At 37.0% G+C, this 72,089-nt stretch overlaps 1 protein-coding gene across 4 annotated transcripts; it reads right to left on the minus strand.

Moving 5' to 3' along the window:
• Positions 1-2,027: 2,027 nt before the first annotated feature.
• On the minus strand, positions 2,028-53,327 carry guf1 (GTP binding elongation factor GUF1). 4 transcript variants are annotated; one of them, XM_015345301.2, is made up of 17 exons: positions 52,970-53,327; positions 52,640-52,751; positions 51,675-51,823; positions 50,191-50,271; positions 49,101-49,178; positions 48,521-48,604; positions 47,974-48,038; positions 46,331-46,534; positions 45,507-45,646; positions 44,233-44,356; positions 31,218-31,350; positions 29,916-30,059; positions 29,513-29,646; positions 16,572-16,673; positions 14,777-14,896; positions 2,992-3,028; positions 2,033-2,895 (listed from the first exon to the last, which is right to left on the minus strand). In XM_015345301.2, exons 1-17 carry the CDS (start codon positions 53,162-53,164, stop codon positions 2,761-2,763), a joined length of 2,037 nt encoding a protein of 678 aa, XP_015200787.1. In that variant the 5' UTR covers positions 53,165-53,327; the 3' UTR covers positions 2,033-2,760. The 4 variants fall into 4 exon arrangements, with proteins under 4 accessions (XP_015200789.1, XP_015200787.1, XP_015200790.1 ...); XM_015345303.2 differs by lacking the exon at positions 14,777-14,896 and having other exon boundaries at positions 2,028-2,895; XM_015345304.2 differs by lacking the exons at positions 2,033-2,895; positions 2,992-3,028; positions 14,777-14,896 and adding an exon at positions 14,914-15,433.
• Between the last annotated feature and the right edge of the window lie 18,762 nt (positions 53,328-72,089).

The following is a 72,089-nucleotide window of genomic DNA, read 5'->3' on the forward strand; positions in this document are numbered from 1 at the left end:
GACCATTAATATTTAGAGCGTATATTTCTGAATATTGTTGAGCTTACCACATAAGGTTTTATACTGTATCAGTATTTACTTTAATAATAGTAGAAAATAATAATTGTTGCCGTTATATAATTATTATAATCATTATATTTATACAGTATGTAATATATAATTATTACATTATATAATTATGTATTATTACAAGTGAACATAGTAGACTACCAGCACCCCCCCATCCAGCCAAGGGCAGATTACCCCATCAATTCAGATTCTCCACCAACCCCTGGAGGGGGGCACCACCCAGGAACTGCTGCAACTAAAACCACTAGATCTCATCCTTTACTCACCTCCAGAGGGTATTGTATTGCCATTTCCCACGTGGGGCTACCCATGGAAGCTCACCAACCATCCACCAAGTTAAGGGGGTTCCCATTCTTAGTGGAGGACTAGACCATCATCTTCATGTGGAGGACTGGATTAAAGATATACAGCACCTATTAGAGACTTCCAGCACTCCAGTACGCCTGCGGTTCTTTACCATAGTTTGTCACCTGGGGGTAGGGCACGAAGACATGTTCTCAACCTACCACTGGTGGAACAACGTGTGGGCAGGGCATGTCATGATTGGAATTTCAATCCCAGAACAGGAAGTGGAGGTGGAAGTCCCCAAGCCAGATCCTATAAATTGCTGTTAACACTGAAAAGGGAAGGTGCAGACCATTCCCTGCCAGATGTGGATCTGACTGAAATAGCAATGCAAGATGAGTAGCAGAGAAGAGAGTTGGAAGAGCTCCTTCGTCCTCACGCAGATGTGTTCTGTAGAAATGACCTGGATCGTGAGTACACTTCTACTATTTAACACAAAAACCCACTTATTAATACTAAGCCACTGGATCCCCCCTGCCCAGTAGCAAGAGATCCACAAGCATCTTCAGGACATAGAAGCAACTAGAGCCATACGACCAAGCAAAAGTCCATATGCCTCCCCAGTGGTTGTGGCACAGAAAGAGGGGTTTATGTTCTCTGTTGATGCATCAACTACTAGCAGTTGAACTCAAACACCATTGGGGATGGCTTTCCAATGCCATGTGTTGAGAAGGCTTTGAAAGCTTTACGCTGGGCAAAATTTGTAGTTCTAAGCCAATGTTATGTATGTGTACAATTATAGTCAGTTTTTATATCCTGCTCCCCTTAGGACACTGTTACGTGGTAATTCTTACTAGATCTCAGGGCCTACGTCTTACCTCAGTCTTTATGTTCCAGTTGGTTTTAACTTCTACATCGAACTTGTGTTTTAATGCAACATGGTCTAATGTTACAGTTCTGTTCTCATTAATATAAACATGATTGACTGTAAGTTTAAACCACCCATCCTAAAACAAGTCAGGTTCAGAGTCAGTTATTGATGTATTTTTTGATCATTCACATTTCTGATGCTGCTAAATAAATACTAGTTCTTTAGTGATTAGTCAAGAAGTTTTGAATTTCCAAATTCCAAGTCTTTCTACAGACTGTTCATGCTTCATTTACTTGTATATAATCTTTATGGATTTTTAAAAAATAACAAGCAAATTGAACACCTTTGTTTAACCACAGCCCGGATTGTACAATTTTCTAGCCTTATAATTTTATTATTCTTTAATTTCATACACTGTAAGGATATTTTTAAAATGCATTTATAAATCAGTCCACAGAAATAGCATTCATTCCAGGGTAATGGGCTAAACTTTGATAAAATAGTTCCAAAGGCAATATTCTATAAAAGGAGTGAAGGTACAACAGTATTCATAGCTGCAACTATTAATTTATGATTATTAATTATTTAATGATTATTAAATAATCCTGATTTAATTTATGATTAACAAGTACTATTTTGTAGTTATACTTGCTCTATTATAAAATATATAAATTGTTTATGTATATCATTTTATAATACAGTGTGAAACAGAATTATTTGTATTGTTGCATATTTTATACATGCTTATATAACTGTATTTGTATTTTAATGTAAAAGATGACTTTTTATGTTTCACCAACACATTCCCCATACAAGATGGATGTCGAAATACTTCATGTTACCTATTCATCAAGACACAACACATGTAATTAATATGAAATGTCAGCAGATTTGTGTTCATTTTCATATAAGAGATGCACAGGATAAAACATTCCTGTAATTTCATGACCTAGCTTTAGATAGTTGGATCTGGTTTTGTAGAAATATATAATAAAGTTTTTACAGAAAAAAAAACTAAGTTATTTTTAAATTTTAGAGAAGCAGCATGTTGATGGATGTTTCATAAAGCAAAAGAATATTGGGAAAGGGTATCTGGACTGCAGGGAAATATCTGGACTACAGGGAAATCAGAGACAACAGCTTCCTAAATGCGCTCAGCCGAGATTGCACAGCAACCAAAAATTATATTTGAAGATCAAAAACAGAAATCAGAATGACCAATCAAAAGTTTTTTGTGAATAAATGTGATGTTTTTCATAGTCATAGACAAGGAGGCATAATTTTTGTCTCGATAGTTTGTCTGCAATATATATTGAAGAAACAGGATTTACAGTCTGTCACATGTACTGTAAGTGTAAAATATGAAACTTAAATATTATAAAATTAACTGTTATTGAGATTGTTCTTGTTCTTAAAAACACTTCAATTGTACATACAGTATAATTTGACACAAATTTGCATTTAATGTACATTTTCTATATTTCTCATTGATACAATTAATTTTTTCCTAGGAAATTAAACAATATCCAGTATATTTATTTGTCATTTCTCTTCAAAACATTAATGAATGCATCCTTTGGAACTTCCACATTACCAATTTTTCTCATCTTCTTTTTGCCTTCTGCTTGCTTTTTCAGCAGTTTCATTTTGCGTGTTATATCACCTCCATACTAAAAGAACAGAAAGGTTTTAAAAGGCAAAATTAGACCAATGTTACACATTACCAGTATTTACATTTCAAACAACAAACGTTATTTCATACTTACACATTTTGCAAGCACATTCTTCCTATAAGCTTTAATCCTAAAAAAAGAAAAAGGAGGTAATAATTTATTATAAAAATGGATGATCTTAGTGATTAATTTGTCATGCCAAAGACCTAAAATAAAATGTATGTTAAATATGCGCCCAACACATACAGATCCAGCCATTCAGAATGTGCGAGGGATGCTGCAGTAGTTCGAAGTCTTAGTGGCTGCACGAGACCGTAGCATATTAGTAATTTTCAGTAGTGAGTGCGCTACTTTGTAAAACCACCAGGTGGAGCTGTAAAAGCTGATCGTGGCATGTGGAGCAATTGGGCTGTCACCAGAAAACACCCGGTTTCGAATCCCGGTCAATGCTGAGGAACAATCTTTTTTCAATTATGGAACTTAAATTGTACACTGTTTAGACCTTTATTAATTTTATACTGAAACTTGTGAATGTGATGTGCCTCTTTCACATTTACATCCACATAGAGAAAATACAAAGGTAAATAACAGTAATGTAATGTAATACATACCTAATGTACACACTGTAGATGGTAGTGATAGCTAAATACGAGAATGTACTCAACAGTATTCCACCTTCTTCATAAATATTTTATCCATCATGGTGACTTACGGTGCATTATGGTTTTAAAAAATACCACTAGCAAAATAATAGTATCCGGAATTTCCGCAAGGTGGAGCTAATAAAGCTCAACCTCTCATGTTTGAGCTGTCGCCATCAAAGTCTTTAACGAAGATATTACTAATAGTATTAATAATGAATGACCTTGGACAAGCTGTAAGTGTAAACTCAAAGTATTGCCCTGGTCCACATTCCTTTTTTCATTGACCGTCTTTGTAAAAGTAACACTACAGCATTTCGCAATCACGCATTTTTTTCCAATCATGCAAAGCACAGTAATTTTTGAGAATTGATTCACCATGCCTTTCACATGCTCATAAAAGAGATTGATTTAGGAACATAAACATATTACCGTATGCAAACTGTACTGTATATAGTATGTATATGTATATTTAATGTCTTAACTGTGCCCGTTTAAGTATTGAATATTCATATGGAATTTTACCACTGAAGGGAAATCTTAGTAGCTGAGCATAAAAAGAATAGGAGCATACTGCAACGCGTGTGAAGGCCATAAACGATATTAATTTTGGAACATAAACATACAGTATATGGCTGGTCTCGGTACTTTAAAGAAAACATACACGAAACATGGTTTCATTATGACCAGAATCGGTCTTGAGATATTTTTTACTTGATTTACAGTATTTGAGAGGTATGTCTTAACACCAATACTACGTAAATACTGCTCACGTATATGTTTCTAGGTTTATATTATGCATTTCATACGGTCAAATTACTTTTGAGCAACTAATAAGAAGCGCGAAACGGTATGCCCAGGGCGTTTTAGTTTCATTTTGTGCTGGGACTCTTCTTTAACAATGTAGCCGTGGATTGATTAAAGATGTCAAGTACATACAAGTCATTTTTTAAATGTTGTAGTTCGTCTTGTAAAAATGTTACGAGTACATCATCTATCAACAATTACACAGGTTCTGTTTCCATACTGCGGATTTTGGTTACGTAATATTATTTTCTAATTTCACGTTGTGAATATATGATTTGGGCAAACAGAGCCGCAAAGAAGTACATTATGGGTTGTTGTTTTTTTTTTTGCAGTTTTATCTAGAACAAGCGATGCTTAAACCTTTGTCTGATTCTTGTGAAATTATCCACACGACAGTTACAGTACCTAAGAGTTGACTTCAGTGATGTCACTGATGGGATGTTTCTAAAAATCCATCCTCTGTAAAACGTCTTCTCTAGTTGTCCTGCATATGTATTCGCTAATGAAGCTGTGTGTTCTGAGCCTGGATCTCTACATTTCTGTATGATCCAGATTAGAGGGCTAAAGACAGCTTGTGTTTAAATTGAGTGTAAGGTAATTTATGCTTCTAAAGTCATGGTCAGCATTTATTATTGTACTGTGCTGTAAACTTGTTCTGTGCCTAGTCACATTATTTTATAGCGTTTTTATAGCGTTATCAAATCTGGTGGCGCTGTGTGTTAGTTTCCTGACTCCCATGTCACATGGTCTGTGATTGAATCCCATGGAACTATGACTTTATTTTTTAACAAACATTTCTTTGAAAAAATGAAACGTTTCCCTTGGTCAGAGATTAAATAAAACTAGGTAATAGGTAATTAGATTGCTCATAAACCTAATTGCTTTTTCTACATAAACACAGCGTGATTGCTCTCTGAAAATGCTTTTCCTTTATATTTAGGCTCAGATTTCACCTATAGATCGTATTATTATAAACTTTCTTGGAAAAATGTATTTTATGTAAACCATGTTTGCTATTAATTCATTTAGGGCTAAAATACGTTCATTGTCTTCCAATCAAGTCGAGTTGACATTGGAAGCTTGCCACTCCCGGACTGTTACACCAACGCATTAGCATGTTAAAGCGATTTCATTGAGGAGCCTAGCTACCAGTTAACACTGTACTTCCTACTTTGAAAATACCTGTGAAACCGGTTTAATTCGTCACAGCCAGCACTCCGGCAGAGAGGGGGTTGTACTCGTAAAGTAGAAGCAGGCGAGATTTGCAGCGAAAGACACCCCCCCCTCAAAAACCTAGTAAGTACAGTACTAGTTAAGAAAGGCGAGGCTTCTCAATGAAATCGCTTTAACATGCTAATACGTTGGTGTAACTGTCCCGGCGTGGCAAGCTTCTAATTTCAACCCGACCACGGCGAAAGGAACCCTTCTTTCATTTGAAGACAATGAACATACTTTAGCCCTGAATGAATAAATAGCAAACATGGTTTACATAAAAGCCCTTTTAGCCTTTGTCACTAATGAAACCACTAAATAAAGACATAAATATTAAAATCTTAAGATTTTTAAAATACATGACTTTGCTAAAATTTATTTGAAAATAAAAACGATTACAAACGCCAGGGGAGAGAGAGAACAGGGGAGGGATGTTGGTTTTGCATAAGGGGCGGGACTATGGAAATGAGGTCTGTTTGGGAATGTGGAGTTACATGTTCTGGCTGTTTGTGAATTATCGTTGTTGAGTATGGAATGTCAAGGTATTGATTTTGTGTTGTGTTGCGGTACATGAATATAATTATATCGTTATTAATTTCGTTAGATATGGGATTCCATATTATATTCCCTTTTAATCAAATTCTAAAAGTATGCTTGTTGACTACGGTATCTCTTTAGTTAAAGACTTTGATGCTTAAAATGTTTAGGGAGAAATGGAATACTGGTGTGTATTTTTTACACTATTTTTTTACCGATACATACTCTTAGAGTTTGATTAAAAGGGAATATAATACAAAAATATAGTACTAAAAAAGGTACTACCACTTTTAAAGGTGATATGTAAAATAAAGTTTTTTATTATTGTTATAGAGAAACATGATCAGATTTTCCCTGGTTCAGAAAAAAAGATCTAAAGTGCTACACATAACTTTCTTAAGTCGATGTATTTAAATGTATTTAATGTATTTAACATAACATTCAGAAATACAATCGAGAATAGTTTTGTGGTGTTTGTTTAGATGAAATGTTCCTAAAACGCATAACGTAACAAAATTAAAGACGATTAAAATCTGTAATCTTTCCACTTGTACTGTATGTCATCGGAAAGTTTCTGCTTTGTGTAAGGATGGTATCAAAAAGCAATCTTAAGTGGTGAGAAAGCTGTGCTCAATGTATTTAAGGGACTTAAAAGTAAAAGGAGATGCTTCATATTGCTTGACTAATTTTAAAAACTAAGTTATAAATGCAGGCGCACCCTCAGTGCCGCGCCGGGTGTAAATATCAAAATATACATTCGTCCCAGGCAGAGGCCGAAGAGCGCCTGGCTGGGGTGCGCGGGGAAGAGCAGGACAGGAATGTAAGGCAGGGTATAGGAAGGCGTACAGTCTGGGCAGGTATAGATTACATTTTTCTAAAACGTATTTGAAAAATAAAAACGATTACAATCTAATCCTTCCACGTTTGATCCCAAAATCCCAAGAAATATAAATCTAAACGGGTAGAAAGCTATGCTGAAAGTTTATTAAGATACTTAGAAGACAAAGATACTGTATCAATTTATGTTGCATTAGCCTGATTATGATTAAAAAACACATATAATTAAACACGCATTTGCGATTTAAATCAAAACACGATTTAAATCAATATAAGTGTTTATATTGTAACGCATACTGTCCAGCCTCCATTTCTCTATAAAAATTTACTCTATTACACACACACACACAATAGAAGCAGGAAGCAGAAGCAGGGACTGTTGTCAGAAGGGAAGAAGGTGACTATTCATTGTTATCAAAAATGACTTAGAATCGATCATGTTGTGATATTTTGAAATATTAAAGTCAATTGATAGTCCATAATATCGCTATTCTATTTTTTCGAAGAAATGTTTGTTAAAAGAAAAGCCCAGCACCAGCTGGATTTGAACACACAACCCGTGAGTTGTTAGTCGGGCACGTAGACCAGTAGGCTACAAGGGAAGTCGCATGAAGAGGGAGGCGAAACAGCCCTGTCGCAGTACACGAATATAATCATATCGTTATTAAATTCTTTAGATACGCGATTCCATGTTATATTCCCTATTAATCAAATTCTAAAAGTATGCTTGTTGACTCCGGTATCTCTTTAGTTAAAGACTTCGATGTTTAAAATGTTTAGGGAGAAATGGAATACTGGTGTGTATTTTTTACTTTAAAGTACCAAGACCAGCCATATACTGTATGTTTATGTTCCAAAATTAATATCGTTTATGGCCTTCACAAGCGTTACAGTATGCTCCTATTCTTTTTATGCTCAGCTACTAAGATTTCCCTTCAGTGGTAAAATTCAAAATCTACAATGGGCAGAGTAAAGACGTTTACTGTACTGTAAGTCTTTCTACGTCAGACCAACGGACCACGAGTGCCCCTGTTGGTCAACCAATCACGTACCGCGGTACCCCGCGTCATCTTGCGTCATGATGCGCGACGCCGTAGCCAATTACCTCCGGTACGTGTCTGTACCGCTCACTTTGAATGGCTGCATTTGTAGTAAGAACACCACTTGCTGTTATTGTAACAAAAAGTTCTACCGATTTAATACCACTTGATAGTAAAATTAGTATGGAATCTAAACAGCTAAAATATCACAAGTGGTTGTTTTGGAAACATTTTGACATTTGTTTTTTTTTCCAAAAACTTTTATTGTCCTTATAGTGGCTATGGACAATGGAACACTCATGGACTGTAAAGTAGCACGCTGTATCCAGGCGGTTCAAAGCGCATTACTTTCGGTTTGTTTCTTATGTAGCCGAATATTTTAAAAGAGCCCATTATTATAGCTTGTTGTTAACGTGATGTGCCTCTTTCACTGGTTTACATCCGCATTAAGAACATCTATATTTTGTCTTCATATAAATTTCAGCAATTAGTAATTTAACTTAAAATTTGGATTAAGAAAAATAATGCACACATACTGTATTGCTGTAGTGGCTTTGAAACCATACGGTCTCACTGTATATACGGTATATTTATACATCACACTGCTGTTCATAGCTGTGTGCGCTACTGTTTCAGTTATCTGTGTATCTGACTTCCTTAGATTGGCGTGTACGGAACAGTGGGAGGTGAGACCTGTGGCGGGGGGGGGGTTGAGTTTGCATGAGAGACAAAAAGGTACCAAATGATAAGTTGTGTACTGTTTGCAAAGTAGGTGATTTTGACAAACAGCTAATTTTGTTTGAAGAATTAAACAAGTCTGTTCTGTAGTTTTATTTTTTAATTGAGCAGAAAGTCACCTTGCTCTTGTTTTATATTATAATGGGACTGTGAACATTTGAGTGAGCACCCGGGGTGCACGGTGAGATTACCGAGAAGGATAATTTTAGTAAATATAAGATAAGATCACTTTATTAGCCATATACAATTTCTTGCATTAGGAATTTGTCTTTTCACATATCCCAGCTTGCTCTCCATGAGACACTGTAGCAGCAAGGCTTATTAAAGGACAGGAATTAAGTTTGCTGCTCCCTGGTAGTCCCTCTCTCCTTCATCTCAGTGGTGTTTGATACATTCCATTTGGTTCACAATTAAGGTGTTTTTCTAGCTGATAGAGTGTCCTGATAAGGAACAACTCCCAGTGCTGAGATTCTCCAGCAATCCTAATAAATGGTCATCTCTGGCACCTTCAAGTCTGGGAAATTCCAAGGGAGTCTCAACCCAAGTTGTTTACAACTCTAAGGTCAGAGTGCATTGTTACTCATCATTAGCCAATCAGGAACTGGTAGGGCAGGTTAACCCCACGTGGGTCTCTGATGCCCATGAAACTTTCAAACAATGAACGACCGTGGTTCCTCCAGGTAAAACAGGCAGCACAGCGCCCCTCCGATGCGCCTCCTGGAATCTTAGACCCAGAGTCCTCCTGAACATCCTCCGACTCAGCCCGGACAACCACGTAACGGCCAGTGTCCGAGTGCAGGACTTGCCTTTGTTCTAAGAGTCGAGAACAGAGGTTGCCAGCGCGCAACCAAAGGATCCATCCGAGGTTAGCATCGCAGCAGGAATCTCTCCCACCACGTCGCAAGCCGCAACAGCACTGCCTGGCACTGAGCCAGAGAGCGCCGCAGAATCCTTAGAGAATTTAATTCCTATGAATGATGTACTTGCTTTTGAGTATCTAGTGTAGAAGCTGTAATCCAAGTTCATTTACGAAACGGTATAAATGAATGATATACTGAACGTATGTCCTCTTGATATATGTAACTCTTCGTAACTGATTGAATATATACCTTTTGTATTCTGATAACCCTCACTATAAGATCTGTTATGTTTATATGCAAATTTTATGCATTAATAAATGTATTCTCGTGTATTAGTATCCGTGTGTGTGCGTTGTTTGAGTTATCCCACAAGGTTGATTTTAATAGCCATCAAAAGAATCATTTTGTGACTTACTGCTACAATTAATAATTGTCCCAGTAAAGGCACAAACCCCTACATTTACTGGTGCCTCGTGAGAGGATGCCTACAACACAGACACACAGAAAGGGAGAGGAGCTTGGGGTCAGAGCGCAGCATCAGCCATTGTACAGCGCCCCTGAAGCAGTTGGGGTTAAGGGCCTTGTTCAGGGGCCCATTGGAGTAGGATTCCTCTGCCGGCCACAGGATTTGAACCGGCAACCTTCCAGCCTTAGCCACATTGCCACTGCTGCACCCTAAATGTTGATATGTCTGCATTTTTGGTTTCATGAGGCAAGTAAAATTGTATCCAGATGTAATTTAGATATGTGACGTTGCCCCCGTGAAGTGGCAGTGTAGTGCCCACAGAGTGTTAGTTTAGATATAACAGTGTATTACTGAGATCTTGCAAGTACATTTTTTAAACGCTTGTAATCGCTATTCTTGCAAATACATTTTGTATTGTTATTCAGTTTGTGTCTGCGTGTTAGTTGGTTTGCAAACGTTTGAAGTGAAAATTCTTGCACAAGGAAGGTACCTTTAAAGCAGAGAACCAGCACCCAACTTTTTCAGCTCTGTATTTTTCGTCTCTCTTCAGCTTAAAGACTTTTAAAGCCATTCCTCTTTGGCACTCAAGTCACAGAAATTACATATACAATTATTTTACATTTCTATGTTTTATGAGAGACTTCAGAAGGTTTCAACTGATGCATAAAAAATGTAGTATAAATGTGTTCTCGTGTTATGAAGTCACTTACACCTGGGATCCAGTTTATTCAAGCAGGTTCTAAAAATGTAACCAGGTACTGGATATTGTTCAAATAAAAGCTGTGGCAATTTTCACAAATTGCGATCTTTTAAATGCCTGTGGTTTGAAGGCACAGTGTCATTTTTTGCAGTTACTGACATCTGAAAAATTGTGGTCTCATAAATAGGCATTTTAATAAGCAAACAAATGACTCTGAACTATAATAACGTATCACATAATTATTAACAATATGAATTTATTAATAACAGCTAATACTTTCAAACTGATTAAATCTTTTTCATTTTCCGGGGTCTTTTTAATACCGTTTTGTTATTCTCGGTTATTAATATAAGAATACACACTATTTATTATTGTTGTTGCTGCTGCACCCACTGGGCTTTGAGCTTTGAATCGCCGACTTCTAAATAATTTAATTATTTTATGAAACAACTCGGGATTATGATTATAATTTGTCTAATATTATCAAAACTCATTCACTTGTGGTTATTTTGGAAACATTTTGACATGTTTCTTTTAACTTCATTGCTGTCTATACTGTTGCAATAGGTAATGAAACGCCCAGAGTTTGTAATGTTGGGTGCTGTGAATGAGATAGACTTTGATACAGTACAAATACATGTATTTCCCACAAGCTGTACTGTAGTGGGTTTAAAACCATACAGCATCGCACTGTATGCATGTGGCACGTCTTTGTTCGAAGTTTCAAAACTACAGTTTGGAAAAATGAGTGTTTAGAAACAACAGGACATTTGATTGCTGATTGCCTTATGTTAAAGAGCGACAAACACAACAGAGGGCATGCTACTGAAAATCTATCCCCACCCCCAAGAACTGTCTGTTCTACAGAAACACAGCGGGGTGTAACACTCTTAGCCTTTGTGACAACCATCTGTTAACGACGTACCGAGCTGCGTTACATAAAGTGGCTGCAATGGAATAAGTAAAAGTTAATTCCAAACTGAAAAGAAAAGACTCAACGTGTCTTCTCTATAATTCTTCATTTACAGATTGTTCAAGGTAATTTATTATTAATAATATCTGCCGTAACGCATTAAAATTGGAATGTTTTTATAAGTGTAAATCCACTAGGACAGATAGCAGTCTCACCTACATTATTTGGTTATTTTTTACGATTCTGACAGACTTTCAGAATGCTTCGACTGATGCTTAAAAATGTAACATAATGTGTACTGTGGAGAAAGAGCTATTGAGCACACAGCATCTTTCCACCTTCAAAAAGACTTGCATATGTAGTTTATTATCTGTGTGAAAACAGGAAATACAGATTGAGCTTCACAAATTAAACAGAGGTCTGGAACACCCCGTCTCAAAAATAGGCTTTTTAACCAGCGAAGGTTGTGAAAAGAGTGACAAATCACCCCGAACAAAATACAATTTCAAACTAGAAGCAGTCTGAAATTATTAGTTATTAATAAATTCATAGTGTTAATAAATATCAGACACATTATTATAGTTCAGTTTCAGCAGTCTTTTTAATACCGTTTTGTTATTCTCTGTTATAATTATAATATATACGATTTTGGTTTAAGGCTTGTTGTAAAGGCTTGTCTTTAAATGCTCCACTTGAATGAATAAGGTATTTTGAATTGACTAAACCACTTGAACTGTTTATTACTCCCATTGTTGACAGTATACATGTTTGTCCATTCATATTGTTTATATAATTTAACTTTGAACATGTTGCGATATGTAGAAATTCCAAACAATTCAATATTTTGTCCATAATATTTCCTTTTCTAGTATTTGCTAAAGGAGAACTCATGCCGTGAGCAGGATTCAAACCCCAAATTCCAGAATGCGAGTCATGCACTGAAGCCACTATGCCAACAAACTGCTCAGCAGCTTAGGCTATAGCTGAAAATGCAGGCAAAATGTTTCCAAGTAATCACAAGTCAATGCATCATATTGATGCAGATGTTTAAAAAGGAAGTGGACTACAGTAATACTTTGAGCTACAGTGGATATAAGAAGTCTACACACCCTCATTGAAATTGCAGGTTTTTGTGATGTAAAGCCAGAAATCAAGATAAATCATGTCAGACATTTTTCCTTTTTTAATGTGACCTTGCAACCAACAAAATTCTAGAGAAAAACAAATAGATAATTATTAGGAAAAATAATTGAAATTAAAAAAACTGCAAAACCCTGGTTACATAAGTGTGCACACCCTTTTATAATGGGAGCTGTAGCTGTGTCTAGGGCTAACCAATCACATTCAAAATCATGTCAATAGGTAAGTAGCATACACCTGCCATCAATGAAAGTGATTCTGATTAAACCCAAATAAAAATCAGCTGTTCCTGTAGGATTTCCTTGGAACCTTTGTGGTTGCATCCTACGAGATAGCCATGGTCCGCAAGGAGCTGACAAAACATCTATGGGATCTTATTGTTGAAAGGTACCGATCAGGAGAGGGGTATGAAAGAATAAGAAAGGCACTGGATGTACCATGGAGCACTGTGAAGACCATCATGAATAAGTGGAGAACATGTGGCACCACAGGGACATTGACATCAGGACAACCCTCCAAAGTTGATGACAGGACAGGGAGAAAACTAGAGGCCTACAGCAACGTTAAAGAAGCTGCAGGAATTTCTTGCAGGTATTGGTCACTGTTTGCATATGACAACAATCTCCCGTATTCTGCACACACCTGGACTATGGGGTAGGGTGGCAAGACGGAAGTCATTTCTCACAAAAAAGAACATCCAAACCTGTCTAACTTTTGCAAAAAAATACAATCACCCTAAAATGTGGGAAAATGTCTTATGGTCTGATGAGACAAAGGGTGTACTTTTTGGCCTTAATTCTAAAAGATATGTTTGGTGCAAAGACAACACAGCTCATCATCTAAAGAACATCATAACTACTGTGAAGCATGGTGGTGGAAGCATCATGCTTTGGGGCCGCTTCTCTTTAGCTGGGACAGGGGCTCTAGTCAAGATAGATGGGATAATGACTAGCTCCAAATATCAAGATATTTTGGCAAAAAACCTGCTGGCCTCTGTCAGAAAGTTGAAGATGAAGAGGAATTTCACTTTCCAACATGATAACGACCCAAAGCACACATCCAAATCAACCAAGATATGGCTTAGGAAAAGGAAGATCAAAGTCTTGGAATGGCCCAGTCAGAACCCAGACCTCAATCACATAGAAAACCTGTGGAATGACCTAAAAAGGGCTGTGTACAGGAGATCCTCTGGCAATATGAAGTAGCCTGAACTTTTTTGCAAGGAAGAGTGGGCTAAAATTGCAAAGTCCAGGTGTGCAAGGTTGATAGAGACTTATTCACAAAGACTTACTGCTGTAATAAATACAAAATGTGCTTCCACAAAGTAGTAGCTGGGGGGTGTTTGCACACTTATACAACCAGGATGTTGTAGGTTTTTTTAATTTAAATTATTTTTCACATTAAAGATGGAAAAATGTCTGACATGATTTATCTTGATTTCTGGCTTTACATCACAAAAACCTGCAATTTCAATAAGGGTGTGTAGACTTTTTATATCCACTGTACATAAATATATTTAGATCCTTAAATTAATAATATTAATTTCTTTAGATATGCCATTCCATATTATATTCCCTATTAAGCAGATTCTAATAGACATAATAGAAATAGAATGGTCTCAAAATTGTCATTAATAAAGTATTTGGATAGTAATCTGTTACTTTTGTAGTATGTACTATTCTATTATATGAAGAGGCTTTTCATAAAAACATAATTATTAAAAACACTATTACATATGCAATTGTTATTTTTCTAATATATCACACATCCAGTCACACTATTGGACAACCTTTGGAAATGTAAGAACACTTCCCCTGGCACAGGAAAATTAGGATGAAGAAGATTAATCAAAAATAACGTAATGCAATGCATTATTATGACTTGAAACATTCAGGGCATTCACTTAAAGTGTGAGATATTGTTATTAAATAGGCCCACTAACATGCATACAATGTATATGCCATATATATAAAAGAAATGCACTTACGTCTCTCTGGCAATAACTTTGTTGCCAATTGCTGCCTGAATAGCGATTTCGAAAAGCTGTCTAGGTATGGAGTTCTTCAGTCGTTCACACATTGTCTTGCCCACAGTATATGCTTTTTGCCTGAAAACAGTTATTTAAAAAAGTTGCTTCTATAAATGGTCTAAAACCCCACAGAGATTTTAAGACCAAAGACAACTCATTAAATACTGCATAAGTGTATGAAAACTCAAATGCTATGGCAGGACAAACCTAATATACTTCAATCAGGCCATCCATACAATAAATTGTCCACTAGGCACAACCATTATATACAGTGCCTTGCAAAAGTATTCAGAACCTTGACCAATTCTCTCATTTTACTGAATTACAAATCCTAAATTGAAATTTAGTTCTCTGTGATATTTTTATTTTTAAGCAGTGAAACTTAAAATTCATGATTTTAATGTGACATTGTTTTATGTTAGAAAATAAGAAAAAATACAAAAACTGAAATATGCTGTACCAAGTCCTGGATATTTAGCATTATTAACTGTAATTATTTGAAATAGTGTAGTTTTAATTTTTATTGTACACTACATGGTGTGGCATGGTAGCACTGTGCTGATTAGCAGTTCTACCTTGCAGCACTGGAGCCCTGGTTCAATTCCTGGCATGCAGCTGTGGGGACATCTCTTTCAGTACTCGAATAAATGAACCACACTTTATATACACCTATCTCTCAATATATGAATGCTCAATTTATACAATTTTTTGCTGCAACAAAGTTTATATTTTAATGTTTGTTAGGTGTTACAAAAGCAATAAAAATAAGGAAAGCACTCCCCCTGTCTATAAACCTTGAAGTGGTAGAAAGGACTGAAAAAGTTGAGTGGTTGAAATACTTGTGCATTACCATTATCTTAGCTGTTTACAATTTTATATATTTTGACTTGTTAACCACTGTACTGTAAGTTAAAGGGACTAAAATCATAAACATGCAATAGTGTTTTTACTTTTGTAATTCAGTTATCTTAAGGTAAAAATGAGTAATATCAGATAATGTTCTAGACCTTAGGAGCAAGTGATTAGTGATAAAATGGATGGAATGGAACTTGAATTACCTTTCTGAAACATCTGGTATTCCATGCAGTTTATGAGGAACAAATTAGATTCATAAACTGAGGAATGGGTGTATACACACATCAACTGATAAACTACAGGACTGAAATGTGAGTTATGTGAGCTCTGGGATTAGTGGTCAGAATCATCTGTAAACTATGCTTGAGGGACTGATTAGTGAAAAGTAGCTTATTTGCAATTAGTAGAATTAGTGTTAGAAGTAGTATTGTTAACTGGAATAAAAGGGATAAGTAAAATAAAACAAAAATACAAAAAAAAAAACAAAAATAAAAAAATAAAAAAATTTATTGCCAAGTATTAGCGATTTTGAAATAGTAAAAAATTGACTTCTACAAATATTTCTATCACTATTTACTAGCATCTACCTGTTGAACAAATCATACATGTGAGCTTTCCATTCACTTCTAAGAAGTTTCATTATTTTTCATTATTTCAATATAAGAAAAACACTAGGTACAATTTCAGTGAGACCAATGGTGGTTCATTCACTAAGGCTGCATAAATCAGTTTAGAGTGAACAGATCCCCTTATCATGTCCAAAAAACATTAATTCTGAATTTGAATTGACAGTCTTGAAACATTAAGAAGTATTTCACAAACAAAATAAGAAAAGCGATTAAAATCTAGAATCCACAGTGTATGTTTACAGTAGTAAAGGAACTGCAAAGTAACTTACTTATGCGCAATAGTTGCAAGCTCCTCCACAGGCTTCCCATTTAGCAAAATGTCCATCTTTATTAGGTCAGCTGGTTGGTATCCTGCATCCTCATAGTCAAAGCTAAAAATGCACAAAGATTAAAAATATTAAGAGGAACAGCTAGAAAATATATAAACAGACTAACATTTGCTGTACTTTCAGTTGGGTGCTTTCAAGCAGAGTGGTATTTCAAAGTTGACAGTCACTAGAGAAGTATGGAGGGTCTGCAAAGCGTACTATTTTGATATTAATCCATCATGTATACTCATTTTTTGCTAACAAGTACAGTAAGTCTGCATGCATCCCCACTTGGAACATGCCTGAATAATAGGGCACGTGCATTCCTTGTGGAGTCATAAAGGATATAAGAACTTTGAACTATGAACCTCTCTTTCAAGGAGAGATACGAGTTGCACAAACACTACCAAAAATATTAACAAAATAGACCTGGTGATTCTTAAGTCAAAAGAAGAAGAGATAAGGTCATAAATCTGGGGCCACTGCTTAGCAAGGAATGCAAGAAAGGATTTTTGTTCAGCTTCAGTTTCAATGAACTGTGCAACCATACCTAAAAATCATCCATATGTATAGTCTATGTACAATGAACACAATACTTTACAATTCTGTTAATATTAAATTAATAAGTCACATGGTTGTGCTCAAAACATAACTTACTGCATTAAACCTCAAATAATAAGGGATATCTGAGCAAATGCCAAAGTCGCTACCTAGTACGCTACCTACAGATGCAGCCATTCAAAATGCGCGGGCGATACCGCATTATTTTGCGGTGTGCTTTACGCAGTCTACCGCGAGTTACCATAAATTCTCCTATAATACCGCAAGTAAAATAATAGTATCCGGAATTTCCGCAAGGTGGAGCTAATAAAGCTCAACCTCTCATGTTTGAGCTGTCGCCATCAAAGTCTTCAACGAAGATATTACTAATAGTATTAATAATGAATGACCTTGGACAAGCTGTAAACTCAAAGTATTGCCCTGGTCCACATTCTTTTTTTCATTGACCATGTTTGTAAAAGTAACACTACAGCATTTCGCAATCACACATTTGTTTCCAATCATGCAAAGTACAGTAATTTTTGAGAATCGATTCACCATGCCTTTCACATGCTTATAAAAGAGATTGATTTAGGAACATAAACATATTACCGTATGCAAACTGTACTGTAAACAATAAACGATATTAATTTTGGAACATAAACATACAGTATATGGCTGGTCTTGGTACTTTAAAGAAAAAATACACACCACTATTCCATTTCTCCCTAAACATTTTAAGCACCGAAGTCTTTAACTAACGTGATACCAGAGTCAACAAGCATACTTTTAGAATTTGATTAAAAGGGAATATAATATGGAATCGCGTATCTAAAGAAATTAATAACGATATAATTATATTCATGTACCGCAACACAATAATAGTACACGCTGTACATTGTCTGTTGATAATGTTTCTGTAGTGCTTTTTCAGCACTCTGCATGCGACCTTGCCGGTGGCGCTGTGGGTTAGGTTCCTGAGTCCCACGTCACACGGTCTGTGATTGAATCCCACTGGAGCCACGACTTTTTTTTTAACAAACATTTCTTTGAAAAAATGAAACGTTTCCCTTGGTCAGATTAAATAAAACCTCACTCGCACCAAACAAATTTATATTTCTAAATATCACAACATGATCGAATTTAAGCCTTTTTAATAACAATGAATAGTCACCTATGCATAACAATATAAACATTTATATTGATTTAAATTGCGTTTTGATTTAAATCGTAAACGCGTGTTTAAATATATGTGTTTTTTTATTCACAATCAGACAGATGCAACATAAATTGATATCTTTGTCTTCTAAGTATCTTAATAAACTTTCAGCATAACTTTCTCCCCGTTTAGATTTAATTTTCTTGGGATCTTGGGATCAAACGTGGAAAGATTAGATTGTAATCGTTTTTATTTTTTAAATACATTTTATAAAAGTGTAATCTATGCTAAAAAGTTGTACATCACCTGCTATAAAAATACATATTGTAATACTTTCGGTTTCGGATAGGACAGACACAAGAACTCAGACTTGCGGAGTTAAAGCAAGTTAAAGCCTTGATTTTATATATCACCTTTAAAAGTGGAATCTCAAAGCAAAGCAATAACCAAACACTGATTGTACCCATCTGTCATGCTAATAAAGCACCTTGAATTGAATTGAGGGAGAGAGGGGGGGAGGGCGAGCGAGAGAGCCAGGACAGACAGGCAAATAAGATACAGTCCACAGACATTCACAACAGTGACATATCATAAAAGGTTTGCACATATAGTTAAGTTATTACTTGGTTTTCAAAGTGCAATGAAATACAATATTGTTGTTGTTGCTGTTATTGTTGTTTTTATCCTGTAAAGCGTTTTGAGAAGCCACCTTTAAAGGCGATATATAAAAGCGCTGATTCTTATGGAATGTGTTCCGCCGGGGATTCAAAAAATTTAATTTTTTTAAATCACATATCTAAGGAAATAGCAGTATAACCTTGTTCATGCACAAACAGTGGCATGTTACATTATTAATTTGGGTGTCTCGTCTTGCCAGAAAGCTCTAAATTGCATTTTGAGTGCGGTTTTTGACTTTTTATAAATTGCAACCCATAAATAAAGCTGATACTGTTTAGACTTTTAATTATTTTAAACTGTATTACAGCAGCACAATGCACAATGCAACGTAAATTGCAAAAATGCACTTGGAATCTGTCCAAGCCCTACTTTGTCAGGCATGTTCTTTTACTGCAATGGACATAAAAACTCCCTTGCTTTTAACAGAGCGTTTCATAATTTCTAACTACGAAAATTATTTAAACTGCGACACTTATCATTCAACCAGAGCTCGAAGTATCACAAGGATCCTCAAGAGCACAGCAAAGACTGTATTAAAAGAATCGCGTATCTATAGAAATTAATAAGATATAATTATATTTGTGTACTGCGACAGGGCTGTTTCACCTCTCTCTTCATGTGACTCTATTCAAAAGCCATTTAGCAAAGAGGGGATGAGAAGAGTGACAAACTAGTATACTTTAGATCTTTTTTTCTGAACCGGGGAAAATCTGATCATGCTTCTCTAAAACAATAATAAAAAACATTATTTTACATATCACCTTTATGTGATATCACCTTAAGGGCAGCACATACAACGGTTAATTGCACAATGGACCGCGCAAAGAAATTTTAAATAGTCTTCTTTAGGTGTGAGGGCAGGAGTGCATTGCAGAAGGCATAATCAGCAAATTAGGAAAACAAAGAACAGGACAGGCGAGACGTTTATCCAGAGAGCGAGTGATCAGAAAAAGGAACAGCTGTTACGCCCAGGTTTTACGCTCTGCTGAATGAATAAAAACATTTTATTAAAAACACGTTTGCGTTTGTCTGGGTATTTATTTTGTAATCTGTGGTTTACATCTACTGTATTGCTTTGAGATGCCACTTTTAAAGATGATATGTAAAATAAAGTTTTTTATTGTTATAGAGAAACATGATCAGATTTTCCCTGGTTCAGAAAAAAGAAGTTTCTGAAGTTTCTGCTTTGTGTAAGGATGGTATCAAAAAGTAATCTAAGTGGTGAGAAAGCTGTGCTCCTCAAAGCGCTTTACAGGATAAAAACAATAACAACAATAGTGTTAGGCTGGGCAAACAATTTTTTTATAGAAATATAAAATGACATATAATGATGTGTTACGGCTCAGACATTAACGAGTACAACCCCCCTCTCTGCGGGAGTGCTGGCTGTGACTAATTAAACCGGTTTCACAGGTATTTTCAAAGTAGAAGGGGGCGAGATTTCCAGCAAAAGACACCTCCCCCCTCCAAAACCAAGGAAGTACAGTACTTACTAGTTAAGAAAGCTAGGCTCCTCAATGAAATCGCTTTAACATGCTAATGCGTTGGTGTAACAGTCCGGTAGAAATTAAAATTCATTCTATACAGCAATCGCATATTTGGGTACAGTTTCATAAAACTTTCATGCTTAAAATGTTTATGGAGAAATGGAAGACTGATGTGTATTTTTTCTTTAAACTACTGCTCAGATACTAAAATTTCCATTTAGTGGTACAATTCCATATAAATATTCAAAACTAAGCGGATTAAAATGTGCACAGAAAAGACATTAAATGATCAAATCTTTTCACTACCAACCAATGCACCACGAGTGCCCCTGTCGGTCATTTTGTCCAGCCAATCATTTACCGCGGTGCCCTGCGGAGCCCCGCGGTGGCTTGTGGGTCATTTACCGTACCGCGGGTTTGTACCGCGCATTTTGAATGGCTGCATCTGTAGTAATGTACGCACTACCTAGCAATTGAAAGGTTTTTAAATATGAGTAAAAACCGTGATGGTCATGGAGCCTAGTTCTAAAGAAAAATGGAAACGCAAATACGGAAAGTATGACGAGAGTTTCTTGAATTTCAGTTTCACATGCACAATTGTGGACACTTAAGAATGTCCTCAGTGTGTTGTCTGCCTTAAAGTGTTGGCTGCTGAGAGCATGCTCCCCAATAAATTTAAACGTAATTTGGAAACTGTTCACAGTAGTTTGATAAACAAACCTTGTATTTTTCGCACAAGTTTAATGAATGAACAGAAAGCTGCTTTTTCTAACCAAACTACAGTCCCCAGCAAAGTTCTTTTTTCATCATACAAAGTAGCATACCGAGTAGCCCAATGCAAAAAAAACTCATACTATTGGAGTACCAAGGAATAAGCAACAGAGCTCTATGAATTCTGCTTCCCTTGCAATATCCTGCCTTTGTGAATCAGAATTCAGCACCTGTAGTTATCAAATCCAAGTTAAGATCAAGAGTCAATGTTGAAAAGGAGGTGCACATTGCCATTTAAAAAAAAACAACCCAGTATTTTTGGTGAATTATGTTAACAATTATTGTAAACAAGCCCACCTACCCATTAAGCGGTACAAACAAAAATACATTGTATTTCTCCCCCTTTTAAAAAAAACATTGATGTTAGATTTTTACATTTTTAGTCATTTTATTTGCATTTTACAAAGATGTTGACTATTTTTTTATTTTTTTAAAATTGTTTGCACATTCAAATAATTTTTAATAAAATGTGTTGTCAAGTATTTTTAGTATTTTGATCAAGCCTATTGGTTTTGAAAATGATTAAAAATAATTAACATTGGACCAACTTTGTTTTTATTTTGACCCATCATTTCTTTTTCAAATTTATAATCTTTTGTAAAATATCGCACTGCCATAGAACTTATTTTTGACACAGGGGAGGCATGTGGACAATTTGACAGGTCAAGGGAGGTACAAACCCCAAAAGTTTGGGAAACCCTGCCTTACGAATTTGATTCACCAGTTAGAGTGGGTCCATCATACTTTGAGGGAACCTGTGCCAAAATGAGTGGATTGAAGAAGCAGAACATTGACAGTGAATGCAGAGTGTGGACTGCAAAATACTTTTCACAGAGGTTGGAACACAGGCTATATGTTTAATTTGTAAGGAAAGTGTCACAGTGTTCAAAGAATACAATCTCAGTTGGCATTTTTCTACCAAACATGCTAACTATGCTAGCAATCTGTCATGTGAGAAGTGGTCTAATAGAGCTTCCAAACTAGCCACTAGATTACAGGCTCAAAAATGTATTTTTCTGCCCTTATACTATCCAAGAGTAGAGGCCAGCACAAAGGCAAGCTACCTGCCTGCATATAAAATTGCTAAACAAAGCAAGCCGCTTTCTGAAGAGGAGCTTTTGAAGGAGTGTATGATAGAAACTGTAGATATTCTTTGTCCACAGAGCTAGAACAAATTTGAGAAAATAAGTTTATCACGCAGAACAGTTACCCATCAGGTAGAGGTAATTGGCAAAGACTTGGCTTGTGAGTTGAACGTCAAGTTCTATTTAATTTTTTCTTAAGTCATAAAAGTATGCTTTTCTCTTAGTGTTATTTTGCTTCGTATTTTACTTCAGACAACTTTAAAATTAAAAATATAATCTGCAGTTTCTGTATTACCCTCCCATGGTTAGAATTACAGACACAAATAAAGGACAAAAAAGTTACTCTGATCCAGACTTGGCTAGAGATTACACTGTGATAAACTTTGTAAATTTTGAATAATTACATCACCTTGCCTCATAGTCTTCTCTGTTCAAGACTACAAAGGTCCAGTTCCTTAAGTCTGTCAGTGTAGTATTTTCCCTTAAGCACCCTATCTAGCTGCTCTTTCTGGACTAATTATAGAGCAGCAATATCTTTTCTATGCTGTGGTGAATAAAAATTGTATACAATACTGTAAATGAGGCTTTCTAGTGTGCTATACATTTTTAACAAGACATCCTTTAATTCAAATACAAACATCTAGCAATATATATTTTAACTGTCCCCCCCATTGACTAGAGCATGTATATACACTTTGTCACAATAAACACATACGTCTTTTTCATAAGTAGCCTACATATATTTTTACTGCCTGGATGCATTACCCTGCACTTGTCTACACTAAAATTCATCTGTCTGGCATTTGCCCAGTACTAAGTTTTATCTCTTCTATAATTTTTACTAGATACTACTATTGTACTTATTACAACTATGATTACTAGTCAAATCTGGCTCAATCACGAAAAAACATCAGAACTGTTGAGAAAAACCCTAAGACAGTCTTTTCACGAAGTACGTCATATCAATGAATTTACGAACAACCTCCAGAATTCAGGGGTGAAATTACAATCCACAGTTCATAAAAGACGGAGTATTCCTAATTACAAAGGCTATACCTCAACCTCTAAACCTCTCATTACCACACAAAAAAAGAAAAGCTCAACTGAAATTGACTCACACATACAAAAGTTAAGACCAAAGATGAAGAACTGCCAAAGTGATGGAAAGGTTAAAGTTAGAAAGAAAGGAACTAGAGATGTGCCAATGAACACCAACTCATCCCTGAAACATGATGGGGGTAAATAATGGCCACTGTTAGTGGCATACTTGTCTTTATTGATGATGTAACTAAAAATGGAAGAAGAAGAATGATCCTCTGTGGAATAAGATCACAGAAACATTTTGTCCGCTTATGTTCTGTGTATGTACTCACCCACCCATCTCCCACAGCTGACACTCTCCAACACCTCCGCCATTAACACCTGCAGCACTGAAAGCACTCTGAGCACCATCCCCCAGGCCAGGCTGACCATCACGGCTGACCAGGTGAAGAAGGAGCTGAAGAGGCTGCACCAGGGTAAGGCCACAGGACCAGATAACATCTGTCCCAGAGTTCTGAGGGCCTGTGCTGATCAGCTGAGCGGAGTGCTCCAGCGACTGTTCAACCTGAGCCTGCGCTTGGAGAGAGTCCCGGTGCTCTGGAAGACATCATGCCTGCTCCCAGTACCAAAGAAAGGGCGCCCCTCTGTCCTCAACAACTACAGACCAGTTGCAATGACTTCTCACGTCATGAAGACACTGGAGAGGCTGGTCTTATCCCACCTGAGACCCCTGGTCAGCTCATCATTGGACACCCTACAGTTTGCCTACCAGCCCAGTGTTGGTGTGGAGGATGCGATCATCTACATGCTGCAAAGGGCCTACTCACACCTGGACAGGGCTGGCAACACTGTAAGGATCATGTTTTTCGACTTCTCCAGTGCCTTCAATACCATCCAGCCTTACTTCTAAGGAGGACACTTGAGGAGATGCAAGTCGATGCCTCCATGACCTCGTGGATCACTGACTACCTGACAGGCAGACCACAGTCTGTGAGACTTCAGAACTGTGTGTCTGAACAGGTAGTGAGTAACACAGGGGCACCTCAAGGGACAGTTCTTTCTCCGTTCCTCTTCACCCTCTATACTTCAGACTTTAAGTACAACTCAAAGTCATGCCACCTGCAGAAGTTCTCAGATAACTCTGCAATTGTGGGATATATCAAGGGTGAGCAGGAGGAGGAGTACAGAGGACTGGTCAGCAGCTTTGTGGAGTGGTGTGGGGTGAACCACCTGGAACTGAATGTAACAAAGACAAAGGAACTGGTGGTAGATTTCAGGAGGAAAAAGGTCAAACCTACTCCTGTCTACATCCATTGGAGTGGCGTGGAGATGGTGGACTCGTACAAGTACTTAGAAGTGCACATCGACGACAGACTGGAATGGTCTAAGAACATCGAGGCCATCTATAAGAAGGGACAGAGCCGACTTTACTTCTTGAGGAGGCTCAGGTCCTACAATGTATGTAGTAAGATACTTCATATGTTCTATCAGTCGGTGGTAGCGAGCGCCATTTTCTACGCAGTGGTATGCTGGGGCCCTGGGATTAGAGCAGTGGATTCTAAAAGGCTGAACAAGCTCATCAGGAGAGCAAGCTCTGTCATTGGGTCTGACCTGGACACCTTGGAGGTAGTGGCTGAGAGGAGAATGATGTCCAAACTAGAGGCCATCATGGACAACATCTCCCATCCCCTCTATGACAGGCTTGTAGAAATGAAGAGAACATTCAACAATAGAATGATTCATCCATTGTGCGACAGGAAGCGCTACATCAGGTCATTCTTGCCTTCTGCCATAAGACTGTACCACGCATACACCTTGCGTCTGGGCAGAGGCAACATTGACAGTGACCTGTTTCTGGACTGAACGCATCTACACATCTACTGCTACATCTGTTCTCTTTCTTTTCTTTTCCCATTTACAACCGTTTTTTGTGCAATATATGCCAGGGACCCGTGCAATACATTTATATCTATATTGATATCTATATCTATATTTACATCTATATTTATATTCATATGTGTGATACGATTTTTCTGTGTACTGTTCTGTTCTAGTTTGTTCTTTGTGTGTCCGGACTGTGAGTAACTCTTTTAGTGCACCCCTCACTGTACTGATTGTATTGTATGTATTGTACTATTATTATATCATTCGTTACACTGTGGCTGTGTTGTCTGTGTTAAGCTGCTGTTGCACTGCAATTTCCCTCCCGGGATCAATAAAGTATCTATCTATATAATTAGTAGGAGGCACTTTACCATGTTGTATGACAATAACAGAAACCAATATGCCAATGTGACCACTGAGTTCATCAGAAGAAAAAATTGAAAAATCAAAATCCAAATTTGAGTGTGCATTTTACAAAATAAAAAGTAACCCAAAACAGATTTTTACACTCTAAAATTTAAACTGAATGTTTTCTATAAAGTCATTTGTAAATCACTAGGTTGTTTTTGTTCCAATTTTGTTTCCAAAAATATTGAGTTCATGGGTTTGAATCCAAATATAATCAACATTTCATTTTTTTTCAGTTTTTATTTTTGCAGATATTTACTGTAACTTATACCACCCCTTGAAGTCTTTAATGTGAAAATTTAAGTTTTGAATACAATATCAAAATATGTATCATTTTGTAATTTCACAATAGGTAAACCAAAGGAAAGGTCTGAACACTTTTGCAAGGCACTGTTTATCACCACCTGGCACATGAAAGACACGGTCCAATGTTCTGATATTCTATACTACAGATGCAAAATGCACGGTACAAACCCGCGGTACGGGAAAGTACCCACAAGCCACCGCAGGGCACCACGGTAAGTGACTGGCTGGCCAAAATGACCAACAGGGGCACTCGTGGTGCATTGGTCGGTAGTGAAAAGATTTAATCATTTAATCGCTTTACTGTGCACATTTTAATCCACTTAATATTGAATATTTATATGAAATTTTAGTAGCTGAGCATAAAAAGAAGAGGAGCATAACACATCTGAAGGTCATAAACGATATTAATTTAGGAACATAAACATTACTGTATGTAAAATGTACTGTGTGTGGCTGGTCTTGGTAGTTTAAAGAAAAAATACACACCAGTCTACCATTTCTCCAATTGCTGTATATAATGAATTTTAATTTAAAACAATTATTTAACACGAAAATTAAGCTGTTAAGATGTTAATTAAGCTGAAATTAAGCCGCCTGAGAACATACTGTAGTCACCCGTTGCTACCCAACGCAGAAACACAGCCATTAATATGCAGGACAGTATGCTTCTCAAAGCGCTCTACAGAATAACAGCAATAAGAACAACAAGCAAGTCCTGGGAGGAAGAATATATCATCAATATTAATAATAATAAACTTTATTTTATATTACGCCTTTAAAGGTGGCTTTTTATTAAAAAAAATCTTTTTTTAAATGCATTTGCATTTGCACACAGAGCAGTGTATACTTGAACATGGAGATGCCAAACTGAATAATTCCTGCACACAACCATTGCAGCTGAATTTGCATCATTTGGCAGGGCTATGATTCATACAAGTGGTGGTGGATTTGGAGACAAAATGTTTTAACATTGGGTTGCTGTAAGTGGAGCACTAATAGGCCCAAAGCTCTACTTATTATTTTACAAAAGAATGCACCTGACAAGCTGGACAGTATGCTTCTCAAAGGGCTTTACAGGATAACAACAACAATAACAACAGCAATTTACAAGTTCTGGGAGGAAAAATATGATCAATATTAATAATAATAAACGTTATTTTATATAGCGCCTTTAAAGGTGGCTTCTCAAAGCGCTTTACAGGATAACAACCGATGAAACAACATTGGTTGGGGGTTGAAAATACCTGTGAAACCGCATTAGCATGTTAAAGCGATTCCCTTGAGGAGCCAGGCGCGATAATTGTTTTGTTCCTTGATACAGTATCTGATCTGCAAGGCCATTTGAAACAAAACAAAAACTAAAAATAAGATACAATCTACAGACATTCACAACATAAACATATCTTAAAACATTTACATATATTGTTAAATTATTACTTTAGATATATACTTTAGGTTACTGAAACAGCCAGTTAATAAAATCGTTGCAATTTTGTTCTTGTTTGGAGGTGGGGATATTCTGACAACAACTGATTTAAAGACAATCTGTCAAAGTGCAATGAAACAATAATTACACTGGGTGAACGTTCCAAGGTCAAATTCTTCTGTGACAGGGGTACCTTTAAAGCGCAGACGACGGCACTGAAACATTTTGGCGCGCCCTCTCTTTAAAGCCCTGGCCAAATACGAAGACTGTACATACAGTTATAATTCAAACTGAATTAAAAACTACTCCCGCAGAGAGTGATGAAAACCGCACATTAATATGTTGGGCTTTTGGGTTCGGGTGGATTTGCACCCTACAGTTCAACCTGCGGTACCACTGTGTACTGTACATACAGTATGAACGTGTTATTTTGAAATATAAAAAATGTCAATATACTTTAGGAGAAATTGAGTATTGGTGTGTATTTTCTCTTTAAAATACCAATAACAGCAACATACAGTTAACATAATGTTTATGTTCCTAAATTTATATTGTTTATGACCTTTATGACCTTCGTTATGCTCCTCTGCGTTTTATGCTTAGCCACTGAAATTTCCCTTTAGTGGTAAAATTCCATATAAATATTCAATACTAAGCGGATTAAAATGTGCACAGTAAAGAGATTAAATGATTAAATCTTTTCACTGACGAGCAATACACCACATTATCTTCCGTGTCGCATTAACATTGGAATTTTTTTTTTACAAGTGTCAAAAGAAGCGATACACAACCTGTCTCCTCTATAACTGTTCAGTTTACAGAGAAATTCCACCAGAGCCTCACAACATTGTCCAATAATACTCTTCTCGCGTCTAATTTTTAGTTAAACAGGATTTGAGCTACAGACCATAACAGACCAAAAAACAGAATCCACCTGCGATTGGGGTGTTAACAAAACGTGTTAACAAAGAAAGTGAAATACAGTAATATTACCAGCTATATAGATACATAGATTTGGAAATTTAGATCCTTAAATTAATATCATTATATCAATATTACATATTCTCGATTACAAAACAGATAATTCCGGTCCTGGAATCTGACTGGCTGACACCCTTCTGAAGCAGTACCATAATCTCTGGTATACGGACGCCCCTGAAATTTGACTTGTTACTGTGTGATAAATTTTAAAGACGTAGATAAAAAAGTTTGGATTCTCATGTATCTGGTACAAGTATCTTTTAAAACAGTCTTTGTTGTGCTCTTGAGGATCCTTGTGATATTTTGAGCTCTGGTTGAATGATAAGTGTCGCAGTTTAAATCATTTTCGGTGTTAGAAATTATGAAAGCTCTGTTAAAAGCAAGGGAGTTTTTGTGTGTGCTATACTAAAAGAAAATGCCTGATGACCTAGGGATTGGACAGTTTTTCAGTGCTTGTACAATCAATGGAAATGTTCAAATAAATGTGCTAAAGAAATAAACAAAAAAAGTCATTTATTCCTTTATCATATTGGCTAGCTAATGTCCCGTCCTTGTTAGTTAGATCAACGGACTGCCGTGTTGTTACTTTTTGTCGATGAAAAAATAAAGCATTTAAAATGACGGTTACAAATAATGTGGACCAGCGTAATACTTTGAGTTTACAGCTTGTCCAAGGGTATTCATTATTAATAATATGAGTAATATCTTCGGAAATAAAATATTTCTGCATAATTAAAATATTTATGATAAAGGTAGGTTGTGTACTTTTGCCCAACTGAGCAATCTTGCTTTCATAAAATATACCAACTTTTTAATGACTGATGATTAACATGCTGCAATACACAGTTAAAATTTAAAAGCTCAAATGCTGTACATGAGAGGTTAAGCTTTATTGGCTCCTCCTGGTGGTTTTACAAGGTGATTCTGGATACTTTCCGGTATGTCGTCAAATGACGCGATAGACTGCATGATACTGCGTTTTGATGCGACACGCCCACCGGGGTATACCGCGAAATACCCCTCCCATTTTGAATGACTACATCTGTAGCATAAAGACATAGGTTTACAGTTGAAGCACTTTACCTTCTCAATGTAAATATGATAATTTTGACAGTTATTGTAAAATCAGGTCCTACCTGGCATATCCAGATGACAAAGATTTTAATTGGTCATAGAAGTCAACCACAATTTCATTCAGAGGAAAGAGGTATTTCATCATAACACGGTGGTCATCAATGTAAACCAATTTCTTTTGTACAGCTCTACGATTCTGTACAAGGAAGAGATTAAATATGCTCCTTTTTAATTCCACTAAATATATCTAGGGTCAAGAACAAGATGTTTAGAAAATCAAATTTAAAACAAATAATAAGACATCAGAGAACGACAGTTCCCCCCAAAACTGATATTTTTCCCTTAGAGTCAAAACATTTAAATTTACAATTATGTGATTAATATGAATGATAAGTATATTTTAATATGTTACATCATGAGTAGTTCAATGCAAATATTTTATCATATTACAAAAAAAAAACATACCAGACACAAAGTTATAATCTTGCCAATGTAGTCATCTGGTGTAATTATGGTACCAATAACCACAGGTTCAAAATAATTTAAAACTTGGGACCTATCAGGGAAGTGAGATGGATTGACAATGGTAATATCCTCTGAACCATACTCCTGCAAAACAAATAATTATGAAAAACTGTTCATTATTTCTTCACATAAAAAGGGGCATTACAGAATTTATACAAATTCAAAGATTCATCATCTGATGGAGAGAATATACTAGGGAAGTAGGTTTGTTATGTTAACAGATCTGGTTTTAAGTGCTACAAATTAGTTTCCTCAGGACACAGACAGGAAATGTACCAAAGTGAATACCGCTTCAGTTCACAGATTAACAATAAGAAGTGAAAGAAACACATTTTACAAAGCCAATGTGCTTGTTGATGTATCAGATATTTTTACAATCTAAACCTGTACTTCAAAATCTAAGAGTGAGTGTGCATGTCACCTGATAACATATATTCCATTACACATCACAGGTGTATTAAAGGGTATTTTTGGATTACTGTATAGACACTAAAGCACCAGTAAATTAAATTTAGACATAATAATTATAACATAATAATTAGGTCAACCAATTATAGTTGATTTATAATTTTATACTAGTAATATAATAGTTATCCAACCTATACTAAGTCTAAGCCTCCTTTTAAATGGGTTCAAAAAAGCAGGGACATGTGTAAAAGATGTGCAAATATAGGAATAAAATTGTTAAATGTTAGGTCTAGGAAACCAGCTCTGTTTGTAAGAGGGTAAGCCATTATAATTTTCCCTCTTTCTACCTCAGACAATAAAAGCAGCATCTATGTGAGTAGGAGCCATGATTTACAGAGTGGATTCCCTGCTCCTTGAAAGACAGAAACTTACCAAGTAATTGAGATTTAAAGACATCAAATTAAAACTCGGGAAAATTAGGATATATCCATATACATATTGGAATTTTGTTTAGTTTTTTGTTTGACCACCAGACAAGATAATTATCTCTTTTATTATGATGCACTTATTTGGTATTTTTCCATCCAGTTTAGCATCAGCTTAGAGTGTTGTTTTTTTTTGTCTGCAGTATGGCTTTTACATTAAATGAATTTTTAACATTGGTATTAATTCAGTTCCATCACCTATTTATTATAAAAGACAATCAAATGCAATACTCCCACATAAGGCCTCTAAATTTGTAACAATATACACATACATTCTTAGCAATTGAATTAGTGATAACATGTATTTTTAAAACTAAATAAATTCAAAGCAGCTAAAAAGGTAACCCACCTTTATAGATTTTGTTGACGAAAGAAGAGCCTTGTAAGGCACAGTTGGGGCTGTTACAATTACAGAGGCATCGTACTCTTGCTCTAGCCGCTGGTTAAAGACATCCAAGTGGAGAAGACCCAAAAATCCAAGCCTGAAGTGAAAATTGATGTATAACTTAATTTCATACATAAACATTACAGTATATTTGAAGACTTTATAGTTCCTTGAGTACAATATGTAGAACTTACATGACCTTTTGTATTACATACCCTCTATATTCTATTTAGGATTGGAGTTATTCTAGAATGGAGTTATTCTTTATATACTTTAGGAGAAATGAAACAAACAAAACATGGTCTTTTTTTATAATAAACAGCATTAAGTGGTACTTGGTACAGTTTTCAAAGGCCATAGTGCATTCCTTCTTTTAACAAAAATACAATCTTATTACATGGAACAATTTTTGTACAAAATTTGGAAATAAAATTTGAAAAACAGGGTGTCACTTATTTCATGATTTTTTTGTCCACAAAATGACAACTGGTAAAATTATTTGAAAAACGTTTGAGAAATATACAGTGTTTGCTATTTGAAATTTAATTTAATAATGTTCAGCATAAAAACTAGCTATATCTCGATATTAATTTCATTAACAAAAGGAATAACAGTTTTCATTTGTCTACAAAAATATTAATACCTTTATCATTCATCCAACGGACTAAATTCAGTCTTTTTCACCATGTGAAGAACACTTCTAACTCTACTCTTAGTGATTTTGTGGCCAAAAATAAGATTTCTCCCACTAAAAGCAAAGTTTTCTTTTCAATTTTAAGAACAATATGATTTGTTCACAAAATGCTTATTTTATGCATTTAATATTAATTTGGTGGCACATAATTTTCTGTACCAAATATTAATGTATTTTGTGACTTAACACATACACTATGACAATGAAAACAGATTGTGTGTATGCAACAGTGTGTTCCTCTTCAGAAATAATAGTAAACTGTGGAAACTATAAAAAATATATATCACCAACAAATATTTTATGAATTAATGCAAATTTATTATTATAAAAATCTAATGTTTTAGATGCTCACACTACTAGGTACTTAGAGTAGATGTTTTGCAAAGACTGGTTTCAAATGATGCTGAAAGCATCAGTAAGTACTAGCAACACTACTGTAGCTAGCTGCAGATATTCACCATAGTAGGAGAAGGGGCAATGGTATGGAGGCAAGTATCGCTGCTTCACAGCTCAGGGTTCCCGAGTTCAATTCTGTTCAGAGGCACTATACTTTTACTCATTTACAGATGCAGCAATTCAAAATGCGCGGTAAAAACCCGCGGTACAGTAACCTACCCACAAGCCACAGCGGGGCACCGGAGGGCACCGCAGGGCAAGTGATTGGCTGGCCAAAATGACCGACAGGGGCACTCGTGGTGCATTGGTTGGTAGTGCAAAGATTTAATCATTTAATGTCTTTACTGTGCACATTTTAATCCGCTTAGTTTTGAATATTTATATGGATTTTACCACTAAAGGGAAATTTTAGTAGCTGAGCATAAAAAGAAGAGGAGCATAACGCATCTGAAGGTCATAAACGATATTAATTTAGGAACATAAACATTACTGTATGTATGTAAACTGTACTGTGTATGGCTGGTCTTGGTAGTTTAAAGAAAAAATACACACCAGTCTTCCATTTCTCCCTAAACATTTTAAGCATAAAAGTTTTATGAAACGGTACCCAAATATGCGATTGCTGTATAGAATGAATTTTAATTTAAAAAAATTATTTAACACGGACATTAAGCTGTTTACATCTTCCGCCTGAGAACAGTCACCCGTTGCTACCCAACGCAGAAACACAGCCACTAACTAGCAAAGAGAGGACATTAGCTACCCAATATGATAAAGAAATAAATGATTATTTTGTTTATTTCTTTAGCACATTTATTTGAACATTTCCATCAATTGTACAAGCACTTGGAAACTGTCCAATCCCTAGTTCATCAGGCATTTTCTTTTACGCTGCGGGCATTCTCCCGGTCTGTGTCTTCTAGGATATAATGCCAGCGCCTTTTTGTTAAATTTGTGTTTCCAATAACGCCACAGCAAACTCTTGTTTTTATGTCCACTATAACAGATCTCCTTTGCTTTTAACCGAGCATTTAATAATTTCCTAAAATGAAAATGATTTACTTTATTTCCCTCACGGGATCAATAAAAATATCTATCATCTGTCTAAACTATGGGACAGAATTCTGGGGTGTCCCCATAGCAGAGATTATGGTAGGGCTTCAGAATGGTGATTGGCTGACACCATCTGACACCCGTCTGATTGGAGAAAAAAGACGTGCTGGTTTGCTATACATACTGTACCAGGAAGAGGATTTCTTTCTATTCAAAACGTGTATTTTAAAAGTTTAAGAAGTAAAAACCTTACAGCATACACAGATTTCTAAACTGATCAGGATCGTTATCTTTGTCTTATGCATAATAATGTTCACCGCTCTGTCCAGCAAATTAATAATAAACTTTATTTTATATAGCGTTTTAAACGAATAAGTAATTAGATTGCTCATAAACCTAATCACTTGCTTTTTCTTTTTATTTAGGCTCAGATTTCAACTATAGATCGTATTATTAATAACCATAATAACAACCAACCAACAAGAACAACCATATAAACATAATACCAACCAAAAACATAGATAACAACCACAATACAAAATCAAATAATCAAACCATTTTACTCTCGCAAAGTCCTCCAATTATCATAATCCCTTCCCTTATGCAAAACCAAACCTTCCTCCCATCCCAGTTTATCCTGTTTATCATAAACAAAATCCACCTCAATTTTCAACATAAAGCATTACACAAAATCAATACCTCAACACTCCATACTCAACAACGATAATTCACAAACAGCCAGAACATGTAACTCCACATTCCCAAACAGACCTAATTTCCATAGCCCCGTCCCTTATGCAAAACCAACATCCCTCCCCTGTTCTCTCTCTCCCCTGGCGGTTGTAATTGTTTTTATTTTCAAATAAATTTTAGCAAAGTCATGTATTTTAAAAATCTTAAGATTTTTATATTTATGTCTTTATTTAGTGGTTTCATTAGTGACAAAGGCTAAACTTTCTTGGAAAAATGTCTTTTATGTAAACCATGTTTGCTATTAATTCATTCAGGGCTAAAATATGTTCATTGTCTTCTAATGAAAGAAGGGTTCCTTTCGCTGTAGTCGGGAGCCTAGCCTTTAACTAGTAAGTACTGTATTTACTGGATTTTTGAGGGGGGGGGGGGGGGGGGTCTTTCACTGGAAATCTCGCCTCCTACTTTGAAAATACCCGTGAAACCGGTTCAATTAATCACAGCCAGCACTCCTGCAGAGAGGGGGGTTGTACTTGCAGTGTATACAGTACACGCGTTATGCTCTTCGTTAATGTCTGTGAAGTTTTATTTAATCTCTGAGCCATACTGATTCTTCTGGAAGCCAGTTTCCGCCAGGGAGTAAAAAAAAAAAACACACTATGGTATTCTCTCCAATGCAGTGCAGTTAAAAACATACCTCTGATGCTGCTCCTAAATGAATATCGTTTATGACCATCAGAAGCTTTATGCTCCTTTTCTTTTTTCCAGTGGATTGAACAGGGAGAGGCATTTCATGATGTACTTTTCACTGATGAAACAACAGTGGCTCTGGAACAGTTTTCAACCAAGTCGTTTTATAAAAAGGGGAGATATGTACACGTTACTGAAGCTAAAAGTTTAGCCTTTGTCACTAATGTAACCACTAAATAAAGACATATAGAAATCCCTATGTTACAGACTGTATATGGCTGGTATTGGTAGTTTAAAGAAAAAATACACACCAGTATTCCACTTTCTCCCTAAACATTTTAAGCATCAGAGTCTTACATGTGGTTATTTCGAAAACGTTTGTACGTGCTCCTTCTGACCATGTTACTGTTTAATGTTACTGACCATATTAAGTTTAAGTGCCTGGGGGCACTTTTCCTGTCCGTGGGGGGTGGACCGTCTTTCATTAGAAGGTTAGTCTGTTCTACTCTGAGAATGTAGAGGGGGTGGAAAGTGCCCGCGGTCATTTAATTAGTATTAAAATTCACACTGATTCCCTTGCGAAGATACGGACATAGGAATATTCGTGCGTGGTCAAAAAATGGCATAAAAACGACAAAGTGAAGGCTGTGAAAACATTCACAATGTACTTTATACACAAAGCAAATATACCCCCCCCCTCTCTCAATTCAATTCAAGCTGCTTTATTAGCATGACAGATGGGTACAATCAGTGTTGGGTATTTACTTTGCTTTGAGATGCCACTTTTAAAGGTGATATATAAAATCAAGGCTTTAACTTGCTTTAACTCCGCAAGTCTGAGTTCTTGTGTCTGTCCTATCCGAACCCGAAAGTATTACAATATGTATCTTTATAGCAGGTGGTGTACAGCTTTTTAGTATAGATTACACTTTTCTAAAATGTATTTTAAAAATAAAATCGATTACAATCTAATCTTTGCACGTTTGATCCCAAAATAAATCTAAATGGGGAGAAAGCTATGCTGAAAGTTTATTAAGATACTTAGAAGACAAAGGTATCAATTTATGTTGCATTTGTCTGATTGTAAATCAAAAAACACATATTTAAACCCGCATTTGCGACTTAAATCAAAACGTTATTTAAATCAATATAAATGTTTATATTGTAACGCCTAGGTGACTATTCATTGTTATTAAAATGACTTAAATTCGATCATGTTGTGATATTTAGAAATATAAATTTGTTTGGTGCGAGTGAGGTTTTATTTAATCTCTGACTCAGTGATGACCTGGCATGGTGAGGTGCGCTGGCAGCTATGTGGTGTTACGCAGTGGTGGCCGGACACGGTGAGGTGCCCTGGCAGCTGTATGATGCAGTGGTGGCCTGGCACGGTGAGGTGCGCTTGCAGCTATGTGACGCAGTGGTGGCCTGGCACGGTGAGGTGCGCTGACAGCTGTGTGGTTTGACGCAGCTGGTGGCATGGCACGGTGAGGTGCGCTGGCAGGTGGGTGATGCAGTGGTGGCCTGGCACGGTGAGGTGCGCTGGCAGCTGTGTGATGCAGTGGTGGCCGGGCACGGTGAGCTGCGCTGGCAGCTGTGTGGTGTGACGCAGTGGTGGCCTGGCACGGTGAGGTGCGCTGGCAGCTGTGTGATGCAGTGGTGGCCGGGCACAGTGAGTTGCGCTGGCAGCTGTGTGGTGTGACGCAGTGGTGGCCTGGCACGGTGAGGTACGCTGGCAGCTGTGTGATGCAGTGGTGGCCGGGCACGGTGAGTTGCGCTGACAGCTGTGTGGTGTGACGCAGTGGTGGCCTGGCACGGTGAGGTGCGCTGACAGCTGTGTGGTGTGGCGCAGTTGTGGCCTGGCACGGTGAAGTGCGCTGGCAGCTGTGTGATGCAGTGGTGGCCGGGCACGGTGAGGTGCGCTGGCAGGTGGGTGATGCAGTAGTGGCCTGGCACGGTGAGGTGCGCTGGCAGCTGTGTGATGCAGTGGTGGCCGGACACAGTGAGTTGCGCTGGCAGCTGTGTGGTGTGACGCAGTGGTGGCCTGGCACGGTGAGGTGCGCTGGCAGGTGGGTGATGCAGTGGTGGCCTGGCACGGTGAGGTGCGCTGGCAGCTGTGTGATGCAGTGGTGGCCGGACACAGTGAGTTGCGCTGGCAGCTGTGTGGTGTGACGCAGTGGTGGCCTGGCACGGTGAGGTGCGCTGGCAGCTGTGTGATGCAGTGGTGGTCGGTTATGTAGAGGTGCACTGGCAGCTGTGTGTTGTGGCCACCACTGCGTCACACCACACAGCTGCCAGCGCACCTCACCGTGCCAGGCTACCACTGCGTCACAATACACAGCTGCCAGTGCACCTCTACATACCTGACCACCACTGCATCACACAGCTGCCAGGGCACCTCACCGTGTCAGGCTACCACTGCGTCACACATATTTCAGCGGCATATATTTCATGGATATTATGGAATATAATGGATGGATATCTTAGTTATCTTTCTAGTTCACAGGTTTGCATGCATAATTTAATTTTGAAAGCCACTGAGACATCAGGTACTACTGTTGTATTTATGAAAAAGAAACAAAACAAAAAACAAACTAACAACTGTGCCATCCTACTCCTTAGTTAATACATTTTATTATTCATAAACAGTTAACATTGTTAGCAAAATATTTTGAATTATATTTAACCCTATTTTTTCTTTAGTTTTGTATTTAACTTATTATATGATAGTCAGACTTAATGTATATTTGAACAATAAAAATATATTTTTACAAGATTTTACATTAAGCACTTAAAATTAATATGGTTAATAATAGTAAACTGTAACATGCTGTAACAAGATCGGTTAAACTGCGAAGAAAATGCTTTCAGAGAAAATGTTTCAGGTGTGAAGAACATAGATCTCCAATGCAATTTCAACCAAACCTGTTCCCACACACCCTGCCCCCACTACCATTACACAAACATTTTAGCGTTTCATTCTGAGCAGAAGACCCTCACACCTGAAGAGTGCTGGCTGTGACGAATTAAACCGGTTTTACAGGTTTCAATCACAGACCATGTGACATGGGACTCAGTAAACTAACACACAGCGCCACTGGATTTGATAATACCTAACCAAAATCCGCAATATGGAAACAGAACCTGTGTAATTGCTGATAGATGATGTACTCGTAACATTTTTTCAAGACGAACTACAACATTTAAAAAATGACTTATATGTACTTGATATCTCTAATCAATCCACGGGTCCCACCACAAAACGAAACTAAAACGCATACCGTTTCGCGGTTCTTATTAGTTGCTCAAAAGTAATTTGACCGTATGAAATGCATAATATAAACCTAGAAACATATACGTGAGCAGTACTTAAGCACTGTAGTATCGGTGTTAAGACATACCTCTCGAATACTGTAAATCAAGTTAAAAATATCTCAAGACCGATTCTGTTCGTAATAAAACCATGTTTCGTTTATGTTTTCTTTTTCATCTTGAAATAACTCATTTCTAAATACCTTTTTCACTGTTAACATCTTGCAGCAACTTTGCGACAAAATATACACTCTGACAGTTCATCCTGCTACCAAAATTAAATAAAACAAATCTTAAGATTTCTATATTTATGTCTTTATTTAGTGGTTTCATTAGTGACAAAGGCTAAACTTTCTTGGAAAAATGTATTTTATGTGTTGCGGAAAAAACTGACTTGCTTTAACAAAATATGTTTACAAATCCTTTCACCTGGCATTTTCGTAGTTAGAAATTATGGAACACTCTGTTAAAAGCAAGGGAGTTTTTATGTCCTTTGCAGTTCTTTTGCAAAATGAATATAATTATATCGTTATTAATTTCTTGAGATATGCGATTCCATATTATATTCCCTTTTAATCAAATTCTAAAAGTATGCTTGTTGACTCCAGTATCACGTTAGTTAAAGACTTCGAAGCTTACAATGTTTAGGGAGAAATGGAATACTGGTGTGTATTTTTTTCTTTAAAGTACTGAGACCAGCCATATACTGTATGTTTAAGTTAAGATTTCCCTTCAGTGGTAAAATTAGATATGAATATTCAATACTTAAACGGGCACAGTTAAGACATTAAATATACATATACATATTGTATACAGTACAGTTTGCATACGGTAATATGTTTATGTTACGCGATTAAAAAATAAATAAATAAAACTGAAAGGTCCAGCACCAGCTGGATTCGAACATACAACCTGCCAGTAGTCACGCACCTAGACCAGTAGGCTACAAGACAGCTCGCATGAACAGGCAGGTGAAATAGCCCTACACAGCCCTGCCGCAGTACACGGATATAATCATACCGTTATAAAATTCTTGAGATACGCGATTCCATATTATATTCCCTTTTAATCAAATTCTAAAAGTATGCTTGTTGACTCCGGTATCACGTTAGTTAAAGACTTCGAAGCTTACAATGTTTAGGGAGAAATGGAATACTGGTGTGTATTTTTTTCTTTTCATGATAGGTGTCGCATTTTAAATCATTTTCGTAGTTAGAAATTATTAAACGCCCCGTTAAAAGCAAGGAAGTTTTTATGCCCGTTGAAGTAAAACAAAATGCCTGACAAAGTATGGCTTGGACAGATTCCAAGTGCTTGTACAAATGTGCTAAAGAAATTATACTTTGAGTATACAGCTTGTCCAAAGTCATCCATTATTAATACTATTAGTAATATCTTCAGTAAAGGCTTTGATGCATAAATATTTCTGATAAAGGTAGGTTGTGTACTTTTGTCCAACTGAGCAATCTTGCTTTCATAAAATATACCAACATTTTAATGACTGATGATTAACATGCTGTAATACACAGTTCAAAATTAAAGGCTTAAATGCTGTACATGAAAGGTTAAGCTCCCCCTGGGGGTTTTACAAGGCGTAGCCAGATAGTTAGTCACGTGACACACGTGAACCATGTGATACCCCGGTGGGCGTGTCGTGGTATGCCGCGAAATACCTCACCCATTTTGAATGGCTGCATCTGTATATGGATAGTGTACAGTGCCAAGAGTAATAAAAGAATGAAGCTTGGTCAAGCCACCCGCCTGTTAGTGCAGAACACGGCAAAGGGGGGTGTCAGAATCACCGCCCTCACTGACATGAGCCTGGTGGTTGATAGTGAGTTCAAAGACAGTGAATTAGCTATCCCAGTGCTGGGGCAGCTCCCAGAACCACTAGAGAGGGAAGGGGGGAACGAGCAGGTGTCCTACACCTACCCCCAGCCAAAGATTGTAAACATGCCAATAGAGAAATTCCTCAATCAGGGGTGGACCTGAACATTGAGAATGGGGTAACAATTCCAGATCACTCAGGTTCTCCAGATGACCTCTAAGCCGAGGGTCAGGCATGCTCCACCGCTGCACCACCCCCTGCAGGGTTCCTAGAGCACAGGCATGAACAAATAGAAAAAGCAGATGCCCTGGAAACGGAGGAGCAGCATCAGCAGCTGCGTCAGATCTCCACAGATTTCCAGGATGTTGGTGCCCAAGATACCAAGATGGCATACTGAGAAAGACACCATGTACATGCTGCACCAGCTTAGAAAGGCAACAGTCACTCAGAAGGAGATGACTGGGATCAGCCACCCTAAAAGACTTTTGGTTGCTGCCGCCACTGTTGTGCATTTGCTATTTTTGGTAGGTTTGTTTGGTACTGGCACTCTCACCCTGACTGCCCCAAGAAGGCAGGTGTCAAAGATGCCAGAGGGTAGTGACAGACTGTATCAACAGCAGCAAAAGTTGGAAAGTTTAGGGAAAACCCTACAGGCAACTTCCTATGCAACAGGGTTAAACCTTATTTCCCAACCAGTGGACATGATTGTTGGTGTTATACAGTGGGTTTATGCTTGTGTGCAACAGGCCAGAATGTTGACACAAGACCTGTTAAGGGAGCTTAGTGCCACTGTAGCCAGTCTACCCATGGCACAATTCCCAACCCACTTGATTCCACTCTTCTCAGTAGAGGAGTGTGTGACATTAACAACCCCATCGCTCATAGCTCACCCAGAAGGCAATCCAAGATTGAATTTGGTTCCAAATCTTGAGATAGGTATGGTTACCAAAGCTATCCATTGGCTGTGTCTAAACGATCCACCAATGAAGGGTGTACAGCTACTAACGAGCAGAGGGAGGTTAATAAACCCCATGAAGAGCAGGTGGGAAGTAAATGTCTGGTCAGCACATCACATTTAACTGTCACCATGTCATTTGTTACAGGCATGATACAGGTACCGCAATGCAGCTACCTAACCAATCAGTTTTCCCGTAAGTTCCTGAGGAGGCCATAGTGCAGCTTGGTGACTTAACACTGTACTGTCTGGAACCAGACAATATAAGACCAAACTTGAGGTCGTGGATGCCTTTAAGTGCCACACTATTGAATTGGATAGAAATCCAAGAAACAGTAAGCCCTGAAGGGGTACAGGTAATTAGTTTGCTTTAATGGAACAAACCTCCAAACCACCCTGGCAGGTGCCCAACACAGATGTTGTGGTTCATCAGGGGGGCTGGGAACAGGAACCGGTGTTATTGTAACATTGCTGCTGGGTAGCTGGATCATGACTGACAGTGCACTCTGAATGCTGTACTCTTACATCAAGATGTACTCTGGGTAGCACGAATGAGTCAAAGGTAGGATGTCAAAAGAAAGGAAGTTACTTCTTCCCAAATATCTGCCTACTACAGAGGTATCAGATATTGACAGTGAACTTCCTGATGTGTAATTCCTAGACTGAGATGATGTCTTCTACCTTGTTTATACATACTCCGGATGTTATTCATCATGTTTGTTCCTGTATGAATTCTCGAGGAGTAATGTGGACATTTAAGGTTAATGTTCTAATGACAAGGGACATCACTTAACTCTGTTTTGGTTTGAAGGCAACAACGTCTCAGGACCTCGTGACCTTCAAAAAGGGGGGATATGTAGCAGCAAGGCTTATTAAAATACAGGAATTAAGTTTTCTGCTCCCTTGCCAGAGAGGCCCCATTTCTCTCTTCATCTCTGTGGTGCAGCCACAGAGAAGCTATTCATGCAGGCTGATTTAAAGATGTTTTCTTTTGATAAGGGACAGCTCCCAAATGGGGATGCAATTAGCTAAGCCTGGCTATCATGATCAATGGTCATCCATTGGCGCCTAAAAGTCTGCAAGATTCCAAGGGAGAGCCTCATCCAAATGGTTTACAACCCCAAGGTCAGAGGGCATGGTTACTCATCATCAGCCAATCAGGAACTGGTAGGGCCGAGTAACCCACGTGGGTCTCTGATGCCCAAGAAACTTTCAGCCGATGAACGAGCTGAAGTTCCTCCGGGTAAAAACAGGCAACACAGAGCTCCCAGAGAACTATTCCAAAAAGAAGAATTCCAGGGGTGAGAGACAATTCCAGGACAGGACGTCCCGCAGGCCAGAACAGTTGGGAAGCGCAGGATATTCTTGCAGCGCGCCTCCTGGCCATCACGAGACTCAGCCCGGACCAACATGTAACGGCCAGTGTGTCCAAATGCCAGAACTTTCCTGAGTTGAGAGTGGAGGTTGCCATGAGTAACCAAAGGATCCATACGAGGTTAGCATCAGCATCAAGCCTCGTGAACAGGTTGGAACTGTGGACAGCTGAATCAGTATTAAGAACTAGCGCTTATCAGGAACGAACCGGTCCTCTTCCTGACCTGCTGGGACCCACAGTCACTTTTCTCCTGTGCACAACTTTGTTAGTTAAAGCCAACACTAACTAGCCAGTCTTCAGAGAGCAGCGCATCGCAGGAACTTCTCTCAAGCCGCACAGCACAGCTTGGCACCGAGCCAGAGAGTGCGGATTGGACAGCAAAAAGCCTGCAACTGTTTCTTTGTGCCCGCAGAAGATCTGAATCCCCAAAGATTGGATGAGTATTCACTGCATTACAGATCGAGAATTAAATTGTTATCCCAACCAGTTGATATCAATTTAATTCCTAAGAGTTATGTACTTGTTTTGAGTATCTAATGTAGAAGTGGTAACCAAGTTCAATTACGAAACGGTCTAAATGAATGATATACCGAACGTATGTCCTCTTGGTACAGTATGTGTAACTCTTCGTAACTGAATTAATATATACATTTTGTATTCTGATAACCCTCACGATAAGATCTGTTAGGTTTATGTACATATTTTCTATATTAATAAATGTATTTTAGTGTATTAGTACCTGTGTGTGTGCGTTGTTTGAGTTATACCGCATGGTTGGTTTCTAAGGCCATTAAAAGAATCATTTTGTGACTTACTCCTACAATTAATAATTGTCCCAGTAAATGCCCAAACCCCTACAGAACTGGTGCCTTGTGAGAGCACACTACAATACGATGGATCTCAAAACTCAATACAGAAACATACAAAGGAAGTGAAAACAAATATAAGTGACTTTCACAGATTACTAGTGAGGAGCGACACCTACTGTATTGATATACAGTGCTTTTAGAAAGTCTATACACCCTTTCCAAAGTAACACATTCTATGGCCTTGCAGACTGAAATCAAGACACATTAAATCAGAAGTTATTTTACCTCTATTTACACATTTTAACAGACAACCTCCAAAAGAAAAACCAAATACTCAAACATTTTAAAGTATACACACCCCTTAGTAATGGCAAATTTAAATTATCTGTGGTGTAACCAATTGCTTTCCAAATCACACAACAACCTAAGTACCCTCCACCTGTGTTCAACTATAGTGATTCCGATTATCTTCACAATAAAATATGCTTTTCCTGTAGGTCTCCTCTGCTGGGTTGGGTTTTTCAAAGTATAGAGTCATAGATATAAAAAGATGTGGAAGGAATATAGCACCAGCAAGACTCTGCCTACTCATGATCATGATCCAAACTATATGATCAAGCAAGAAAAAGACTGATCAGAAAGGCCACCAAGAGGACAATGAGTTTGTAAGCCCTACAGGCTTTTATGGCCAAGACTAGGGAAAGTGTGCATGTGACAACAATAGACCAAACACTCAAAAGATCTGGCCTGAATGGCAGGAGGGCAAGAAAGAAGCTATTACTGAAAATACATCAACACAGCATTAAAGTGATTAATTCCCACTACAGTTACACTCTTAAACAATGCAAAGTAACTACCTTGTCTCTTGTTTCTTTTCTCCTGTAACACTTCTGTATTATCTTCCCTTTTGATAACATACATTGTCATTGTGTTGTGTTTGACTGTGCCGTAAAACAAATTTCCCCTAGGGGACAATACAATTTGAATTGAAATCTGAGAACATAACACATTTGCAGTTAAAAATGACAGAAGGTCATTTGGTCAAACATAAACCTGTTATAAAAGCAATGCACTATTTGCTGACAGAAGGACTTTGTTATAATCTCAACAGGTGATTTATACACTGGGAATATCAAAACAGTGTTAAAACGAAACGCATGTCTTTTCCAAACCTCACCTCCAGCCAGCCCCTAAGGCTGGACTGCTGTCCCTGTTCACAGTCACACTAGAGTCATTCAATGTCAGTTTCTCCACTGCACTCTTTAGACTGCTGTATTCCGATTGGTCTACTGGATACATCCCTGTAAAGACCAACCTCATATTAAAAGTACGTATTCAGGAGAAATCTTTTTTTTTTCTCATATACTCGATTACTACATGTTGCCTTTTACTAAACATATACCGAGAATGCATAGCATACTGTACAGGAAATATGACTATGCTCAATAGCTTATTGGGGCTTATTAGAAGAGATATCTTTAAGCACAGTAACTTGTCAAAACTTTTCTCTTGAAAAAAGTTATGAAAGGAAGAAAGAAATTGGTAACATATCTAACTAGGCAGATTATTAAAATTTAATAATCCGAGAAAAGAGACCATTACGGGCCTTCAAAAACGTGGCACATCCAAATCTAGAATGAACAACCTCTACAATAAAATCTCACATAGAAATTAAAATTAAGCCTGTTATATAAAATCCAGATAAAAAACAGTGGACGCAGAGCTTAGCTTTTAGGTCTTGTATACTTCTACTTAAATGTCCTACAATGTAGAGTGAAGAAAACATTAAGTTCCAATAGCAAATCAGTAGGTCAGCTAAACATTTTCCTTTTACGTATTTGTATCACAGATAACAGTTAAAGACTAATTTTTATCTGATTAAAGACACAGAGTGTCTCCATACTAATGAAACTGCTTTAGTCTGTTTTGCACTTCATTCTAATATAGTGTTTTTAGTTATAGAAATATAGTTCCGAAACAAAGTCACTTACAATGACAACCCACCAAATTCAATATAATAATATCATTATACATTTTATTGGGATATTACATCTGCAGCATTTTCCTGCATAATCACAACTAAAAATCCTACCACTTAATATAGGATTTTTTTTTTATTTTCTGAATGAGTGCTCTTCAGTTCCCTTAAAAATAATATTGCAATTTTTTTTTTACATAAAATGGATTCATAACCAATTCATTACAGCTTTACATCAATCAAGAATGGGTCGCAGTAGTACTAAGTTTCCATATATCATTGCTTAATGTAATTATAGACGTAACATATACTGATATGATTAATTAGTAGTGGGATTCAAATTGAATTTGAACTGCCAAATACTGTAAATAAATATTGGCATCTACTAAACAAATTGGTATACATATTGTTTTATGAAAAATCACAATATTTCATAATATTTATAAATATATAAAAAAGGTCTTTATTATTACCAGCAAAAACCATTGGCTTAGCAGATCTGAATCCCGGCATGGGCTCAACTGGATGTTTCTGTAAGAAAAGTGTGTCTCCAATCTGCGCCTCCTTAACTTCTTTCATCCCAGCTATGATATACCCCACCTGTCCTGCATACCTGAATAATAATAATAATAATAATAATAATAAAAAGCATTTTTCTTCGTAGGATTCATTATTTACTTAAAATATTCAGTTTGAAGATGTGTGAAGAAAGAAGTGTTTAAAATTTCAAACAGAACCACAAACTGCATCACAACTGTAAACCACAAATTTATATTTGTGTATGTAGATAAATCTACTGATCAGTACATATTTTCTGTACGTATCCCTTTAAAAATAAAGTATTTCATGTCATCCATCCTCATTACCAGCAACTTAATATTTCTGAATTATTTGAAATTTGTACATTTCACAGGCACCTGTGTGTCTCCTGTTAAGGATCCCTTTCTGTGCTCTGACATCAGCTGTCTTGGACTAAGCTACATAAGCACACAATTGTCTGGGCTGTAGTCAGCCGGGGTATTCACAGAGATGTTTACACCTCACAGATGTCTCTGAGGTTGCTTTGGAAGAAAATGTTCAGAATTCACACCCCTCATGGGTGGAACAAGGTTGGAACAAGAGTCATAAAGGGTAAGCTGAATAAACTATTCAAAGGGTTGAAGATATCATAATATTAAAGCAGTAGGATATCTTTCTACTTTATAGCACAGAATTGACCTTTACTTGTTTCACTGTTGAACGACTATCCAAAATCACAAAGACTTCAAATATCAAAGTAAAAATAGATATTCCTTACAAGCTCTCTGTTGGATGTTCTTCAGGCCTGAGTATTCCAATTTCATTGACGTCATATGTTTTTCCCAAGTGTGCTGAGACTATTCTGTCTCCTTTATGAACCTGTCCTCCAAACAGGGCAATATTGGCAATGACTCCTCTATAATGGTCAAAAGTAGAATCAAATACCAGGGCTTTAAATGGGTCCTCTACATTAACATTTGGCCTTCAAAAGAAAAAAAAAGAGAAGAAAGTTTTCTGATATCTGAACACCAAAATATATACAGGTTAATAAAGGTTTCACATTTTTAATGCAGTAACTATAAAGAAACTGCACAAAGACAGATTTAGTCAATAACACTTTTAGAAAAAATGACTGGGCACACCTAGACATGTAAAATCAAGTATATTCAGTACATCACTGTTCAACTGTTATACAGAGTTGTTATACTCTTTTATACAGAATTGTGCAGAGACTGGGGACAATATTGATGGTTCTTCATCGTTCTTTCTCTGGATTACGGATACATTTACACCTAAGAACAGAAAAATGCCTCCTCTTAAAAATGTATTACATAAATATACAAATTATCCTTTCTAATATAATGAATGCTGTAAAACTGGGGATGATGTGTATGGTTAATAAATCATACAAGATTACATATTCATATTGATACTTTAAATACTTGAGAAGACAGCATTACAAGCTTGCAATAAGTAATATACTGAAGCTTTCACTGTAAAAAGAGGGCATAGGAGGCTGATCTCACACCTAGGCTTTACTAAGACTGCAGAATATTAGTACAAGTCAGTCATACTTCTGTTACTGCTCGAGAGTTTTGTGAACATAATAGTGTAAATCATAATGATACTTAGAAAAAGTGGTATTGAAGAGATAGTGAACATGGGTTTAAAAAACAAAAAGTTAATGATTTTGAGTTGCTGAATGCACAATTTCATATATACATGAAATGGGTCTTCAATTTTCACATCACTACTACATAAAGAATTAACAAAAAGTTACAAAAAGTGTGGAATTCAGATCAAGGGACACTCAAGCTTTAGAACATATTACAGAAAAAATATTATGTGAAGAATTAATTATACTGTTCTTTCCATATAAGATTCTGTGCAATGTATGGTACTTTAAAATAATATCAGCTCTAACATAAATATATTGAAATACAGTAAAAATGCCTTGTCTGTTAAGGACAATACTCTATTTTAAATTAGAAAACGCGAAAAGTCTTTTAATCAAATCTTACATTTAGCACCACCAGTAAGCCTATCAATTAATAGGTTTATTCCATGCTGAAAAAAAGAAGAAAGAGAACACAACGTTTCGGCCGTGGAGCCTTCTTCAGGTGTGAGAGAGACAGGGCAGTAGGCAAAGGTAAAGTAGCTGGAGAACAAAGGTTGGGAGGGAGGAGGAGTGAGAGGCGGGAGCAGGGGACAGAAAGAGAGGCCAATCAAGAGGTGTGAAGTCAGAATGGGTGCAGAGAGGTGTGAAATGAAACTTCCAATGAATGGAGAAAATTTAAAAGAACAGTAATCTGTCGTTAAGGGAAGGGAGAATGTGTGATCCTAACTGCAGAATAATTTTAGTTTAGCCTATCAATTATTCCACTACAGTATGTGGATGCCCTGAAATCGCCAAAAACTTACGGTGGGATTCTCCTGACTACTTCCTGGAGAACTTTATCAACATTAGTTCCCATTTTAGCAGATATCTGAAATCAGAATATGTTGTTTCAGTTAATAGGAATTGATCATTTCTTAAATTCAACCTTTAATACAAAAAGTTAAAAATGTCATGAACTAACATTGGTATCATTTGTCACAAATGCAGTTTAGAAGTCAGTTAGAAGTAAACCAGCCTTTTCCTCATATTGTTCAAGTTAGTATGACATAACATTGGGAAACAGGGAACAATGACATGCCATCACCAAAGAACTACAATATTTTCCCTAAAGAGCTGCTTTTTGCACATTATTAAAATCAATAAATGAAATAATACAAATTAGCACTGTAACAAAGAATTAAGTGAAATGATTTGTCAGTCTGTAAAAATGCATAACTTTATTCATTAACATAAGTAGAAAGATCTTAAAATGAAAAGGAAAATTTCAGTATGTCACAAAAAAATAAAAAATCTTAAAAGTAAAACAAAAAAAATAACTGAGTTCAATTAAAGCAAACTTTTATTATTTACCTTTATACATTCTTCTTTTGGAATATCAAATACCTTTTCAATCTGTTTTTCAACCCTTTCAGGGTCTGCATTTTTCAAATCAATCTAAAATAAACATGAGATATGTATGAATTTCTGCAGTAATTATATAACCCATTTATGACATTTTATGTCTTTTAACTCTTAATTTAGATTTAGACTTCATCTAAAAATTGCCATCTATAATTTGAGTGCTAAGAATGAGTAAAAAAAGAAAGAATGTACAATAATTTGTATAAACCCAGTTTGTAATACTTCAAGGTCCAATCTAAAAACATTTTGACTTGTTTATTCAGAGAAGGTCAAAGATTAACATTAGGAAGAAGGCTCTTCATAATTTGAAATCAATAAATGGTTATGTTGGCAAACTGAAATTTGCAGATTAAACTTTTACTGAAATTAGGAGAGGAACCATTTTCTACTGCTAGGCTTCTAAAATACTGTCATATGTATTTACTATTTTAAAATATAAGTGTTTAACGTAACCCTATAAACAAAAAATACTAATGTAAGAGCCCATATAAAAAAGTGAATTTATAACACCTATGAACTTTTTTTTTACCTTGTTTATGACTGGAATAATTGTTAGTTGTGCCTCAAAAGCCAGAAAGAAGTTTGCAATTGTCTGTGCCTGAATTCCCTTAAAAACAACAGGATAAAAAAAGATTTTCACTCAAAATTCATGATCACACATAGATTAAGCATCTCAACTGGGTGAGCTCTTCATCAACAAAAAAATAAGCAATATGAAAATTATAGTTGTTCATAATGAATAAAGCTAGATGTATTTGCAACATGAAAATATAATATCTATTTCTGTCAGATTCTTAGCCTTTCTGACTGTAACAATAATAAATGCAAGAGACTGTAAAAATTTCTGGGACTTGAAGGAACCTTTGCCTGTTATGAGTTAAGGTTGATCTAACTGGCTACCTCTGTGACCTTGTTTGCACTTTATATGGTAACAAACTATCCAATCATAAATGTATGTTTCTGCCTGAAAATTCTACTCATCTTCAAAAATAAAAGCCTGTTTTTGTCCATAGAAAAGTGAGCAAGAGGCTGCAACTCCATCTGTCTTTCTTTCTTTACTGCAATAAATAAATCACCAGCTTGATTTACTAGTTGAGTGGTTTCCTGAAAAGTGACTTTGACTGACTATCTTATTATTGGATTTAAAAGCAATAACTCAAAGAGGGTAATTAATTAATTGAGTAAGTGTATAAACCAACTGATACATTTTAAGTACAACAGGAGAGAAAAGGTAAGAATGTTTTAGAGATTTGTTTCTTATAATTTTATATTTCTTCTATTTTATATTGAATGATAATACAAAGAGAAGGGTGGTACAGTGGTTTGTGTTGCTGCCTCACAGCTGTGTGTCTCTCGGTTCAATTGCTGGTGTGCTATTTGAGTGATGTTTGCGTGTTCTCCTCATGTTAGCTTGAGTTTTCTGCATGTACTCCGGTTTCTGCATGTTTCCGGTTTAATGTAGTTATCAAATTCGCCTAACACGCAAAAGGTGCTTGGTTAAAAAAACAAGCAGGATGGCAAGGTGGTTTTTGTGTATGTGTGCCTAGCGATGTACTGCTGGCCCATCCATGGTGAATCCCACTTTGAAGAAAAGAAGAGAAGAACAAAACACATTTTACCTGATTAGCATCAACTACTAGAAGCACGCCCTGACAAGCAGAAATTGACCTTGAAACCTCATAGCTAAAGTCAACATGGCCCTAAAAGAATGAAAAAAATAATAACAAGTGATTAACATTGGACTATCCAAACAGTAATGAATATATATCTCTGTATGTTTTTTGTAAGTTAAAGGGCATGCTTCTCATACTGTAAAGTTAATGGTTTCAAAATTACTTACATGTTAATACAATACCTAACTCAATAAGATGAAAAAAATAATAAACAGACTTTAGATCTTATTGTTATACGCATGACTGTTATCTATATAATTAACAGTATGATTGCTCACCCTATCACAAAAAGAAACATACATGGCAAAAAAATTGTCAGCAAATGTCTTAGCTTCAGAAATAACAGAGAATAAACTTGATACTACACAGATCTGGTTATTTTTTTTATTTTCTGTCTTATTATTTACTCTTCTGAATTGCAAATCAGATGATTCAGCCATGGGAAGAAGCTTGTATTCTGTTTTATGCTATCATCACATAGTATGATTTGTTTAGAAGCAATAACCTGCATTTATTTCTTCCAAACAAGCCAACACTCTTCTAACTCTCCATAATGACAGACCCCCTCCCATATTTAGCATTATCAATAGTAAGAGACACTTACTGTATAAACATAAAAGAGCAGCCATTTTCTATTTTTAAAAAAAGGACTCCACATACTTCACTACTACCCAATTTCCTTCTAAAGAACTCTTTCTCCCTTTCACTAACTTCTTGCCCCTTCTCTAGGGTCTCCAGTAATGAACTGGTTCCCAACTTCAGGTACCAAATCACATGGGGTCCTTCCTCCTTTTATCCCCATTCCACCATATGCTTTACCAGGAAGCTCCGTATCAACACTCATTATTTACTCCTGTCCAGATGAAGAACGGAACTCTACATGAATCACCATGTTCTTCCAGTTGTCTTCTAGTCCTTACACCTAATTAAGCTTTCATCTTTAATTAATTAACCTATTACCTAACAATAATCATTTCCTACCCTCTTCAGAGGGGTGAAGAGTTAAAAAACCTTTACTAAACCAAACAATTAGAAGTCTCTTAACACAAGGAAACAACTTTAGCACACCAAAAAGAAAACCTACAATTAATTATCCAGAATAATCTCAATCTGCTATTACAACCACTTTTTACCCCTCAATCACATCCACTTTCAGCCAACCTGACCATAATTACAGACAAATACACATGTCCAGTATTTCCATACAGGACACTAAGCATGTTGGGTTGTTATTTGCCAAACTGATACCTGAAACACCTGTGTGGAAACCCTTTTTCAAAATATTGGTATCCATCTTTTACCCAGATATTTCCACTTTTGTGCTCTCTACCTGTACGATGCAATTAAATTTAAAATATGATTAAATAATTGCTAGGTTTTTAAAAGTGTACCAACAAATTTAGACCAAAAACTTTACATTTATTACTTACCGGTGTATCTATAAGATTGAGTAAATAAGTCTGTCCTTCATGTCTATAAAACAAGGAGGCAGTCTGTGCTTTCACAGTGATTCCTCTCTCGCGCTCCACCTGTAGTTTATCCAGGACTTGCTTATTGCATTCGGTTTTGGAAATCGCTCCTACAAAACAAATGTATTAGTAAATATGAGGAAGCTGCAGATACCAATTTACTGTATGCAAAATTATCTGGATTGGTTATTATACCTCTATTTTCAAACAATGATGTTTCTCAAGACTACTAAGTGTATACAAAAACATACATATACTAATGTTCCAGATGTGTCCAGGCAAACAAATCATAAGTGCCGAATGTAGTGAAGCTTTAGAATGTGCCTTTTAAAAAGACCCTTTAAATTATTAAAAGATTAATAATTAATGGTAAGTTTAACTAGAAGAAATGCACTCATGACCACTTATAAGACCATGATAGGAAAAGCATATAGATTTTGTATAAGATTTTGGTATACAAAATCCTGCATAAGTAGGAACCTAATCTAATTTTCCCCACAGTATTTCAATGCTTGCAAGACAAGTCTTTGTATATATGAGGTCTATATGATAACAAAAGCCATGTTACCAGATTTGAATGCGTGTATGTTCCATTTTCTGCAGGATCCAATGGTATAGGTGTATCATATCTATACTGAGACTTCTCATTTTTAACATTATAGGTTATCTGTAATATTACATAGGTATCTAAAATTTACTATTTATAGATATGAACATGCTCTGTACAAAGGTAAAAGCGGTAGAATGTAATACTTCAATCAGCAGTGCAAACAAATGAATCCTGTTTTTATTATTTTTACTTTTTTATTAGTATTCTGCCTACTTTATTTGCAATTTTTTTCTATAATTTTTTAAATCCAGTTAAAAAATGAAAACAGCACGTGGTGTTCGAATACTTGTTCTAATATACAGTTTATTGACTGTACCTGTTAATTCAAGTAGTCTGTCTGCAAGGGTGCTTTTTCCGTGATCGATATGGGCAATAATGCTGAAATTTCTGACGTTTTCCACGGGATATTTCGACATGTCGATATTGACCTACAAGCAAAACACATTTCCTCAAATTAAATTATTTAATAATTTATTGTTAAGAAAAGACTTACTTTATCACTTGATTTAATCCTCTCTTAAATTCAATAGAACCTGTGATTTTAACATAAATCGTATCAGTTACAATGCTACTTACTAATAAGACAACAACGATTTTTTACATAATATCATGTACGTTTTTTTAAGATTTGATGTTCAAATACTACCTTTTCTGACTGAGAACTGAAGTCTTTCGAGCAGTAAATATTGAAAAATGAAACATTTTTCATCCATCGGTGTCTAACGACAGTATATGTGCTGTAGCCTTGTTTTCTTTGTATTACTTTGAAGGTTCTGAAATCCAGGAATTGACGAACAGAAAAAAGTACACATACTTTAAGGTTATTTATAGATATTTGCATATTGCAAAAACTTTTAAACGTAAGCGCACAAATACCACTTCTTGTCAAATCTTTCAAAAAGAGATTTAGGTTTATTTTCAGCCTATCAGGACCAAAATAAAATCAGCTAAAATATTTCTGCACCAGTATTTCATGTCTCCTTGCTAACGAGGGTAGCACGAGAATCAACGGGCGCAGACATTTTGAGGTGAAAGGTTATTCTTGTAAAAAGGTAAACAAACGTATATTCTTAAAACATTTAATATTTTAAATGGAAACCAAATATTATTTAAGATAAATAACTTATTTGTCACCTTAAAGTGAATAATTGTTCTAAAAAACAACGGGCTACAGGAACACCATGCATCATGGGAAATATAGTTTTATCTCGCAACGACCAAAAAAGGCAACTGTAATTAATATCTTTATCTTGGTAAGCTACCAAGACGTTATAGACTCATTTGTATATAAAAAAAAACTTAATAATCAAACTTCGAAAAAAAAGAAATAAGGCTTGCTTTGCGCTATTGCAAATTAACAGCAAGCTCAACTGTAAACTGAAATACATACAGCATATAGGCAAACACATCTCTTTTTTGGAGTCTAAGTCAAGTCTCAAATCTCAAAGTGTAAGTATCTTGAATACTGTTGTAATCTAATAATAATCAGAAGCTTAATTCAGTAATTAACAGAAGTTGTTCAGATTATCAAAATGGTTTTTAATTAAACAATTTTTAAACTGCTTCACAGATTTTAGTTTTTCTACTTTAGGTAGAACGAAGTAGTACTCTTTAGTCAGAACGACCAAGTCAGAAATGTTTTACAAAATACTTAAAGTACTATACTTAAAATACTTAAATGCTGTTTAATCATTGTTTTTAGTCAATAAATCTAAATGCAATCAGATTTTAGGCATTAAAAAATAATACTTGCATGCACTCTACTGCAAGGGACATATTGTCACAGAGTGAAAAGAATAAGTATTGGGCACCAAGTGTGGAGGGCTGTATGGATGTTAACTAAAATGATATGCCTATAATACACTTGTGTTGATGCAGTTTCAACACAGCATAGTGACGGGGATACTATAGTGTAAAAAGTCCCCATCCTTCGGATGAGATGTAAACCTGAGGTCTTGACTCTGTGCAGTCATTAAAAATCCAAGGGCATTTCTCATAGGGGTGTTACCCCGGCATCCTGGCCAAATTTCCCCTTGACCTTTTCCATTCATGGCCTCCTAATAATTTCCATCTATGAATTGGGATCCAGTGTTCTCCTCCCCACTCATAGTTGATGTGTGGTTTGTGTACTGGCACACTATGGCTGCTGTTACATCATACAGGTGGATGCTGCACATTGGTGGTGGAGAGGAGTCCTCATTACCTGTAAAGTGCTTTGAGTGGAGTGTCCAGAAAATCCCTATATATTTTAGAAATTATTATTAACAATGCATCATCACGCCTTTGTCCTTGGAAGCCTATGTTTAGAATGCCTAAAAAGCCTTAGCTCAGACATAACAAAAGAAAATCCTCTTTGGAGAAAGTAAAGTTAGTGGAAGAAACTGCAGCAATTGGACCTGGGAAGACTCGCCCAGGACACCAGGGACTGGGAGCAACAGAGAAAGAGCACTCCCCTCTACCAAAACTGGAATCTGTGACAATCAGGGTAGTAGGTGGAAAACACCAGGGACACATTGTTCAGTACACAACTGCTGGACCTCATACTTTTGGACAACTCTATGAGTAAGCCTCGTCTTGTAATCTGTGTATTATGTCTTAAGAAGCCTGTGATACAGGGAATTCTCCTTTGTAAAAGGAAGACTGCTTAAATAAATGGGATGATGCATATAATAACTGTCTGTTCTGTGGATGCACTGATGATTCTGGGAGATGAAGAGAACCTGTGGCAAGTATAAAAAAAATAAAATTGGACATCATTTTAACATTTTGGTGAGTGCAGCGCTTCTGTAAGGTAGCATTATAAGACCCCCAAAGCTAAACACCCTTGCAGGTGGTACACTTGTTGCAGGAATGCCAAGCACCTTTTAAATAACCAAGGGAAAGTTGAAATAACTGAGGGAAAACCTGGTGCTGTAGCCAAAACTCTAACCATCCATTAGATCCATCTAGACCATTATCATCACAAAACTGAAGCTATTTTAGAAGTTTTGCTCGAATATAAAGCTTTGCATAACCTTTGCTTCCCTTTCATTGAACTATGCTGCAAACAGATTTTTGACCTTCTGAGCTAGTTGCTCATCTTCATCCTAATTAATGTTGCTGTTCTTCTGAAGATTGGGCTTCATCCCATCAAATTCTTCAATTCACACGTCTCTGTCCCATCCCGCATTCCCAAGCGCACCGTGTTTAACAAACACTCACGCCGCAAATAATACACCTATCACCATTACTCCCATCACTATATACTAGTTCCCCTCTTTCCTGAAGAGTTAGTTATAACTATAGATGTACAGTATTTTTGGAACATAATTTCAAGTACATATTTACACCTGATTCACCATTATTTTACAACTCTGGTACTAATTATTCTAATATTGTAATACTGAACCTTTTCTTTGCATCATTTAATGGAGGCATGGGACAGAGGTGAAGTTAACTATTTTCTCTTTTAATGGCTCACACTTAACTACAGTTGGCAATTCTAACACTTAAAAACTAAAAAAATGAACCTTTGCACTTATGTACCTACAAGCATAAACAAGCATACAGCATAAACACTGCAATAAAGTGTTTAAACTGCAAGTGCTACAAAGGCTCAAAGTTTGATATTCACTAGATTTTTATTTTTTGGAATAAATACCAAAAAATAATAAATATTTTAACAGAACCACCTAGAGATGTCTTACATATTGCATTTTGATTAGAGTGGTTTGTAATTTTTTTTTACAACCTTTACTTTAGAATTTATATGCCTATCAAACACATTAGGAGGAAAACACACAGTCATTGATCCAGTAGTGTTTTTAAGATCACAATCTGTGAAAAATTTCACAACTTTTATTTAAACAATATCACCTAATTGCATTTTTAGAAACCTTACTTTTTGTGTATGAACAATTACAGATGGACTAGAATATGGTGGAACAGCCATGTACATGAGTTCAAACTGAGAGAATTACTGTTCAATAGATACTGTTTCAAATAGGGTTACGGACATAGTGAAAATCAACCAAGCGGATTAATCAATAATTAATATAAATAATCATAATCCCAATTTGTAAATCATTTTGCCAGGAATGTACCTGGATGGTTGTCATAATTGGAGGCTCTGAGTTCTTTGTTCTCTGGTACAGTTTTGGTGAAAAGAGTAATATGTCCAGCACACTGGGTTAAACAAATATGTATTACTAATGACAAGACTAATAATAATTCACTAAACATCATGCAACATAAACATACAACACACAAGCTGGGCTATGTACACACTTATAAATAAGGCATTCCAGAGGCCTATGTGCTGACCATTTACAAAAACCTTAGAGTCCTATCAAGTACTCAACTCTTATGTAACACCTAGAAAAGCCAAAATAAGGTAAAGCTGGATTCTAAATAACATGATATGACATACAGTTAATTTTTTCTTTTTGTAAAGCCAGAGAGTAAACCCAATTCTCAACATAGGGAGATAGGTTCCCATTCATTTTGCTGTGTAGGTTCCCATATACTACAAAATGATTGGGAACCTATCTGCCTATTCTGAGAATTCACTAAACAGGAGAGGCCATTTGGAATGGAGGGATTCTTTATACAGGAAATTAGAGTTTTAGAATGGTAAGCTGTCTTAACAAGTCTCAAATATTTGACTCAAATTTTCTCTTGCTTTCTCTTTCAACCTGCCCCTTTTATGCTGTGTTCCTGGACACCCAATCATTAACCTAGACCTTATTAAGGTAAACTATTCAATTGATCAACGTACTGTATCTCACATCCAGCACAACTAAGTAAACATGATAGCTCTTTCCTTTTGAAGCTCTGAGAAATTCAAATGTGTACCATAGCCAGGTGTTAACCATTATATCTAAATTCTTAAAGACACTTCAATAGTCACTTACAATAGTTGTAACTTCTGCTTATTACCATATAAAGCAACAGTATGTATCTTTTTGCGAGTACTAGGTTAAAACTTTCTTTAATTTCTGAAACTAATTTTTTATTCTCAGATAAGGATCAATGAAAATGTTACAGTATACTTTTGACAAGACTAATTATATTCTTTACTAAAGACTGTAGTTTTTTAACTAGACTGCCCATGATGTTCAAACCTAGAGTTTTTTTGCAAAGTACACGATGAATGTACCCTTTGACTGTTCATAACTTTGTTTTGATTTGTAAAACTTTCATTTTTATGATTTTTGAATATGACACTATTAGACATACAATATTTTGGGATGAGGGAGGCTCTTCCACATCCAATAGCTTTCTCACCATACCACCCAAGATGCTCATACCAAGTGTTTTACACGTGCACAATATTCCTGACCTTTTACATCATGCAATACTCTGGGATGGGGAATCCTATTCAATAGCTTTTTCAACTCAGCACCTGTGATGTACAAAGCAAGTGATTTATAGAATAGACAGTACCCCTGATCTTTCACAACTTAGCTTTCATTTGTGATACTTTTCTTTCATTTTTTTAGAATCTTTGAATATGACACTCTTAGTCATGCAGTATTCTGGGATATGGGGAGTCTATTCCACAGTCATTCAATTTTTTCACCACAGCACCCAAGATGTTCAAACCAAGTGTTTTACAGAAAACATAGTACCTCTGAACCTTTACAGCCATTCTTTGATTTTTGAAATGTTTAATTCAATTCAATTAATTCAATGTATTAGTATGTGTTTATTTTTTATGTATAGCTTGATCACAGATCACCTTTACAAATATTGAGACACAAGTAAACTGCATGTAGTGTTGTGTGCTGTATTAATATTGTGACTGTGTAAACATCTGGCATGAAGGGGAAAAAAATGAAACAAATCCAAAGAAAAAAAAATAAACCACTGGTTGTCCAAGGTTGACCTCCCCTTCAGGCACTAGCTATGTAAGACAGGCAGTAACACACTGAATCTAGACAATAAAGGCTTAATAATATAAGTAAAGCTATTCCATTTTAATGGGAGATTCAAGTACTTATAGCATATGTTTCACAAAAGATTGTTAGTGTAAGCAGAACAAAAAAAATGTGTGAAGTCCTTTATATTACATATATATACCTATCCAGTTTATCTGACCCACTGACACTTCTCCACACATGAAGCACATATCCTAGAGAAGAACTTTGATAAACATGACAAAAGTATTAATTTATTTAAATTAATAATCTATCAATTTGTTGCAATGTTGTATACATACATAATTTAATAGGAAATCAATATTGCTTGGCTCCCCAAAATTCATGTCAGGTTTATAAAAAATGTCAACCCTTTTATTACGACTTGTATTGGCCATAGATGCAGTAGAGATAAACCCTCCATCAACATGCCAGGGACAAAAGATCCAATCATGTTTGAACAACTGCTGTGTTATGGATTGCAGTGCCACACTTACCAAAAATTTTCAATGAACACCAGTGTTAAAAAAGCCAATTACTGCACCATTGTAACCTTCTAAGTTGATCTTGTAATGATACAATTAACAAAATTAATACAAATCTGTAGTTGACACAGCATGTGTTCTACTTCAGAAACCTCATTAGTAAGTGTAAAGATATTTTCTAAATTCAGGACCATGTTGTCCAATGTGTTGAAGGCATATACAGTATGTATCCTTATAATTTTGTTAATATAAACACTATATTTTCTCTGAAGAAAATGTTTGCCCTTCATTAATACAGGAGTTGATGCTGGCTTTGACTTTATCTTTGAACCTCCAGGTTAATAATTTGAAATTTCTTTGGCTATATTCAAAGATGTGCTGTTTTTCAGAATGGCAAAGGAAAACTTTGCATTACAAACTGTTATGTGAAAAATCATTAAAAATGATAGAAAAGTTTCCCAAATCAAAGCAAAGTTGTGAAAGGTAAAAAGATTGGGGGCCCTGTGTAATGTGTAAAACTGTACTGTGTATGAGTATCTTGGGTGCTGTGGTGAAAACTCTTGTGACTGTGGAAGTGCCTCTCCATATCCCAGAGTACTGCATGTCAAAAATGCATATAATATGAAAGACTAGGTTTACAAAGCAAAGATAAGAAAGGTAAATGGCCTGTGTACTGGGTCAAACACTTGGTTTGAACAACATGGGGATATGGTTAAAAAGGTACTTAGTACAGAATATATTTCCTTCTGTCAAAAGTATTGCATTTTTAGTTGATCCTCATCTGAATGAAAAGAAAAAATGAAAATTTCACAAATGAAAGAAATGTTGATCCCAATACACAAGATGCATAATTATAAATTGTTTTGAGCTAGACGTATTTTGGTTTATATAGTATCATGTTATATGCAAGTATTTTGCATACCTATTGAAAAGTAATTCTTGCAATGTCAACTCATTTATGCCACAGCTCTGCTGTATTCTAGCCCATGTATAATTGTGCATACAATTAGTTGATAGATATTGTTTAAATAAAAGTTGTGAAATTTTTCACAAATCACAATCTTTAAAATGTCAGTGGTTTAAAGACTCTGGGTGTTCACCCACTAATAGGTATTGGTTCAAAAAATAAATAGGTAATTTGAATGATTAGGTGAAGGTTGAATTTTCACAAATCAAGTTCCAAAAAATTAAAACTGAGGGAATATTCAATTCAATTCAATTTATTTTTATATAGCACATTTCACAACAAGGTTGTCCCAAGGCGCTTAACAAAGCAAGTGACCATACATGTTGTGAATACAGAACAGAAAAGACCAGAAGACAACGGAGGAGAGGAACCAAAAACTCCTTAGTAAGGAGAAAAAAAAGCAGGGATCCAAGGTCAATTTGCTGCCGAATCCCTTTGGGCATGCTAACATTATACAATTAAAAAAAGGAATAAATGAATAAGGGTATTAATCCATCCATCATGTCTTCTGTATGTCAATACTCCATGCAGATCTCTGTAGACCAGCAAAATCCTCCTAAACGATAGCTATATCCACGATGTCCCTCTTGGATCCATGGCAGTAATGCAGCATCCAACTCAGATGGTGCCCAGCCCGAGCGCCATCCAGACATATGGGGAGGAGAATAGGATAGTTTGGTCAGAGCAGATGTATGTACCTGGTGGGCCAACATAGAGACACACAATGGCATGTACAGCAGCACCAGTAGTCATGGTTGCAGCAGGCTATGATGTAAGGTGTGAGTGGGCTAGGCTGAAGTAATAGGTTTTCAGTCTGGATTTGCATGGGGTTGGAGACTGTTCCATAAGCAAGGGGCCCTGTAACTAAACGCTTTACTGACAACTGTTTTTGTTATTAATGTGTAGAATATGAAGACCTGCATTCTATGATCTAAGCAGGCGACTTGGATTGTATACATTAGTAAGTTCCATTAGATAGACAGGTGCCTTAAAAGTAATTAGAAAGATTTGAAGTCCGCCCTGTACCTGACAGGAAGCCAATGAAGAAATCTAAATATAGGGGTTATATGGTCGTACTTCCTGTTCCTAGTAACAATTCTGTATTGATGTACAGTCAGTACAAAATTTCAAATAAAAATATATAGGTTATTGTAATATGTCCACCTTAAACACAAAGTTCATAGCTCTCTGAGAGTTCTCAAGCAATGAATGGAATTGGATTTATTTTTTTATTTTTTCTTGATTTTTATTCTGTATTCAAGGCTGTCCGTTGCCCTCTTAGTGCCAGATGTGTCATAGTGTTTGTATCTAAAATATAAAACTTTAGGAGTTTGCCCACAAGCTATTTGTAATTGTCTAAAGAAAGGCTAGGCCTTACTGTACATGCCAGTCCAGTCCCCTAATGCCATTTGTCATGCAAAGAATTTATAATTAAAATTATTGTGCTTGACCCACGTTCAAACTGCATTATCTAATTTTATTTCCACATCTCAAGTTCTTTTGAAATTCAAATGTACTTATTCAGCTGAAGTATGACAAAATATTTATATTGTCTAGAATCTAGAATTAAGTCATATAGATTCTAGACAATATGAATATTTTTTATAGTATTCTATGATAGCTTAAACATGATTTACATTAATCCTTTTAGAAAATGAATGACTTCATTTAATATTTTGATGTTTCGCTGTTACTTTATATATGCTACTATTGCACCTTGATACTTATACTGTAGAAGTGACATTGCTGTTATTCTCCCTAAGAAATGTAACATGTAACAATTGTTAAAATGTAGAATGTAGATGTACAGATGCAGCCATTCAAAATGCACTGTACAAACCCGTACCACACGCAACTATCCACAAGCAACCGCAGTCTACCACGGTAAGTGATTGGCTGGCCAAAATGACAGACAGGGGCACTCGTAGTGCATTGGTCAGTAGTGAAAAGGTTTAATCATTTGATCTCTTTACTGTGCACATTTTAATCTGCTTAGTATTGAATATTTATATTAAATTTTACCACTAAAGGGAAATTTTAGTAGCTGAGCATAAAAAGAAGAGGAGCATAACGCATCTAAAGGTCATAAACGATATTAATTTAGGAACATAAACATACAGATGCAGCCATTCAAAATGGGTGGGGTATTTCGCGGTATACCCCAGTGGGCGTGTCGCATCAAAACGCAGTATCACGCAGTATCACTCAGTGTATCGCGTCATTTGACATCATACCGGAAAGTATCCGGAATCACCTTGTAAAACCGCCAGGAGGAGCAAATAAAGCTTAACCTCTCATGTACAGCATTTGAGCTTTTAAATTTAAACTGTGTATTACAGCATGTTAATCATCAGTCATTAAAAAGTTGGTATATTTTATGAAAGCAAGATTGCTCAGTTGGGCAAAAGTACACAACCTACCTTTATCATAAATATTTTAATTATGCAGAAATATTTTATTTCCAAAGATATTACTCATATTATTAATAATGAATGACCTTGGACAAGCTGTAAACTCAGTATTACCCTGGTCCACATTATTTGTAACCATCATTTTAAATGAAAATACTTTATTTTTTCATCAACAAAAAGTAACAACACAGCATTCCACTGATCTAACTAACAAGGACGGGACATTAGCTAGCCAACATGATAAAGGAATAAATGACTTTTTGTTTATTTCTTTAACATATTTATTTGAACATTTCCATCGATTGTACAAGCACTGAAAAACTGTCCAATCCCTAGTTCGTCGGGCATTTTCTTTTAGTATAGCAGACACAAAAACTCCCTTGCTTTTAACAGAGCTTTCATAATTTCTAACAACGAAAATGATTTAAACTGCGACACTTATCATTCAACCAGAGCTCAAAATATCACAAGGATCCTCAAGAGCACAACAAAGACTGTTTTAAAAGATACTTGTACCAGATACATGAGAATCCAAACTTTTTTATCTACGTCTTTAAAATTTATCACACAGTAACAAGTCAAATTTCAGGGGCGTCTGTATACTAGAGATTATGGTACCGCTTCAGAAGGGTGTCAGCCAGTCAGATTCCAGGACCAGAAGGTTGTGTATCGCTTCTTTTGACACTTGTAAAAAAAACATTCTAATGTTAATGAGAAGATAATGTGGTGTATTGATCGTTAGTGAAAAGATTTAATCATTTAATCTCTTTACTGTGCACATTTTAATCCGCTTAGAATTGAATATTTATATGGAATTTTACCACTAAAGGGAAATTTTAGTAGCTAAGCATAAAACACAGAGGAGCATAACGAAGGTCATAAAGGTCTTAAACGATATTAATTTAGGAACATAAACATTACTGTATGTAAACTGTACCTGTGTGGCTGGTCTTGGTAGTTTAAAGAAAAAATACACACCAGTCTACCATTTCTCCAATTGCTGTATATAATGAATTTTAATTTAAAACAATTATTTAACACGAAAATTAAGCTGTTAAGTTATGTAAACTGTATGTTGCTGTTATTGGTATTTTAAAGAAAAAATACACACCAATACTCAATTTCTCCTAAAGTATATTGACATTTTTTATATTTCAAAATAACACATACAATAACACATGTATGTACAGTACACAGCGGTACTGCAGGTTGAACTGTAGGGCACAAATCCACACGAACCCAAAAGCCCAACATATTAATGTGCATTCGCCTGACGCTGCACGGTTTTCATCACTCTCTGCGGGAGTAGTTTTTAATTCAGTTTGAATTATAACTGTACGTACTGTCTTCGTATTTGGCCGGGGCTTTAAAGAGAGGGCATGCCAAAATGTTTCAGTGCCGTCTTCTGCGCTTTAAAGGTACCCCTGTCACGGCAGAATTTGACCTCGGAACGTTCACCAAGCATAATTATTGTTTCATTGCACTTTGACATATTGTCTTTAAATAAGTTGTTGTCAGAATATCCCCACCTCCAAACAAGAACAAAATTGCAACGATTTTATTAACTGGCTGTTTCAGTAACCTAAAGTATATATCTAAAGTAATAATTTAACAATATATGTAAATGTTTTAAGATGTGTTTATGTTGTGAATGTCTGTAGATTGTATCTTATTTTTAGTTTTTGTTTTGTTTCATGTTAATTTTATAAGGGAATCTTGATTAAAATAGTTTTATTTTTTCACAGTCTGGTACTGCCAGGCAAAATTCACATTCGCTGCAACCAAATGACCTTGCAGATCAGATACTGTATCAAGGAACAAAACAATTATCGTGCCCGGCTCCTCAATGGAATCGCTTTAACATGCTAATGAGGTGGTGTAACACTCTGTGTCTACAGTACATTATGAACAAACTGGTTTCACAGGTATTTTCAACCCCCAACCAATTTTGTTTCATCGGTTGTTATCCTGTAAAGCGCTTTGAGGAGCCACCTTTAAAGGCGCTATATAAAATAAAGTTTATTATTATAATAATAATAATAATAATAATTATTATTATTATTAATATTGATCATGTTTCCTCCCAGAACTTGTAAATTGTTGTTGTTATTGTTGTTGTTATCCTGTAAAGCGCTTTGAGAGGCATACTGTCCAGCTTGTCAGGTGCATTCTTTTGTAAAATAATAATTAGATCTTTGGGCTTATTAGTGCTCCGCTTACAGCAACCCAATGTAAATACATTTTGTCTCCAAATCCACCACCACTTATTAATCATAGTCCTGCCAAATGATGCAAATTCCACTGCAATGGTTGTGTGCAGGAATTTTTCAGTATGGCATCTCCATGTTCAAATAAACACTGCTCTGTGTGCAAATGCAAATGTTTGAGGCCCAATTCCAGATGGCGGCCTGGGCAAACAGCTGGTCAGGCGTTGCTGGATGTACCCGGGGACCAGCGGTACAACTATGCGGCGTTGGCATCGGCCTTCCGGAGGCATTTTTGCAGGAGAGGGGAAGCGCCGGGACTGCTCCGGGCAAGGTTGGCCCAACGCTGCTGCCTAACGGGAGAGCCACTGGGTCCAGTCGCCACAGACATGGCGGATGCCCACCGGGAGATAGCGCTCCAGGTGTTTCTCTGGGCCCTGGTGCCAACTGATGTGCAGCGCCACGTGATGCTGGCCGCACCGGTCCTCTTGGAGCAGGCCCTGGCTCTTGCTGAGCATTCGAGTAGACCGGCGGGCACTAACGGTGGGGTGCACGTGGAATCAGATGGGGAGGAGGAGATGGCCAGAGCGGCGATGCTGTGGGAGTGATGACGGTTGGTCATCTGCCACTGCTGTGGGGAGAGGGGGCACATCTGGGAGTGCCAGGCGCTGGATCCCGGGGGACTCCAGAGGCCATTGGGAAACGGGAGCGGGGCGGCCTAAAGGGGGGAAGGCTGCCCTTGAGCGACGCTACCCCAGCTCCGGAAAGCCAGAAAGAGTGCTTCACTCCTCCTGCTGTGGGAAGGGTTGGCCACAGCCGGGCCAGTGATGGATTTGGAGACAAAATGTATTTACATTGGGTTTCTGTAAGTGGAGCACTAATAAGCCCAAAGCTCTACTTATTATTTTACAAAAGAATGCACCTGACAAACTGGACAGTATGCTTCTCAAAGCGCTTTTTGATAACAACAACAATAACAACAACAATTTACAAGTTCTGGGAGGAAACATATGATCAATATTAATAATAATAATAATAATAATAATAATAATAATAATTATTATAATAATAAACTTTATTTTATAAAGCGCCTTTAAAGGTGGCTCCTCAAAGCACTTTACAGGATAACAACCGATGAAACAAAATTGGTTGGGGGTTGAAAATACCTGTGAAACCGGTTTGTTCATAATGTACTGTAGACACAGAGTGTTACACCAACTCATTAGCATGTTAAAGCGATTCCATTGAGGAGCCGGGCGCGATAATTGTTTTGTTCCTTGATACAGTATCTGATCTGCAAGGCCATTTGGCTGCAGCGAATGTGAATTCTGCCTGGCATTACCAGACTGTGAAAAAATAAAAGTATTTTAATCAAGATTCCCTTATAAAATTAACGTGAAACAAAACAAAAACTAAAAATAAGATACAATCTACAGACATTCACAACATAAACACATCTTAAAACACTTACATATATTGTTAAATTATTACTTTAGATATATACTTTAGGTTACTGAAACAGCCAGTTAATAAAATCGTTGCAATCTTGTTCTTGTTTGGAGGTGGCGATATTCTGACAACAATTGATTTAAAGACAATCTGTCAAAGTGCAATGAAACAATAATTACGCTGGGTGAACGTTATGAGGTCAAATTCTTCTGTGACAGGGGTACCTTTAAAGCGCAGACGATGGCACCAAAACATTTTGGCGCGCCCTCTCTTTAAAGCCCTGGCCAAATACGAAGACAGTACGTACAGTTATAATTCAAACTGAATTAAAAACTACTCCTATTTGGCATTTTAGTTATGGAGGCGGAAAGACGCCCCCCCCATCTCTGGGTGCCTGAGTTGTCGCCATCTTTAACCATTCCGTGTCCAAGTCGCAGAAGGTAGAGACATGTTCGAAAAAAAGTTCATCCCAGCTACGATACATTATTTTTAATATTTTTGTGGTAAGAGGGAGCAAAACATCAGTTTTTACTGCTAGTAATTAGTGTACGATCTATAGTTGAAATCTGAGCCTAAATAAAAAGAAAAAGCATTTTCAGAGAGCAATTACGCTATGTTTACGTAGAATAAGTGATTAGGTTTATGAGCAATCTAATTACTTATTCATTTAAAATGCTGTATAAAATAAAGTTTATTATTAATTTGCTGGACAGAGTGGTGAACATTATTATGCAGAAGACAAAGATAACGATTTACGTTAAAAGTCATTTAATTAAACACGGGTTTGTGATTTAAATGGGAATGGGGGTGACGGGAACTCTTCATCTAAATAAAAATAAAATAAAACAGGTTTCGATAGTTAATAACCACTTTTTATGCACAAAACACGGGTGATTTTTCTTCCTCCTGATCAGTTTAGAAATCTGTGTACGCTGTAAGGTTTTAACTTCTTAATTAAACTTTTAAAAAACACGGTTTGAATAGAAAGAAATCCTCTTCCTGGTACAGTATGTAGAGCAGATCAGCACGTCTTTTTTCTCCAATCAGAGGGGTGTCAGATGGCGTCAGCCAATCACCATTCTGAAGCCCTAATTCTGTCACAAAGTTTAGATAGATGATAGATACTTTTATTGATTTAGTGAGGGAAATAAAGTAAATCATTTTCATTTTAGGAAATTATTAAACGCTAGGTTAAAAGCAAAGGAGATTTTCTGTTATAGTGGACATAAAAACAAGAGTTTGCTGTGGCGTTATTGGAAACCCAAATTTAACAAAAAATCACTGATATTATATCCTAGAAGACACAGACCGGCGCCAGACCGGGAGAATGCCCACAGCGTAAAAGAAAATACCTGATGAACTAGGGATTGGACAGTTTCCAAGTGCTTGTACAATCGATGGAAATGTTCAAATAAAAGTGCAAAAGAAATAAACAAAATAATCATTTATTTCTTTATCATATTGGCTAGCTAATGTCCTCTCTTTGCTAGTTAGTGGCTGTGTTTCTGCGTTGGGTAGCAACAGGTGACTATGTACTGTATATGGCTGGTCTTGGTAGTTTAAAGAAAAAATACACACCAGTCTTCCATTTCTCCCTAAACATTTTAAGCATCAAAGTTTTATGAAACGGTCCCCAAATATGCGATTGCTATATAGAATGAATTTTAATTTAAAAAAATTATTTAATACGAAAATTAAGCTGTTTACGTTCCTCAGCCTGAGAATATAGTCACTCATTGCTACACAATGCAGAAACACAGCCACAGGTAACTAGCAAAGAGAGGACATTACCTAGCCAATATGATAAAGGAATAAATTATTTTTTTTGGTTTTGCACATTTATTTTAACATTTCCATCGATTGTACAAGCACTTGGAAACTTTCCAATCCCTAGTTGGTCTGCATTTTCTTTTACGCTCCTACTGGCGCCGATCTGTGTCTTCTAGGATATAATGCCGGCGATTTCTGTTAATATTGGGTTTCCAATAATGCCGCAGCTAACTCTTGTTTTTATGTCCACTATAACGGACAATCTCCCTTGCTTTTAACCGAGCGTTTCATTATTTTCTAAAATGAAAATGTGACAGAATTTTGGGGTGTCCCTATACCAGAGATTACGGTACTGCTTCAGAATGGTGATTGGCTGACACCATCTGACACCCCTCTGATTGTGGAAAAAAGACCTGATCTGTTCTACACACCAGGAAGACAACAACATATGTTGCATATAAGAAAGTGTAGATAAAAAAGCTTGGATTCTCATGTATCTGATAGAAGTATCTTTTAATACAGTCTTTGCTGTGCTCTTGAGGATCCTTGTGATATTTTGAGCTCTGGTTGAATGATAAGTGTCGCAGTTTAAATAATTTTCGTTGTTAGAAATTATGAAACGCTCTGTTAAAAGCAAGGGAGTTTTTATGTCTGTTATAGTAAAAGAAAATGCCTGACAAAGTAGGGCTTGGACAGTTTCCAAGTGCTTGTACAAATGTGCTAAAGAAATGAACAAAAAAAGTCATTTATTCCTTTATCATATTGGCTAGCTAATGTCCTGTCTTCGTTAGTTAGATCAACGAAATGCTGTGGTGTTTGTCAATGAAAAAAATAAAAGTATTTTCATTTAAAATGACGGTTAGAAAGAATGTGGATCAGCGTAATACTTTGAGTTTACAGCTTGTCCAAAGTCATTCATTATTAATACTATTAGTAATATTTTTGGTAAACGCTTTGATGCATAAAATATTTCTGCATAATTAAAATATTTATGATAAAGGTAGGTTGTGTACTTTAACTGAGCAATCTTGCTTTCATAAAATATACCAACTTTTTAATGACTGATGATTATCATGCTGTAATACACAGTTTAAATGTAAAAGCTCAAATGCTGTACATGAGAGGTTTAGCTTTATTGGCTCCTCCTGGCGGTTTAACAAGGTGATTCCGGATACTTTCCGGTATGACTTCAAATGACGCGTTTCACCGCGTGATACTGCGTGAAACTGCGTGACTGCGTGACACGCCCATCGTGGTGTACTGCGAAATACCCCACGCGTTTTGAATGGCTGCATCTGTAGGTTTGTTAACTGAAGCGGTGCTCGTTAACAGGTGCTGAACGCTGGACCTCCAGTAGAGGGGAAACACGACCAGATACCTGGCAAGTGGGTGTGGGTGAAGAACAGATACCCTGCGAAATGTTGCAATCCTGCTGGGAGGGACCATATCAAGTGCCACTAACTACTGACTCTGCCATTGTAGCGGAGCTAGTTTGTATACAGTGACGTTAGCGCCCTCACTGTGCGTAGCAGGGACCTTAGCTGCCTGGGCTGAGGGAGGTCTCTTTTAGCTCACATGGCTGGTTCCCAGTTGCATTACGTCGGAGACCCAGGTTTGCACCCCAGGTGTGCGGGACGGAATGGGTGGCGGGGGGCACGACACCGCGTGGAAGCACGACGGTCACATTGGTGCCATTACCCAGGCGGGAGTATGGAGTGTCCTTCGCCTTCGCCGAGGCGAAGTTCAGCAGGGGAGTGTGTAGCAGAGCTAGTGCGGTGATGTCATTGCCCTCACTGCGCATAGCAGGGACCTCGGCTGCCTGGGCTGAGGGAGGTCTCCTTTAGCTCATGCGGTTGGTTCCCTGTTGCGTTACGCCGGAGACCCGGGTTTGCACCCCATGTGTGCGGGACAGAATGGGTGGCGGGGGGCATTACCCCGCGAGGAACCGCGACGATCACACCATCTGAGTGACAGGATGAGATCACTGGATCCACGCATCGCACTGTCACCGAGCCACTGCATCAGACACTGAGTAAACAGAAATAATAATGCTGTTACCGTTTCTGTGTCTGATGCTTCAGAGGTGGACCAACAGTGTACTTGTTTGGCTTGAGGAGCATTACTGAGGATATGGTATTGTAGTGGCGAGGCTTATTAATAAAAAAGAATTAAGTGTTCTGAGCCTTCCCAAATGAGGCCCCATTTCTCTGTTCATCTCTGTGGTGCAGCCACAGAGAAACTATTCATGCAGGCTGATTTAAGGTTCCTTTGATAAGGTTTCCTAGGACAGCTCCCAAAGGGGGATGCACTTAGCTAAGCCTGGCTATCATGATCAATGGTCATCCATTGGCGCCTATCTGTCAAGGGAGGGCCAGATGGACATCTGGACTGCATTCCTAAGTGTCAGGAGTAAGTGATTCATATCTCACCTTGATCAACCAATCAGGGACTGGTAGGGCCGAGTAACCCAAGTGGGACTCTGATGCCCATGGAACTTTCAGCCAATCAACGAGCTGAAGTTCCTCCAGGTAAAAACAGGCAACACAGAGAGCCTGAGAGATTCAGTAAGATTCAGGGAGATTCTGTGGACTTTTCTGAAGGGAATTCAAAGGAGAATTCCAGGGCAGGACGGCCCAGGAGCAGAAGGCTCTCAAGGGCAGGACATTCTCGCAGCGCTCCTCCTGACCATCCTGAGACTATGCCCGGACAACCACGGAACGGCCAGTGTGTCCGAGTGCCAGAACGTTCCTTTGTTCTAAGAGTCTAGAGCGGAGGTTGCCATGAGTAACCAAAGGATCCACCCGAGGTTAACACCAGCAGCAAGCCTCGTGAACAGGTCGGAACTGTGGACAGCTGAATCACTATTCAGAACTAGCTCTCCATCAGGAACGAACCGGTCCTCTTCCTGACTTGCTGGGACCCACAGTCATCTTTTCTCCTGTGCACAAACTTTGCTAATTAAAGCCAACACTAACTAGCCATCAGTGAGCATCAGCAGCGCACCGTCGCAAGCCGCACAGCACAGCCTGGCACGCAGCCAGAGAGTGCGGATTGGACAGCAACAGCCTGCAACTGTTTCTTTGTGCCCGCAGGAGATCTGAATCCCCAAAGATTGGATGAGTATTCAACTTCAATGCATTACAGCTCGAGAATTCATTTGTTATCCCAACCAGTTGATATCAATTTAATTCCTAAGAGTTATGTACTTGTTTTGAGTATCTAATGTAGAAGTTATAACCAAGTTCATTTATGAAACGGTCTAAATGAATGATATACTGAACGTATGTCCTCTTGATATATGTAACACTTTGGAACTGACTGAATATATACCTTTTGTATTTTGATAACCCCCTCGATAAGATCTGTTAGGTTTATATGCATATTTTATTTATTAATAAATGTATCCTCGTGTATTAGTACCTGTGTGTGTGCGTTGTTTGAGTTATGTCTCATGGTTGGATTCTAAAGCCATCAAAAGAATCAACCTTGTGATTTACTGCTACAATTAATAATTGCCTCAGTAAATGCCCAAACCCTACAGAACTGGTGCCTTCAGAGAGCCACTACATTTACATTTTGGCTATGGCAACGTTACAGTATCAATATATTCCTGGTGTTGTCATAACTATCAGCCAAAAATGATCATCAGAGTTGGGTCAATTAATTAATTGTATTTAATTAATTAATTAAATACATATTCAGTGGCTACTGCATTAAACCCAGTTCCTACCCAGTCTCGGGACAACTGGTTCACCATTTGACTCACACCTGGGTACACACCATCCCTTTAGGCCAGCACCCATATCACCCTGCAACTCACAACTGGCAGCCCACTGAAGCTAAGTAGGTGTGAGCCTGGTTAGTACCTGGATGGGGGAGACCTCCTGGGAAAAATCTAAGGTTGCTGCTGGAAGAGGTGTTAGTGGGGCCAGCAGGGGGCGATCACCCTGTAGTCTATGTGGGCACTAATGCCCCAGTATAGTGAAAGGGACACTATACTGTAAACAGGCGCTGTCCTTCGGATGAGACGTAAAACTGAGGTCCTGACTCTCTGTGGTCATTAAAAAGTCTCTCGAAAAGAGTAGGGGTGTAACCCCGGCGTCCTGGCCCTTACCAGTCATGGTCTCCTAATAACCCCTATCTAAGAATTGGCTTCATTACTCTGCTCTCCCCACTGATATCTGATGTGTGGTGAGTGTTCTGGTGCACTATGCCTGCTGTCGCATCATCCAAGTGGATGCTGCACATTGGTAGTGGTGGAGGGGAGACCCCATTACCTGTAAAGCGCTTTGAGTGGAGTGTACAGAGAAGCGCTATATAAGGTAAGCAATTATTATATGCACATTTTATATATAAATAAATGTATTCTCATGTACTGTATTAGTATCCGTGTGTGTGCGTTGCTTAGTTATTCTGCAAGGTCGGTTTTCTAATAACCATCAAAGAATCATTTTGTGACTTACTGCTACAATTAATAATTGTCCCAGTAAATGCACAAAACCCCTACAGCACCTTCGGGGAGATTTTGGGAGAGGAGGTTAGTAGCCCACTCCAGAGTCTAGCCAGAAAGGTTTGACACCATA

Source organism: Lepisosteus oculatus, chromosome 1 (genome assembly GCF_040954835.1).
Source record: "Lepisosteus oculatus isolate fLepOcu1 chromosome 1, fLepOcu1.hap2, whole genome shotgun sequence".
In the NCBI taxonomy this organism is placed as follows: domain Eukaryota; kingdom Metazoa; phylum Chordata; class Actinopteri; order Semionotiformes; family Lepisosteidae; genus Lepisosteus; species Lepisosteus oculatus.

Bases quoted from the DNA above. Each gene is read 5' to 3' on its own strand.
- guf1 (XM_015345301.2), bottom strand. From the start codon at position 53,164: ATGCAAATATCTATAAATAACCTTAAAGTATGTGTACTTTTTTCTGTT. The intron at 45,647-46,330 runs GTAAGGAATATC...ATTATTATTCAG, and splicing joins GAACATCCAACAGAGAGCTT to GTATGCAGGACAGGTGGGGT. The intron at 16,674-29,512 runs GTAGGACCTGAT...GTGCATTTTTAG, and splicing joins TTGTCATCTGGATATGCCAG to CTTTGACTATGAGGATGCAG.